This window comes from Dendrobium catenatum, unplaced genomic scaffold, assembly GCF_001605985.2.
Source record: "Dendrobium catenatum unplaced genomic scaffold, ASM160598v2 fragScaff_scaffold_1520, whole genome shotgun sequence".
Lineage (NCBI taxonomy): Eukaryota > Viridiplantae > Streptophyta > Magnoliopsida > Asparagales > Orchidaceae > Dendrobium > Dendrobium catenatum.
The window spans coordinates 1,350,761-1,422,849 of NW_021319982.1; the positions used below are offsets into that span (position 1 = coordinate 1,350,761).

General features: G+C 35.5%; 4 protein-coding genes and 1 long non-coding RNA gene across 9 annotated transcripts; 1 reads left to right on the forward strand and 4 right to left on the reverse strand.

The window, feature by feature from the left end:
• Positions 1 to 10,796: 10,796 nt before the first annotated feature.
• On the reverse strand, positions 10,797 to 11,467 carry LOC110093644. Its single transcript, XM_028700424.1, is given in 3 exon segments — positions 10,797 to 11,126; positions 11,129 to 11,323; positions 11,420 to 11,467. Coding segments are annotated over 3 exon segments (450 nt in total). The 3' UTR covers positions 10,797 to 10,919.
• Positions 11,468 to 11,889: 422 nt separating this feature from the next.
• Positions 11,890 to 13,079, reverse strand: LOC114581102. Of its 2 annotated transcripts, none has more exons than XR_003702917.1 (2): positions 12,909 to 13,079; positions 11,890 to 12,409 (listed from the first exon to the last, which is right to left on the reverse strand). It is a non-coding gene; the product is annotated as an uncharacterized LOC114581102 (long non-coding RNA). The 2 variants fall into 2 exon arrangements; XR_003702916.1 differs by having other exon boundaries at positions 11,890 to 12,446.
• A 6,248-nt stretch (positions 13,080 to 19,327) lies between these two features.
• Positions 19,328 to 31,489, forward strand: LOC110093638 (microtubule-associated protein TORTIFOLIA1). 2 transcript variants are annotated; one of them, XM_020818587.2, is made up of 7 exons: positions 19,328 to 20,312; positions 23,122 to 23,313; positions 23,513 to 23,606; positions 23,707 to 24,302; positions 24,467 to 24,580; positions 25,992 to 26,879; positions 30,924 to 31,489. In XM_020818587.2, the coding sequence occupies exons 1-7, from the start codon at positions 19,536 to 19,538 to the stop codon at positions 31,116 to 31,118; spliced, it is 2,856 nt and encodes a 951-aa protein (XP_020674246.1). In that variant the 5' UTR covers positions 19,328 to 19,535; the 3' UTR covers positions 31,119 to 31,489. The 2 variants fall into 2 exon arrangements, with proteins under 2 accessions (XP_020674246.1, XP_020674245.1); XM_020818586.2 differs by lacking the exon at positions 24,467 to 24,580 and having other exon boundaries at positions 23,707 to 24,416.
• Positions 31,490 to 33,642: 2,153 nt separating this feature from the next.
• Positions 33,643 to 53,051, reverse strand: LOC110093632. Of its 3 annotated transcripts, none has more exons than XM_020818576.2 (7): positions 52,690 to 53,051; positions 48,779 to 48,919; positions 48,348 to 48,713; positions 46,494 to 46,739; positions 45,712 to 45,804; positions 43,657 to 43,857; positions 33,643 to 34,025 (listed from the first exon to the last, which is right to left on the reverse strand). In XM_020818576.2, the coding sequence occupies exons 1-7, from the start codon at positions 53,011 to 53,013 to the stop codon at positions 33,810 to 33,812; spliced, it is 1,587 nt and encodes a 528-aa protein (XP_020674235.1). In that variant the 5' UTR covers positions 53,014 to 53,051; the 3' UTR covers positions 33,643 to 33,809. The 3 variants fall into 3 exon arrangements, with proteins under 3 accessions (XP_020674235.1, XP_020674236.2, XP_028556255.1); XM_020818577.2 differs by lacking the exon at positions 52,690 to 53,051 and adding an exon at positions 49,093 to 49,146; XM_028700422.1 differs by lacking the exon at positions 46,494 to 46,739.
• A 5,233-nt stretch (positions 53,052 to 58,284) lies between these two features.
• Positions 58,285 to 68,552, reverse strand: LOC110093641 (protein FATTY ACID EXPORT 5). Its single transcript, XM_020818590.2, has 3 exons — positions 68,173 to 68,552; positions 61,361 to 61,448; positions 58,285 to 58,549 (listed from the first exon to the last, which is right to left on the reverse strand). Exons 1-3 carry the CDS (start codon positions 68,369 to 68,371, stop codon positions 58,477 to 58,479), a joined length of 360 nt encoding a protein of 119 aa, XP_020674249.1. The 5' UTR covers positions 68,372 to 68,552; the 3' UTR covers positions 58,285 to 58,476.
• Between the last annotated feature and the right edge of the window lie 3,537 nt (positions 68,553 to 72,089).

Genomic DNA, 72,089 nt, shown 5'->3' on the forward strand with positions numbered 1-72,089 from the left:
TTGATCTTTCATCAGGAGTAGGCTTGAAACCCATTTTGGATGGATTCTCTCTTTGTTCAGATGTGAGGTTTGCTTGTTTTATTACTTTTATTAATCTTTTCAATTTTCTCTTATTGTTATCGTCAGTCTTAGCATTTTTCATGCTTTTCTTACATCAAATGTGTTTATTCTAATGGTTTTATAAAATGTTATTTTTATTATTTTTATTGAGTGCTGCGTGAAGTGTGAAACTACATTTTTTTTTTTTCATGTTTTTTTTTTAGGTTTTTGTTATGGTATCTTTGATTTGCTTTTGTTTCCTTTGTTTATCCTTCTATATTAATTCTATCCACTTGCCTCAATAGTTTTATCGCATGCCTACACTATACATGGCCAAACTAGCTGACTTCTTTTTTTTTTACTTTTATCTTCAATTGGTACTACTTTTATCTTTTTTTCAGATAAATCACTTCCTTATAATACCTTTAGAGACATGCTGCACAAATACAAACAAAGGAACATAGACATGTCATGGATATGGAACACGTCAAGTTTTAAGAAAAGATAGTACATGAATATGTATATAGATAATGATTGGATATGATATCATATATATATCTTTAAAATGATTAAAAAAGAAATATTAACTTCACTTGATTTATAATAGATTTTTTTGGCAAGGTATGAAAAATAATATGAATAACATCATATCCTCCTGATGTTCATACTATTAAATAATGAACAATAAATCCTTCATATATATATATAAATATAATTTTAACATTAAAGTCTTATATAGAAAAAACAAAAAAACTTCCAATGAATAGTAGCATTGATGATATGATCCTTTAATGTACATTTAGAAATCTTGGATCTATTCCCCTTCAAAAAATAACTTCCCAAAAAAATGATACTTGTGTCCCAACTTGTTGTCATCTTGCAGTGTAGAATCCACATATTGGAATTTTTTTTATTTCAATACATAAAATATTTTTTGTGTCCAACATGTGTTCGTTTTGTTGTTGTTGATGTGTTCTTTTTGTGTCCCAATTGTGTCCGTTTCTATATTGCAGAACTGAATAGTAAAATCTCAATTCTGCTGAAATTGAAAATTGGGATCTTAAGATAATTATTATTTTTGTAAATATATAATAAGAAATATGAAACAATATGATTTTGACTGTAAACAATATTCCTGAATCAATTATGATAAAATTGAAACAAATTTTCAAGGATTTATAATAAATATATATCTATTGAAATTTAAGCATGAAAATAGTTTGTAAAATGTCTGGCACAAAATTTGATGAAAATGGCACCAAATTTTCTCGCAACTTTCGCCAACAATATTTAATATATTTTAGGATATAAAAATAATTTTGGTTGCATTTTTAGGTTTTTTTTAAATGGATTTGGACAATTGCAAGTAAAAATTGATAATTTGATTTTTGTTCTATGTCTTCTGTGATTTCAAAAACCAAGTCAGTTCTTAGGCTAGTGTTCATCATCCTTAATACTTCATAAATATTCTAACTAAATTGAAAATATTGAAAATCTAGAACATCCTAAACAAAGTTATGCCTTCAGAATTCTCTTGAACTTGACACCGTCTTCTTGGGGTGCCCTCACTGCTACAATAAGCTTGTCCACAAAATCATCCAAACTCCTTCCTGGCCTCACCACTGCTTGCATCAATTTCACCACCAATGATTTCTTCCACATCCTTACCTCTTCCTCATCCTTACCTTCAAGGTTTCTAGTATTTAGAGAGAGAGCTGGATTTATCCTACTCGTTAATACATGTCACACTAAAAAGAACTAAACAAGGCCACATGATGTTGTTATGGTCACCACTTCGAATTCACATGCAGTGGCTTCACAGTTTAATTTTTTTTAATTGTCTTAGTATTATGCTTTATTGCTGTGTAGCTGTGTATTTATTATCTGCTTTGCTATTGGTTGTTCAAGTTATCCATGTGATCGTTATTTTATCATCTTTTTCAACACTTTTCTTGCCACCTTTCTTGTCTTGGTTAAACATTTTGTTCAAATATATTATTCGATGTAAGCCAGTAGAAGATAAGATTAGAGACAGTCGCCTTAGATAGTTTGGTCACAAAAAACGGCGGCCTTCTGACGACCCGGTTAGGAGAGTAGAAGTATTAGATTTGACTTATGTTAAGAAAAGTAGAGGCAGACCTAAAAAGACTTGGTTAGAAAATATTAGGAATGACCTTTCTTTATTAGCTTTAAATGAGAATTTGACTTTTAATAAGACACAATAGAGAAAAATGATTCATGTAGCCAACCCCACGTAGTGGGATAAAGACTTGATGTTGTTGTTGTTGTTGTTGTGAATGCAAAATTTAAACATGGTAAGAATGTGCTGATTTGCTCCTAACTCTCTTTTTTTTTTAAATAAGAAAAGTATCTCTTTGCTAAAGCCCCGTTCTTCTCCGCAATGGGATAATGCCTGCCTAAGGTATTTGTGACAAGACCATTGATGATGATGATATTGATGGCAACGATGCTCTAATGGATCTTTGATTTTTTTTGTACGGTTCTCTGAAGCTTGGGGTAATCTTCTATCAAGCTTCCTGTTCAGTGGAGTTGGATGGCTGTAGGCTCATTTTAATTCAGGTTTTGTATGAATACCTAGTCTTCAATATTATTTATTGTCCTTGCATGCATTTGCTGCAGGTAACTTGCTGTTAGAAATTTTGCTGTGTTAACATTGGATTGATTGGACTTTTTTCCATTAGTAATTCCTATGGTTTCCAGATATTTATCAATCATATATTCCATTTTGGTTGGTTGGGATCTATCATTTGAGCAGATTTTTATTTTCCCCCTGGAAATAACACTAATTTGGTTGACTTGTTCTTATCTAATCATCGTTGAATGCAATAATCTTAGGTTCGTTTGGAAAAGCTTTTGACAACTTTTTTTCTCCTTCCGTTCTTTTTATATTTTTTTTTTCTCCAGTGACCACTAATCATTTGGCCTCCAGATATTATTCGTCATCCACATAGAATAATTAATCCCATATAAGAATAGGCTACATCTCTATCTTTGATGAATGGAATCCTCTATTGGATTGCATGCACTATTATCAATGAACCTAGGAATTCTGGGATTCTAGGATTTGATGTCATTAATGAGGAGTTCAAGTTTATGCCTCTTCCTTTGAAAGATATGATCGAATTTGCAAACAGAAGCTTAATTGATATGAGAAGAAATTTAGGCCTTTCAATTATTGATAGAGAGCTATCTGGGGATTGACGTGTTGGAAGACTATGAGAATGTTTAATGGGAGATATATTCTGTCAAATGCTTTAATGGATTTGATGGTATTAATTGTAAGTTTTGAGTATTGGGTTGATAGTATTGCTCTCTACATCAATAAGAAGGAAATGGTGGTTCTTTTTTATGGTCCTTATTTATATATGGTTCACTTTGATCTATAAGTTAGGAAATACTACACAATGCAAGTCCTATATCCTCATAATCTTATGTCACACATTTGCTTTTTATAGTCACATAACCATTTGTTTCTACACTCAAAGTTATATTCTCTTCTAATGTTTTTTTTTTTTTTTAATTTTATTTTCTAGGTAAATGAACTTAGGAACTCTCTCTCTCTCTCTCTCTCTCTCTCTAAACACTTAGTTTCTTTTGGGATAATTTTATGACTATTTTGCTTCTCAGATAATTGCCATAATTTTTTGTTTGCTCATTATTTTTTTGCTTATTAAAAAAAAGCACTAAAAAAATGTTTTATGCAAAAACTTTACAAAATAGTAAGAAAGTTGTCTCAAATGAAGCCTTAGTAGCCTCTCATACTTCGTTTGGGACGACATTCTAGTTGCTTCTTAAAACAACTTATTAGTAAAAAAAATTAAAATTTTAATATTAGAAAGTTACTTTAAGAAGCAACAAAAAAAGTTATCTCAAACAAAGCCTCTAAACTTTCTTCATTGTTTCATATTATAATCTTGATCTGATTTTTCCCATTGCTTTGAAAAGCATCTCCCAAACTCACACACAGGAAAGGCACATAACTTTTATTTCTTTGTTATTATCATTGATACGCCATCAAAAAATTATCTTGATTGGGCACGAATCTCGAAGCAAAATCAAGTTGGAAACTTCCGAAATTAAAATTGGAACCATCTGAACTCTGATTTCAGCAAACTTACAGTCGAACTGAGCGTCTCGGAAATACAAACCCAACGACACCAAAATCGACTCAATCTAGGTCCAAATGGATCCAAATCTGGGGTCCGAAGCGCTGTTGGAGGGTTCGAACCACAATTTGGATTACCAAATGGTTTGCAAACATGGCATGTTTATAGTCAAATCGAGCGGTTCGACGAGACGAATCAAATGAGCCCAAGATCACTGAATTCCGACATCACTAAGGCATACAAATGTCCATCAAATGGTCCATAATCAAGGGATTCAACATTGGCCGTCCATCCAACCACTCCTCATTTACCCTTGATCTCTCACTTATTTACGGTCCATGCCACTCCATAAATCTATAAATAGACCCCTCCTTTCCCTTGAAAGGGGGATAGAAGCAAGAGAGCAAGTGAGAGATCAGAGATCGTTCTTGCCTCCTCGCTCCTCCTCAACCACCGCCTGAGTTTCACCGGACCACCGCCTGATCTCGTTACTTCGTCGGACCACCACTCAAGGCCCTCACCTTTGCTGGACCACCACTCAAGTCTCTCACCTTCATCCGACCACCACTAGAGGCCCTCACCTCTACCGGACTACCACCTGAGGCCCGGACTTCTACCGAACCACCACATGAGGCCCGAAAATCCGTCGGACCACCACCTAAGGCCCGAACTTCCACCGGACCACCACCTGAGGCCGGGACTTCCACCGGACCACCACCTGAGGCCGGGACTTCTCCCGGCTCACCACCTGAGGCCCGAACATTTGTTGGACCACCACCTAAGGCCCGAACTTCTGCCAGACCACCGCCTAAGGTCCGAACTTCCGCCGGACTACCAACTGAGGCCCGGACTTCCGCTGGACCACAACCTGAGGCATGGACTTCTGTCGGATAACCACATGAGGTCCGGACTTCCGTCGGACCAACACATAAGGCCCAAACTTTTGCCAGACCACCACCTAACGCTCGAAGTTCTTCTGAACTATCACTTGAGTCCCGAACTTCTGCTGGACCACCACCTGAGTCCCGGACTTTCGCCGGACCACCATCTGAGGTCCGAACTTTCGCTGGACTACCACTTGAGGCTCGGACTTCCGTCGGACCACCACATGAGACCCATACTTTCGTCGGACCACCACCTGAGGCCCGGACTTCTGTCGGACAACCACATGACACCCGGACTTCTGTCGAACCACCACCTGAGGCCCGAGCTTCTGTCCGGCCACCACCTGATGCCTATAATTCTACCAGAGTATCGCCCTACTACAACGATCTTTTGGACCCCTGTCTACTGCCGACTACAGACCTTCCGACCTACATCGCTAGACAACAGTCTTTCTGACCTCGGTCTCCTGCATACTACAGTCCTTTCGACCTACATCGTCGGACAATAGTCTTTCTGACCCTAGTTTCCTGCCTACTACGGTCTTTCCAACCTCTATCCTATCAACTATGGTCCTGCCGACCAACAAGCATGTCTATGTTAATTATTGTAACTCCCATCATGTAATGCGCTCTATATGATGTACATTTGTGACATCAAGCCAAGATCTTCTCCTTAAGAAGTGTCTCATTTGTAATCAACTGCAAATACTAGTAGATTCATTCAAACTGGGCCATGCCCCTTGATTTTCCCCCCTTTTCAGGGGTTTCCACGTAAAAACTCTGGTGTCTCTTATGAATACTACACATTCTCTCTTATCTGATTGCATGTTGGATCTTCGTATAACGCTAAGACACTAAACTAAATATTTCTCTACTGCCTCGAATACTCCAGGACACAACAATCATCATTAATTTTATCCTAATTATTAAGAATTATTTTGAGAGTTTTACATACAAACCACAAAATTCTTATATATTAGCAAATCTAGCACCTTAATCATTATATTTATTTTTGCAATATCCTATTATATAAATCACATTAAAATTTATGCATGAAAAAAAAAAAAACTTTAGATGAATTATTGTTACTGACATTATAGATATGATTTAGAGATTAACATGTTATATAAATAAATATAAAATTTTAAATATTATATAGATAAATATAAAAAACTTTAATGGTAGGTAAATCTCCCTTTATTTATTTATTTATTTTTGATAGCGTCGCAAATTCCAAAGATAAATATGTAAAATTGACCTTCAGTTGCAATCATAATTATGTAGGCTGAAAGCTGAGTCTGAACCACTTATGGATAATATTCGAGGTTGAAATATGATGGAGATGTTGACTTATGGCTTAATTTCTTACTTTTTTTAAGGAAATGATGAATGATATTTTGATCAAATTTTTAAGACATTAAATTCTTTGAATATATTTTAATAGCCTATTTGGGATTTTTGCAGTATTTTATAAAGTTGATTATTAAGTTAAAAGAGCACATTAGCTACTATGGTTGCAAAAAACTAATTTTTACTACAAAATTTTTGAAAAGTAGTGAATGAAATTGTGGTTGTTATCTGAAAAAACAAAGCAGTTAGAAAGCTGTTCCAAATAGACTTTAAGATGAGTATAATACATAAATAATTAATATTTCATAAATCTTAAAGCAGATCTAAAGGCCTCAATCGAGCTCCATTGTGACTAATTTATGATCATAATATTTTGACATGTTTTTTTTTTTTTTTTATTTGCGACTTCTACTTCGACTCTCTTGCGCCTTTTAGCTAAGGCCTCACTTGGTTGTTTCAAGAATGAGAACATTTTGAAAATCTATTAAATTATATAAATATATCATTTAGTCCAATGTAATTAAATTAACATATTAAGTTCAAATATCATAAATTTCTCAAAAAAAATAATGATTTTATTCTTCCCATTCAAAATTGATAAAAATTAAATCTTTAATTTTTTAAATCATATTTCATAAATAAATCCATCCAAAAGAACCTTAAAAAAACCTAAATATTTATAACTCAATATTTGAAACCAAAGCCTGCATAGAAGCTAAAAAAAAAAAAGACTGCATAGAAGCTAGAAAAATAAATTAAAAAAAATAACAATAAATTTTTCAGTAGATTTAGATGTTTTCAAAAAGAAAAGCTGTGGAAGCATCTAATGTTGGTATTCCATCATGATCATTATTCTTATTGATTTCATTATAATCATTAAAAATAAGAGTTAGGTCTATGCATGAGCTATCATTTTTCATTCTTTTTCAAGTAAAGCATTAATGCATAAGAAAAAGAAGACTTAAATCCATTTGTTATTAGAACGATCCAATCTTACTCTATGATTAATGTTATGTGATCATCAAAATCACATCTTTAAAATTTGTTTTGATTTCGCTCAAAAATTATATTTTATGTTCAATGATTCCTTATCTCAAGAGAATGGTCAAATGGTTTGTGTCTTTAAAAGTTAAAGATGGAGTAGGGTAGGGGTGTCAAAACAGGTTGACGACCGATCAGATTCGGGTCGAACCCATGATCCGGATCATAAACGGGTCAACTCGAACCGACATGTTTTTGCAAACATGTCAGATTTTTCAACCCGTACTTGGCCTGCGTGGGTTACTAGATTGAGCCGACCCGACCCGCGAGCCCGTTTGATTCAAAAACGGGCTAGGCGACATGAGGCGGTGAGGCGACTGGTCAAATGAAGTCGACGCGATGGAATGCAGTTGACAAGATGGCGGGCAATCGATGCGACGCTAGAGCTCGACTCGACGAGGGCCGTGCGGGCAGTAGGCATGGTCAGCACGAGCAGTTGTCACGGTCTGCATGTTTTTACCGAGTTAAACAGGGTTGAGTTCGGATTTTCAGTTCAACCTGAATCCAACCCGTTTTTCCAAACGGGTCAAATCTGGGAACCTGAACCCGACCCGATTCGAAATCAGGTAACCTGAAATTTTTTAGGTTGGATTTTCGTGTCGTGTCAAATATTGACACTCCCTAGAAATAGGGCAACAAACATCACGCTCCCAACAACCAATATTTGACTCTTTCTTTCAATTGAGCATTCCTTATCCATGCTTCCAATAACAACCAACATTTATCTTTTCTCTTTTGATCGATCAGCTCACTGCAAGCCTTACCCAATTTCAATCGCATGTTCAAGTCCCATAGTAGTGGCCCCAATCTAGCTCCATTCCTATTCATCTTCTACGCTTCAGTCTCCTTAACTCTTTAGCAAAAGTTATCAAAATTATATAGTCTATTTTGGAAGCTTTTTCAATACTTTACTTTTTAGACCGCTCACTGCAAGCCTTACCCAATTTCAATCAAATGTTCAAGTCCCATAGTAGTGGCCCCAATCTAGCTCCATTCCTATTCATCTTCTACGCTTCATTCTCCTAAACTCTTAAGCAAAAGTTATCAAAATTATATAGTCTATTTTGGAAGCTTTTTCAATACTTCACTTTTTAGACAGCTCCTATACTTCTATTTGTCTACTATTTCTTATTATTTTCGGTAAAAAAATTTTATGATGGAAAGCTATTTTCTTACAACCAAATATATTGGTATCTTGAAGCTATAACAAGTTATTGCTAAACTTTTATAAGAAATTATAACATTAAAATAGTTTTAAAAAAATTTATTTTCCCTATAATAACTTTACAATCATATTTATAAAAAATTATAGTCTCAGTAAAGTCATTTACACTCACCTTACCACAGTTAAAATAAAAAATTGTTTTTACCTTATATATATATATATATGTATTTGGTTGCGCTTTAGTTGCGCTTTAGTTGCGCTAATTTTAAAATAATATTTTATTATTATCCGAACCTATCTCTGCGTTCGGTCACCTGACCCAATAATTTGCCCTATTTGACTACTATTTCTTATTATTTTCGGTAAAAAAAATTTATGATGAAAAGCTATTTTGTTACAACCAAATATATTGGTATCTTGAAGCTATAAAAGGTTATTGCTAAACCATTAGTCATATGGATTATAAAATACTCATTAAATATTTGCTTATATATATAATATAAAGCCCAATACTTAGATTAAGTTGGGACACTTCCGGATGGTTCCAGAATCTCAAGGTGTCCCCTACTTCTCTTCCTTTGATTCTATTAATAACTGCTCAACCTCGATCCATTCCCCAAACTTTTAAAATTCATAATTAATTATATAAAATTCCAAATCAATCAAACTCAGTGGCTAATGACTCTAATTAAAATCTAATATTTTTCAAAAATATCAAATCCCCAAAATCTGGTCAAAGTCGAAAAGATTTGTTAATCGACTTTTTAAATATTCGGGACAGAGCAATGTCCCAACCATCTTCGACTGAAAGAGAAGAGTTAGGAATGTTACCTGAGAAAGTTTTGACTGAGGCCTTTTCTGGATCCACCAAATACATACATATATGGAACCCACACAAAAAAAAATGCCCATATTATTCCACAGACAAAAAATGGCTCCCAACTTTTATTTGGTCCGGTCACAGGACATAGCTCTACGTTCGGCCGCCAGTATTTTCAGTACAAAAATAATTCAAAAAAATTTTATATGAAAAAGCAATTTTAAAAATCAATTAAAAAGTTATCTCAAATAAAGCCTAAATATCAAATTCCCTCATAATAAAAGTTATTTTAACAGGTTTCATCAGGCTTTTTGGTAGATCATCCTCATAGAAACAAATATTTCAGTAATAGTTATTTCATAATTTCAGTATTTGGGTTTAAGTTGTAATTCTTTCTTTAAACTTTATTAGATTTTGGCTATCTATTGCTTATGTTTTTCCTTTCATTTTTCTAACATGAGTCAGTCACGAATACTATCAAAAGTTTGGTTTCCTCCTTTGTTAACTAGATTAGGTTCTTTGCTTTAGTAGAGTTGAGTTTCATTTGGAACAGCTTTCTCCCCGCTTTGCTTTGACTTTCAGACGGTAATCATAACTTTTATTTTGCCATTATTTTTTACTTCTTTCAAAAAAAAAAAATGTATAAGAAAGCTACTTTCTACACCAGTTCTAAAATAAGTATTTTTTCTATAGCAACTTTATAAAACAATAAGAAAACTATACAAAATAAAGCCTGAATCTAATTTGGTGGCCGGGTCCTTTCTCTCTTAATCTCAGTTGTAGGCATTCTCAAATTATCTAAATTTTTTCCTCAATTACATGGCTATATATTTAGTATTTTCTATGATTTTTGCTCTTTTTTAAGGTTTTATTTGTAACATATCTCTTCTTTTATGGGTTTAATTACTCATTAATGAATCATCATTCATGCCCATATTATTCCACAAAGAAGAGAAGTCCATGAGACAACTGCACGGATGATATTAAGGGAATAGCCATTAAAACGGTAGAACTTCATCATCTAAAACTCTCACCTTCCTTTTCTTTAAAGAAACATTTATGTGAGAGAAAAGAGTCCAACAACTGCCCATTCAAAGCAATGAAAATCATTCCTCGCCTAACATTCACTCATCACTCAACCCCCAATGCCCAAATTCATCATAAATCACTTTACGAAAAGCACTCTCTCGGCTGCAAGCTACAATGGGTGGCTCAATTTCCCCAATTGAGATTGGAACCCAAGGAACAATTGGATCCCTCTTGTCTCAGGAGATTGAATACTTCAAGAAGATTGATACAAATCATCACAGAAGCGATCAGAAATCGAAGAAAGTGACCTCAAAAAGCTCAGGCCCATTCAATAAGAAGAAACAGTCAATTCCAAGCAACAATGGAGGATTCTTACCATGCATCTGCTCCATTGTTGAGATCAGAAATGGTGGAGGAGCTGGCTACAAAAACTTAAGAACCGACTGTAACAAGTTCATGCAACACTAACCAATGGATTCAGATAGTTTGGAGAAGCCGAGTTTCTTTAATCGGTTACTCATAGGATTATTGCACTTTATATCCACAGCTTCAACTATGTAAGTGTGTATTTTCTTCCAGGGCCTTTTTGTTCTTGTGTTCTTGTCTGTGTTGGCTTCATTGCTTAGAATTGGAGCTAGTTGTCCATTTGCAAGAGATTTTTGCTTGTTATTTGAGCTTTACCGAGGTTTCCATGATCTGTTCTTATAGAGGAATGAACACATGATACTGAAACCTGTTTAGATCTATTTTTCTTCTGAAAGGAAGATGTATGGGCTGAATTCCTCATGGATTCTAGTTCTTGAGACATCAAGGCGCCAATTGTGCCCGTGGTACCTACCTTGATTGAGACTTTATTTGGGACAACTTTCTTATTGCTTCATAAAGCAGCTTTTTAGTACACAAATTTTAATTTTTGTACTAAAAAGCTTCTGTTTTAAGATATAGTAAGAAAGCCACCCCAAACTAAACCTAAATCACCAGTTCCAAAGTGGACTCCAAGAGTCTTAGGCATGATCTTTTATTGTTTATGAGAGAAGGAGAAGCCTTCAATGGAGTTGATTACTCCTTGTAGAATGTGCAAAACATTTAGGATAGATACACAAATAACCTTGAAGTTGCTCTTATACTGTGAAATTTATATGGCATGCATATAAACAGGCTTCAAACTAATAGAAACTTCAGAAAAGAAACATGAAGAATTTCTTTGAAAGTTCATACAATGGCAAAAGGTTCATTATACTGTGGTAAGTCTACTAAAGGTGTGATGAACTTCCAATGAAATAAACTAAAATGCAAAATAGTAACTGAAAACTAAGCATAAATGTATATAACAATCTATTCATTAAATCACATCAAAATATCACTAACATGAACTTATCAAAAATGAATACACCATTTCATACATATATTTTAATATGAATTAGACACTATAATACTCTATAAATAAATATAAAAATTTAAATGTTAAATGTATTAGTACATACAAATTATGTGCTATATATCTAAATCCCCCATATTCTTTTCATTCATGTCATGGGAATCAAACTACCATAAACAAAATTCTCACTTACAACTAACATTAAGCCATATTCTTTCTTACTGCTTATTAATGCAAATTTTTAGTATAAATTTAAAATTTTGTACTAAAAAGCTACTTTAAGAATCAGTAAGAAAGTTACCCCAAACTTTAAGAAAAGTTTTTTTTTTTTTTTGAATAGGGGTATCCACCCGCTGTCACTCCAAAGAGAGAGCTTGGCGTCATAACTAATCATTTGGCGGAACCTAGTGAGGCCACCCACCGGTATCGGGCCCACACTTTCTTTGTCCCACTGAAGAGGCGAGGCCTTAGTAGAGGGGATTCGAACCCGAGATGGGGATTCCCAATTGTACTCGCCCACCAACCATCCTAATGCCACGGTGGGATCTCCATCAGTATTTATCACTGTCAATCTTGCTAAGGATGGGTCAGCCACGAAAGCAAAATAACCCAGCTTCATTAAAAAATCAATCAGAATAATATAGCCAACATGAATAAACATTTGTGAATTTGTACCAAATCTCAACTATCAACCCACATGAATGGTGGATAGAAAAACTAACTTAACAAACCTTCAGATCCAAAAAAAAAAACCTGCATATAAGCCAAAGGGAATCAAATGCAGAACACTTACTAGACATAGTTCAAAACGCTATGCAAAACCAAAACTCAGAGTACAAAAGAAGATAAATTTTGCCTGCGCTAGGGTTTTTTCCTCAAGGTCTCAGAAGATATCGCAAAGTTCTCAACTTTTTACCAAGGGAATAAAATCAAAGTAATCAAATGTGTTAACCGCAATGAATTTATCATGATAGCTAAACATCCATGGCAAGCAAAAGGAAAGCACAATCACAGATTAAGGATAGATAAAAACGCGAAACCTGAACAAATAAAATCGCCACTGAACTCAACCGACCTTCTGAATCTCTCCCGAATCTGGAAGGAAGCCCAACTAATCAAATTGAATTTTTTTTCCTCTTTGCATTTTGGTAGAAACAAGATGACAACGGCTCAGCATCCATGAAATAAATAAATAAATTTCTGGATACATAGATTTTTTTTTTTTTTTGACATATTGGTAATTAAGACAAATTCTCACACATGATATAAGTAAGACTTTGAATTTAAAGATCTCTTAGGTTTTATTTGGGATGGCTTTAGCTGTTTCTTAAAATAAATTTTTAATAAAAAAATAAAATTTTTCTACTAAAAAATTATTTTAAGAAGTAAAAAAATCATTCCAAACAAAACTTTAGTATACTGTGAAAGTTCTCAATCAGCCAATCAACAAGAGTTGCCTGGATATATAGTGAAAATTCTCAATCAACGGATCAACAAGAGTTGTCTAGATACATAGAATGTGAGTGTCACGCTTAGTTTGAGATTATTTTTTTATTGTTTCTTAAGATGGGATTTGTACTAAAATTTTATGTTAAGAATCAATAAAAAAGTAGTCCCAACGTAAGCATGAGTTTCCTTCTCTTACTACAGTTTTGAGCATTTTTTCAGGAACAATTATTATGTCCTCCGACCGGATGCAGAGGAACATCCGGTCGTAGGCAAAATCCAAAAGAATATTTCTTTAAAATTCTAAAATTCAATCACATATTTTATAATATATATAATTTATTATTTTAAAATTTTAAATTTAGATAAGATTATCTAATTTTATTCTTATATAGGATTTATTATAAAATCTAAGACTTCATAAGCATTGTATTATAGTAAATATCTTTATAAATTCTAATAACTATCGATTATTCAATAAGAAAAAATCTTATTGATGGACCTTTTTTCATTCGGTTTTTTGCATTGCGTGTATTGTAACCGACTAATCGTATGATGGTTAAGCTATGGTATATGAGAGAATGTGAAGACTACGAGGAAGAGCAGAGTGAAAAATCTTTACAATTTCTTCACATTTTTTATTATAAATTTTTTGATGTGGCGCGGCTCTGTGATTTTTCGTTCTTTTGGTTTTCCACATAAATTCTAATGTTCATACTCCGTAGCTTTTACCTTGTTTATTTCGATTTGCTTATTCCCAACGGTTATAAGAATTCAATAATATATAAACTTCTATCAATTTGACACAAATACGATAGGATTTAGCTCAAATACAAAAATGCAACAACACAACAAGTTAAATCATTTTCCATGGTCACAACATTGCTATCAACAAAAAAACATAATATACCTATTTGTTACATTTAATATGTCTGCATTAATATTTATATTGAATGGATAAATCCCTAGATATCTATTGCATAAATATTGACAGTATAATGTAGATCCTTGGATTAAAATTTAGAAAGAAAATAAAATAAAGATGGTGCATGTAAGTGTAAAGATTAGGTATATGCGCACAATAGCCAAACTTCAAAGATGTTGCCTTTGCAGTCTTCCTAATCCATATGAATATCATCTAACTTTGTATAATTAGGAAGACTAAGTGACAAGAATTCAAGTCACTTGTCTTGAGATTAATTCTGAGAAAATATAATGAGATTATAATAGAAAATGTCATCAAATTTTGTTAGTCAGTGTGGAATCTGATTGTGTCAATCAATTGAATTGTATAGTTATTTCGGACCTCAGTTTAATTTGTTGTGCACGCTGAGTGAGGGGGGCCTTCCCTTGCTTGGGTTTGGGTGCTTTACACACGATAAGTTTTTTTTTTCGTACAATGCCCATTGTTGTGAACCAGAGCGCCTGACGTTGTGTAGTCGAGAGCCTCGATGCTATGTACCTGAGCCCCCCGCACTGTAGACTTTGCTGGGAGAAATGACATAGAGCATAGCATCACATCATTATAGCTTTTGGCAAGAGATTGGAGAGGGATCTAAGGCTTCAAGAGCTCCAGCACCACCGTCGATGAACCTCTGTCGATCATCGTAGGATCAAATTAACCACCGTTTGGTTGCCGACCACCGCAAAACTTTCACCTGGCCGATGACCGTCGCAAGACTTCCGCCCGACAATTGTCGTCAGACCACCGCTCGGGCGCTGACTGTTGCCGGACTTCTACCCAGTTGTCGGTCGCCGCCGGACTTCTACCCAGTTGCCGACTGCCGCCGGACTTACGTTGATCCATTATCGGACCACTGCCTGGCCGTCGACTGCCACCAGACTTCCGCCCGACCATCACTGGATCTTTGTCCAACTCTCCAAGCTATTGCAAGTCAAGACACAAATCAACCTTTAGAATTCACTCAAATTTAGAGAAATCTTTTCTCTTGGGCGCGCAAGGCCCATAGTCTTTCCCTATTCGGGTTTTCTATGTAAAAAAGACTTGATATTTTACTGCTCTCTCTCTCTCATAAATCACTTGTTTGTGTGTTGTATATCTGTGCATAGCTAGAACGAAAAATTTACTCATTCTACCGCCACGAATGTTCTATCCCCCCAACAATAGTAATATCCTTATTTAGGGCTCTAAATAATATTATGTTTCAAAGGTACAAGCCTAGCCGCTTAGAATTCATATTTGATTTGGCTGACTTAATGATGATCGGTTTTTGTTCTACTTCACTAACGCCCCCTACATGACCTTTATTGTATTCCGCCCCTTCTTTGCTGGGCAAATTATTGCGTCCGTGTCCGGATTCGTCCGGACACCAATCTGGTGTCTCCACGTCACCAAAATACAATGGGACCTAATGTGTTTGAGTGATGTGACGTCACCAGATTGGATGTCCGAACATCCGGTGACCGGACGCAATAATTCGCCTCTTTGCTGCCATCCAAATCTAGTTTTCTTAGTAGATTTTGTCTCTATTTCTCTTCTGTTATAAATTCTTCTTTACTTGCTCTCAAGCCTCTGTTCTGAGCATTGTTGACTGGTCATGTTTGGGTTTATTTTTTTCTATCTTTTGAGCATTCTCTACAGTTATGTTCCCATCCTAAAGAGTTGTAAATGGGCTAAGGCCACTGTGTTTCTTAAAAGAGACAAAGCATAATTGCTTCAATGGATGACTTGAAAGCTCTATTGAAGAAAAAGATAGCTTCATTTTTGGCAGAAATAAATGCTTGGTTTGAACTTTGAAGCTGAGAGAGGAAAGAGGAAAACATAAATTAATCTATATCCCTCATAATTTAAAACCAAAGAACTTTAAGAAAAATTTCAGAGTTGTTGGTGATATAATTAGTCTATATAAAAAAAATTGTTGCTAGTTCTAAATATAATGACGATCATATTAGTAAATTAAACATTTGTTAATCTTATTGCGCATACTTATAATTTTTTGAAATATTATTGAAAAAAAAATATAATCCTAACTAATTTACTATTTTCAATAAATTTTTGTGTTGGAAACTTGATTTCTACAACAACTTTTAATAAAGCTGTTTTTCTACTGATACTTTACAACTAGCTTTATAAAAAACTGATGTCGTCCTAAACGAACCCTAAATTATTCAATTTTTTTAATTTTATAATAGGCGCCTCAAAAAATAATATTTATTAACATTTGTTATGAGTTTTTCAAATTAAAAAAAAAAAAATCAAATCAAATTCTAGCACTATATAATGGTTTAATTTATTTATAGAGATAATTTGTTTATAATTAACATAATTTGCATAATAAAATATTTCAAATAGTTACCCTTCATTTATATGTTATTTTATATATTTTACAATAAAGGATCAAAACCTAAAAATATAAAGCAATACAAACATAAAATATAGACTAACAAATCAGAGAATTAATAGAAAAGAATATACAGAGTGAGGTAGATGGAAATGAAGGCTTGCTTAATTAGGTGGTGGGACTAATAAAATAATGGTGCAGAATTCTTTCACATGATTGAGTTTATTGATATCTCTCATGTGAGAGTCTTTTGATCTTTTAATTATTTGAAAAAAAATATTTTTTGCAAATAAGCAAATGTCCTGAGTGAGATTTGCAAAGCTTCTTTTTATCTTGATAATGTGATTATTTACTTGTAAAGAGTGATTCTTTAGGGTCTCTTTTGAATAAACTTTCATTTATATGTTTTTTTTTTCAAATATGTTTTAAGTGTCTTTTAAGTGCTTTTATTTAAAATTTTAAAACAAATTAAATGTATTTTTTTTAGATATTTTTCAAATATTTTCATTTTTTAAAATAGAAATCACTTTTGACTGTTCTCTCTACAATCATGACTGTCATACAGATATACAATATAAAGTAAAATAAAAATAATTTATTAAAATATCAAATATATTTTTTATTTATATCATAATAAAAAAATGATCCCAAATAGCATTTTACTGCTTAATTTAATTCAAATTAGTTAAATTTTATAAAATTATCAAGATAATGAAAATGTATACAAATTGTTGTTAAACCTTTTGTTAGCAAAAAAATTCTAAAATCAGCTCATTGATAAAACTATGAGCCCCTTAGATACTTTGGTTTCTGCTGATCCAGTTGGATGTCAAGTTTTTTGTTAATGTTTTGGATGATCCGATTCCTAACATGAATGTTGAACCTCTTTTAAATGATTCATCTGTTTCTAATGCAATCATGAGTGGTATTACTTCAGATTTGTTGGAACATGTGGCTTGTAAAACTGTTAGTCCTATTGATGCTTTGGTTGTGATTATTTCTGCAGTAAGTGATGATGTTGATGTTGATTATGATGATTTGCCATGTAACATGATGGAGAATGGGAATGAGCTGTTTGTGGATGTGTCGATCGGTATTATGTCTTATAATGAATTGAAAGCTAAGTTGTATTCCAATGTGGTTGAAAATCCTGTGAATCAAACTAATTGGCTGGATGGGTATGTTTCTTCACTTTGCGAGGATGATTTGAATGAGCTGGTGGATGAGTTTGAAGATGTTTTATAGTTTGAATGTGAGTTGTATTGTCCAAAAATCCATTTCTCACGATGGAAACAAACATTGTAAGCATAAATCTCAGAATAAACAATTTGGCATTTGGGTGTCTCTCTTTTGTTTTTGGGCCTCTTTTGGGTTTGTGTGGCTGATTGTTTGTTGGTTGGCTTCGTTGTTGGTTTTGCTGCTAGGTTGGGGGGTTTTTGGGCTTCTATTAGGTTTTGATTATTCTGGTTGGCACTCACTTGGGTGTGTTGGATTTGTCATATCCTCTATGGGCTCCTTTGTTGATGCTTTTTACAGGGCCGAGACTTATTGGCTGTTGTCGCTCTTATGGGTTCTCTGCTGGTTGCTGCTTCTTTGGCTGGTCTTTTTTTGGGCTTTTTTGTTTCTTATTTAGTTATTGTAATTAGTTTGAATCTAAGGCTCGTAGGTTTTATTTCAAATGTTGTATTTTAGAGGGCTTTGGATTTATTAAAAACTTGTACCTTTGGTTAATATTAACATGTAGGCATGTGGGTTTTATAAAAAAAAAAGTCATTAGAGTATTCATACATGATCAATTTAGTCTCAGAATTTCTCGTTGCTTCAATTTAGTCTCTCTACTATACCAAATAGGTCGAAAATAGTTCCTTATGTTATGAATGAAATATACTATCGATCCCATTTTAGTCCTAAAAAGTTCATTTTGGATCAATTTTGTATAGTTGATTGACTAAATTGGTACAACTTTGTACTCTATGATTAAAATTGTCATATACTAATAGTTAAGGGATTGTCTTAAAATTTAACCCATTTTGTTAATTATCAAACTTAAGTAGAGTCAATCGAGTATATTTGTCTAAATTAAAATATACTAAATATATTAATTTGAATATGTGCATTGTGAGACATTAAAAAAAAAAAAGGACTGCTACCGTTATTTGGAAATTCTATTTGTTGATCAAAATAGTAATGATAGACGTACATATGTGAAGTGTGTGAGTTTGCTTTAATGCCTCAAATATCTAAAAAAAATAACAATTAAAATCTGATATGTAGCTTATGTTGTGCATATTTAGCGTATAAATTGAGACTTCAAATATTTAGGGATTATTTGAGATTAATTTTTATTTTTATTTATTTAAATATTTATATGAAATAAAAATCTATTTAATATTTTTAATAGATTTTTTTATTGAATATTTTTATATGAAATTACATCTTCTTTTGATTTCTCAGCTCAGTTAATTCCGTTTGCTGCAATTTTTATTAGTTTAATTTTTAAAATTATTCTGGATTTATTCAAAAGCACATTATTTTTATATTTTTACATGTATTTATTATATAATTTCAAAGCATATAAGACCTCATTCGATTGTAAATAAATAAAAATATTTTAAAAAAATAATGAAATTTTTTTTACCTTTGAAAAATATGAGCTGATTTCCCAAAAATTAAAATTAATTCGACCATTAATAAAAAAAAATGAAAATAAACCGATAAATCAGATCTCGCTGATGTACCCCTTCGGACTAAAAAAGGTTTCCGCCTTAGAGATCACTCCATTTCTGCTGCACTCCTCTCTTCTTCTTCTCCAAAAATCTCGCTTCTCACCCACATTGGTAGATCTCTTCTACCTCCATTCCTTCCTCATGCCATTCGTCCCAAATCTCGCCTTCTCCGCCTTTGTTGCTCTCTCCATCTCCTTCTGAGCACAACCACTTCGAGAAGTAGTTGCGATGTCCTCTTCTTCCTCAAAACCCTCTTCTAAGCCCTCAAAGCCCGTTGCCCAATCCCAATCTTCACCGCAACCCAAGCCCTCGTCACTCTCCTCCCACATCGCCTTGGTTGAGCTCAAATCCCGTATCCTCGCCTCAGTCTTGAAGCTCTCCGACCGCGATACTTACCAGATCGCCATCGACGACCTCGAGAAAGTAATCGGTTCGTTGCCATCTGATGGCTTCTCCGTGCTCTTATCCTGCCTCCTAATCGACCCTGCTTCCCCGGCCGGCGACTCCGCTGCGGCTGTCAGCGGACGCAATGTTGCCCGCCGCGAGTCCGTCCGCCTCCTCGCCCTTCTCTGCTCCGCCCAACCAGACGCTGGTGCCAGTCATCTCTCCAAGATAATTGCTCACATCATCCGCCGCCTCAAGGACCCTTTGTCGGACTCCTCCGTACGCGACGCTTGTCGCGACGCTTTCGGCTCGCTCGCAACGCTTTATCTTCGCTCCCATGCGAATGAAGCGTATAATGGCGGAGGAGGGGGAGGTGGGTCCTCAACTGCGGCTTCGTTGGCTGGGTTGTTCGTGAAGCCACTGTTGGAAGTGTTGGGGGAGCAAAATAAGACGGTGCAAATTGGGGCAGCGGCGTCACTCGCAAAGGTGGTGGAATGCGGGGGAGTCGGCGGCGGAGCGGTGGCGTTTCAGAAGCTTTGTCCAAGGATCTGCAAGATGCTTGCAGGGCAGAGCTTCCTTGCAAAAGGGGCTTTACTCTCGGTTATTTCGAGCTTAGCTCAGGTTCGTATGATTGACTTGTTCATACGCTGGTGATATGCTTTTAAAGTGGTTGAGATTATCGGTGTAGGGAAGCTCCGCAATTTTAGATCCTAGGAGAAGAGATCATCTAATTATTTATTTTTTCTTGTTGTTTGCTATCCTGATATTAGTAGAAACAAATTGGAAAAACTATACAATATTCCTTTACTTGTCATGGGATTGTCTGAATAGAGACGATCTAATTAGGCATATAGTTTTGTCAAGCGCTTATACATAAACTAGAAGCATCGCAGGAAAAACGAATTGTGGGGAGCAGGAGGGAATGTATTGAAGGGATGAAAATATAGTGTCGGAAGGCTTGAGGTGCTTGTTGAAATGCCGCGCTTAACTTCATCAAATACCGTGGTTTCAAATGATGGTTTTAAATGAAGACAAGGGAGTATGTCTCTTAGATAGGGCGAATTATTATGTCCGGTCAGCTGACGTCCGGACATCCAATCCAGACACACCACGTCACCCAAATACACTAGGGCCCGGTGTATTTTGGTGACGTGGCGCGTCTGGATTGGTGTCCGGACGAACCCGGACACCGGACGAACCCGGACACCGGACGTAATAATTCGCCCTTAGATAGAGCTAGCAGAGTGAAAAGAGTGTTTGCGAGATGAATGGTTGACTAATTGGGGAAAACTCACCTTAAATGTTGAATTGGTCATTAGCTTTTATTTGTCTTCAACATTTAATTTAAATATGAAGACAATAATAATTCTAAAATATATAGGAAGTATTGGAGATTTTGATGAGTAAATATGAATGTTTAGGGTTTTTAAAGCAAACTCACACACACATGCATACACAAGACTCTAACCCAAGATCTCTTGATTGTTAGCCAAAGCTCCCAAGATCTCTTCTTTGGTAGTCAGAGCTCCCAACCAACAGATCAAAGAGAGCTGCATCCTGCTTTGGTCTTCTATGTAGTTTTCCTCGATTCTTTTTCCGGTAATTGTGGAGTACTAAGATTTGGTCTTCATTTTTTTTTTCTGTAATTTAAAGCGTATGTGGTAGTTTTCTTACTTTGGTTTTGTGATTCCCATCCTTTATTTTTCAGAATTTACATTCAGACTGTTGTTTAGGTGAAATGTAGGAGGTTTTTTATTTGTTTATTAAAATATGTTGTCTTCAGTTATCCTCTGTGCTCTTTTTATCACTCCTTTCGTTCTATTCTATGAAATCTATGGACTCTTATATGTTTTGATGAAATGAAATTTTTAGCTCGCTATTTGGCTGTTCGATCATGGTGTAGCTGGTGAAATGACTACTGTTGATCCCAATTTTGTGCCTGATTTTGTTTTGGATATCTTCTGAATTGTAACGCTGCTTGCTTGATGTTGTTCCAGTGGTTTGTATATGTTTTTGCTTGCATTCTGCTTGAGTGCTGTCTTTGTTGCAGTTGTATATACTGGATTTCTTATCTTTGTTTGATATGCTATGATTTACCATTTTTCTTAGCCTTCCCTGAAAATTTTCTTCCATGAGGTTGTTGTACTTGCTATAATTTCTGAGTTGTTTATTTAGATGTGTCCTTAAAAAGTTTGTGTTGTTTCTCTATTGCAGTGCGTTGTTTCTATCATTTATTTTTTGCCTATGCCATCTATTTTTTGTTTTTTCACAATGGATTCCTAGCACAATTAAGAGGTTTCTATGCAAATAAAAAAAAACTTCACGAGCTCCTTTTAGCTGTTGATGTTTTTTTAGGTATTGGTTCGTTTCCTTTGCGCTGGTTGGTTGCTGAACTTGGTAAGTTATTGGCTGCTAACTGTGTTAATTTATTCCACTATCCCCTGTGTGGGTGTGGTTTTGTTTCATTGAAAAACACTGTTTGCACTGTCAAATAAGATATATTAATCATGATGCCAATGCCAAAGCCTTAGCTCAATTTGGATTCCCCATCTTTTTGTACTTGGTGTGGCACAAGCAACTATATAGCGAGAAATTTTGGAATAGGAAGATAAATTTGGTTTATTCTTACATTTGAGCCTTCCATTTCTCTTACTCTTTATTTACTTCCAGGGTTGTTGTTGGCATTGTTTTTTAATTGCTTTAGTCTTGAGCCCTAATTTTTGTTGTAGTTGATGAAATATTCATTTTTATAATTAATGCTCTGCTATTTTATCCAAATTGGGGTTTATTTTGTTGTTGAACTTGCGGAAATCACTCTCCTGATTCTGCTTCTAGGCCTGTTTAGTGATTTTAATTGTCGATTGGGATATCAGAATGTACAAGAAGAAAAGAAACTCCCTAGGAGAATTCATTGTTTGTCGTCCCTGATATGACTTGACATAACAATTTTCCAAAAGATATGTTTTATAACTTGTTAAGCAGGCTGGGTTTCACGTTTGCATCCACTATTTGGTATTGCTCTTTGATGTCTTTATTTGATTTTGGTATGCTATAAATTTGTTCATAAATTTTTCGGGCTATGTAAGTGGTTGAATAATTTACTTCCTCGTAATATTTTATAAATATTAAAATGCATGGAGCCTATTAAGTTTAGTTGCATGTTTTATTGAACTGAAAGTGTCACTTCACGCTTTAAAGCAGAAACTCTTTTGCCTGTTGTCATCTATTGAAATGTTACATTGTGATGTGAAAATTTCTAATTTTAGGCAACTTCATACTGTGGGAGTTGTACAAGTCTTCTTTTTTCTTGTATGTATTTGTCCCAATTAATTGATTTGGCAGAGGTTAATCAATTTCTAAAGTAAATATCAAGAAATGACCTGTGTTTGAGACGTCAAATTGTTTGCATTAATCTCCAATTTTTTTACAGATAGGTGCAATTGGTACCCAGGGTATGCCAACTGTGCTTCAAAGCATTCGTGAATGTCTTGATAATAGTGATTGGGCCACTCGTAAGTCTGCTGCAGATGCTTTGGTTGTGCTTGCCTCTTATTCAGGTCATTTGATTACCGATGGGACTTCTCAAATAATTGATTCTCTTGAGGCTTGCCGTTTTGATAAGGTAACATCTGTCCGAGAATTCTTTCCAGGATTTAACAAGGAAACATTCATAGTTTTGCCTGATCGTTCATAAAATTATATGGTCACACTCTTAGCTTTCCAGCTGGATGAATCTACTAACGTATCCTCTTGTGATTCTGGTATCTGAAATCCCTCTGATCTTAGAATTTTATTGATGTCTTTAATGGGTTTTTAATCAGGTGAAACCCGTGAGAGATAGCATGATGGACGCATTGCAAGTTTGGAAAAAAGTTTCAAGCAAGAGTGATACTACTGCACCAGAGGATTCAATGGGTATAAAATGATATTCATAATTTGTTCATGTGCTTTGAATTTTCCGGTCGTCTCTTTTCATTTCCCTCACATGTATTTGTACTGGTGTTATATCTTATAGAGAGAAAAGTTGCCAAATCCTGGAATGATGAGAAGTTGGACGATAAACAATCAAATCTCAACAGTAAAAGCTCAGGATCTGTTAAAGATTTATCTCTTGATTCTTCACCTACTGGCGACAAATTTTTGTCGAAAGGAAAGGACAGCAATATTCCAGAGAATGCTGCAGTTATACTAAAAAAAAAGGTACCCTCCTTGAAAGACAAAGAGTTGAATCCAGAGTTCTTCCAAAAACTTGAAACAAGAAGTTCAAATGACGTTTCTGTTGAAGTTATGCTACCCCGTAGATGCCTTGAATCATCCCACACGCTAGGTGAAGATGAGCAAGGCTCGCCTGAAGGTGGTTCTAGGGCTAATCTTGATGGAGTTCCTGGCTTCGAATTGAATGAAAATCATGGACGTGTTGGCCTTAGCTATCATAACACTGAGAAAAGGCTAGGCACTAATAACAATCAACAAGACTTGGATTACATTATTAGAGATAAGTGGACTGAAAGAGGATCCAGGTCAAGGGACTCGAAGATGAGGTCTTTTGATGCTCATGAGAGGGTTGAACTCAATCAGGACTCTCTTGCACACCGGGCAAACATATTTCAGGCTGAAAGTCTAGTCGAAAGCTCTGGCATGAACAACAAAGGAAATTGGTTAGCCATTCAGAGGCAGTTATCACAGTTGGAGAGGCAACAAGCTCATCTTATGGACATGTTGCAGGTATTGACATGTTGCAGGTTTGCCTTGCACACCGGGCAAACATATTTCAGGCTGAAAGTCTAGTCGAAAGCTCTGGCATGAACAACAAAGGAAATTGGTTAGCCATTCAGAGGCAGTTATCACAGTTGGAGAGGCAACAAGCTCATCTTATGGACATGTTGCAGGTACTGACATGTTTCAGGTTTGCTTTTAACTAAATTGTATATGCTTGGTTGGTTTCTCGGAGAAATATGTGCTTTTTTATTTGGGGTATGGCTTCACTCAGTTCAAGGAGAATGCTCATCTTAAATTGTTACTTATTGATGATATGTCATATCTTTCTATTGCTTCTACTTTTTGCTAAGTATTATTTCTTGGAATTTAATGCATCTAGATGTTGTACATAGTAAAGGCAAAAATTATGGGCTTTGTTACATGCGCGGTTGTAGAGTTTGTCTGTTATTATCAATCAAGCTGGTGAGGAATATTTAGAAAGGTCCTGGCAATCTGTCTGGTGTACTAGTTTATTCTAATTTCTTAACCTCTTACTGTATCCTTAGTTAATATAACCCTAGAAGACTTGTTATGAAAGTTGAAATGTCATTATCATTAACCCTAATTGTTTGTCAATCGTAGTCTCACTGATTCAGTGTAATGGTTTGCTTATCAATTTAAGCTATCAGCAAAGGAGAATTTATCATATGTTTGTTGTGTTTCCCTTTCATCAATGATATTCTTAAAAAATTGTCTAAGAATCATAATTCTATTTGCATTACAATATGATATGGATAAGAGGTGAATATGTCTCTGTGCTTTTCTAGCCAGCTTAATGTTTTATTGATCGATAATGCATGAGGAACATTAAGCAAGCCTGCTGAAATTAATAATTAGCTGAGTGTTAAATTCTACACCTTGTTTTTTTTTTCTTCCATTTTTGTAAACATATTACTAATGGAATGGGTTTCATTCTATGTAATTTATCAGTTACTTTATGCCGATTAACCAAAACGATTAATTCTAAAGTACATCCAGTTTATTTGGAAACTACTTGAATGGAATTCCTTAGTTAAGCAACTATAATCTTGAGATTAACATTTCATACTTTGTTAAATTACTAAATTACTTGCAAGCAAATCTTCTGTTTGGAATTGTGTTTATACTGACCTTCCTTATCACATACGAAATAGATTGAAGGAAATTAGTTTTCACTCTCATTTAGAAAAATAGAAATATAAAAGCCGTTCTCATGACATTTAAAAGGTACAGGAATACATTTGTAAAATTGTGTTTGGATTAAAACGAAAAAATGCAATGAAATTTGGCAATATTTTACTTGGTTATATATATGAAGCATTTGATTTGTGATTTCATGTCCTTTTTTCTTTTTTTCTTTCTCTCTATTTAGATTCTTATGTGACAAACCGGGCCTAGATTAAAACAAAATCGTCAAATATCCGAGAGGAATGTCTTAGATTTATTATATTTGTGATAGCCATTGCTTATGATCATTCTACAAAATCACACCAGTATCATCGTTGGCTAGCCTGATTTAGTTCACTATTGCTGCCTCATTAATTTCTATGCTACAATTTTTAGGACTTCATGGGGGGCTCTCATGATAGCTTAGTAACTTTGGAGAACAGAGTGCGTGGACTTGAGAGAGTTGTTGAAGAAATGGCACAGGATTTATCAATATCATCTGGGAGGAGGGGGGGCAATGTAATGATGGGGTTTGAGGGATCTCCTGGACGGTCCTCAAACAAGTACAATAGTCTTCAAGATTATGGTGGTTCAAAGTTTGTCAGGGGAAATGAAAGTAGAATTCCATTTTCTGAAAGATATCTCTCATCAGATGGCATGGTTCCAGGATCAAGGGGAAGAGATGCTCCATGGAGACCAGATTCCGAAGGACGGGATCCTTATGTATATACTGGTCAAAGAAATGGGGTCTCAAGTGGAAGGAGAGGATTTACTTCCTCATTGGTTGATGGCAAATTTCCAAAACATGAGCCTGATGTTGAGCAAGTTGGCAGCAGAAGAGCTTGGAGCAAGAGTCAAGGACCATTTAGGCTTGGTGAAGGTCCTTCCGCAAGAAGTGTCTGGCAAGCCTCCAAGGATGAGGCCACCTTGGAAGCTATCCGAGTGGCCGGAGATGATAATGGAACCTCCCGGATTGGGGCACGTGGGCCAATCGCCGAACTGGATGCAGAAATTACAACATTTGATAACTCTAGGCAAGAAAGGGGCCAGCTTTGGATCTCATGGAACCGTGCTATGGATTCACTTCATGTTGGTGATTTGGACTCAGCATATGCAGAAGTGTTGTCTACAGGTGATGACGTTTTGCTTGTGAAGCTGATGGAAAGGTCTGGGCCTGCCTTTAATGAGCTCTCAGGTGAAGTAGCAAGCGAGTTGTTGCATGCAGTTGGGCAATTTGTGCTTGAACAAAGCTTGTATGACTTAGCTCTTGCTTGGATTCAGCAGGTATGCTTATCACAACCATGCTATTCAATCAAATCTTGATCAGACATATATATTCTTTCAGTTGTCTACTCATATGATTCATTTACATCATCATGTCTCTTACATACCATTATCCAGATTGATTGACCGCACATTTCATGGGATTGTTTGATTTGCTGTTATTTTGTCTTTGAACGTTCCAATGTTGGATTAATGCAAACAGGCATGATTAGGGTTTGAAGGACAGAATAGGGATAAGAATGGGTGAAAGCAAATTGGAGAGCGAATTAGGAGGGTGATGGGGATGATTTAGGGTTTAGGAATGATTTTGCTGAAGTTGTTCCTTGTTTTCATGAAATCTTTCATTGATGTCACCAGTTAATAAAGGAGAATTATTACACTGCAGGAGTAAGGAAGTAAGGATTAAAAAAAAGGGGAATTATTGTCGTTTTAATTTAGCGTTTTATTGCACGGTTCTGCTAGCTCCTTAAAACCATACTAAGAATTGAACTCAATTGTTGGATCCAAATTGAACTTGAGCTAAACTGACTAAGAAATCAGGCCACTCTGACTGAAGGTTTTTTAGTTTGGGAGACTAATTAAATTATAAGTATATCTTTCACATAACCTTATTGACAACTATGCCTTTCCGTATTTTGAAAGCGTCAAATGAATGATAATTTTTCACTTTCTGCTTTACAAAAATCTGAAATTGTTGCAAAATCAGATAATAAGCTATTCATTCTCCAGTTATTGTCTTGCATCTATGGTACTTGCAATTGTCTGTTTATACTTTTTTCGTATTTGGATATGATTTATAATAGACCATCATTATTTTAACATACTTAAGCCAAATTTATCAGATTCAGGAATAATATTAAACATAAGCTTGAAATTAGCTAGCTTAAATGCTAACGAAGAAATGTGGTGTAGAGAACTAAATGAATACCCAACAAACTATTTTTTACTTCTAATGGGGGCTGCAAACGAATTTGGCTGAGCTGAGCATGTGTTTTTTCATATTTGAGCTCATGTATGATCAGCTTGTTCGAGCTATTTTATATGTGTTCATATTTGGTTCATAAAAATGATAAATGTTCAAGTTTGCCTCATCTTCAGCTCATGTATTAAACATAAACATTCAAAACAAACAATCTAGTAGACATGAACAAGGACCTATAATTAATAAATGCTATAATGTTTAATTAGTTTTAAAATTTATTTATTAATAATTATTATGTTATTAAATTATAACAAATATGAAACATTCATATTTGGTTGTTCATCATTTTTATGACAAATTTTAATTTAGCTCCATATCGAATATTAATTAAGTTTCTTAACGAGCTTGCTTATGAGCTTTCAACTATATTGTTCATGAATCTAAATAATTCGAACAATTGTTTATTTAATCATTGAATATTAAAAAAAAAATCAAGCTTGTTTGATTACAACTTGAACATTATCTGAAACTTTCTTATTTTTGTCTAAGACTATGTTTCATTACTCTTTCCGATAGCTTTGTTTTGTCTCATAACTTATATCCCTCTATAGTTTGCACAATCTTAAATAACGCCTTTGTTCTTAAATATTGGTATTGAATTGCTTCTTTATCATTTACCTTCATTTTAAGTCTTCAACATTTCATTGAAAGGATTTATTAACCTGATTTTTGCAATATTCCCAATAGTTCTTCAAATATTAATATATTTCTTATCTAGATTGAAAGCTTTACGTTTTTGCCAATGCTAACTCAACTTTATCTTTTTTTGAATCAGTTTGTAATATAAATCATTATCTTGTTCATTAAACTCTTACAAAATAACTTCTTTCTTAAAGTTTTCATTTAATAATTTCTCAAAATACTATTTTCATATTTTTTTATGCCTTCGAATGCTGCTAAGATCTTATTATTTTTACTTTTAATACATCTAATTTGATCAGAATATTTGGATCTCGTATCTCTTATTTCACCTACTCTATATATCTTCTTTTGTCGTTCCTTATTATCAAGCATATTATATTAATCATAAAAAATATAATTTTTCTTTTGCTCACTATATGATTTGAAAGATTTTTAGTTTTTTTTTTATTATTATCATTATGAGCCTGTATATTTTATTATGTTTTGTCACTCTTCAAAAACATTTTTTCATTAAAAACTTTATTTTTACCTCCACCACTAAAGCTCCTTATCATCTTATGATCTATTCTTAGATTTACTTGAAAATTTATGACAACCTTTTTAAATGAAATAATTCATCTTACCCCACATTAGGTTTAATCAAGTAAAGAATTTTACTTTTCCTCTCTTGACAATCTATTTTGGAAGCTTACTAATTTTCTTACTTTTAAACTTTATCACTTTGTCTCAAGGAAGTTATTTCTTTGCTTGTTTGATTTATACTCTTAAGATATGCATACTTAATTTCATGTTGTATTATCAAGTTCTTTGTTAGAATCATCGTACGATCTTTGCAAAAGGATTTTTCATCTCTTCAAAGTAAAATGATGTCTATTGTGATCTAGTGGCTCCACTTTTATATGTAATTTATCCTTCTTCTCATTTCTTAAATAAATGTTCTCTATTTCTATATTAGAGTTTACTACAAAGGCTTCATTTGGAACGGTTTTCTTATTGCTTCTTAAAGCAGCAGCTTTCCAGCTGCTTTAAGAAGCAGTAAGAAAGTCATCCAAAACAAAGCCTAAATCAATTTTAGTTTCTTCTATTGCTTTTATCTGTCATTTTTCCCATTCCCTGTGAATCCTCTCATAACCTATCCTACTAATACCATATGTCTATTTATGTGACCTCTAATAATTATCATTTTTTCTCTAGTATGTGTTACAGTAGTCTATCCATCTCTTTTTAAAATTGATTTTTAAACTATCTTCTAATCTAACTTGATGAGTCTAAGCACCCATTACATTTATAATGTCCTCACTAATAATTATCTTAATATCAACCACACTTTCACTATTAATATCCTCAGAATTTTATCTATTAAAAATAATTAAAATCGAACTATGACAACTCACCTAACAAAGTCATAACATGTTAACTAATAAAATAAATAACTTTATGAACATAATCACTTTCACCAGATTCTTGAAGCTTGACTTCAGAAACTTCTATATCAATGATGTAGAACTAATAACCTAAAAATATTGTAAAAATCATTTGGTGGGAGTTTGCAAGAAATAAACTTCATTGTGCAACTCATCAGTTAAGGCATAAATGATAAAAAAATCTGGCATATAATATGACCATTAAAATGACATGATTAACATGTGACATTAGTTCATAATTGCATCAAATTAGATGGGCTTGATATGAAAAATACTATTAGAAATGATGATCTATTCAACCATAATTATCTTGCTGTAGAGTTTCACTGTCAATCATATGAGGATTGGCTTACCAATTTTTTATACTTTACACTTCATAGTAAGTTTTTCATAATACCCCGACACTATTCGGGTTCAGGTCGACCCGACCCATTTTTGCAAACGGGTCGATTTTCTGGACCCAAACCCAACCCGCTTCGGGTTCAGGTCAACCCGACCCAACCCACGAACACGGAAATGGGCCGACGGCTGGCGGCGACGCTGGCCTCAAAACGCGGCACGGAACTGCCCAGCAAGGCGGCGACGTGACCTGGTAGTCGGGGCAGGGTCATTTCGGGCAGACGAGTTTGTGTGCATTCCGGGTCATTCCCGGGTCAACCGGAACCCGACCCGGTTTTTCAAACTGGTCGGTTTTCAGGACCCGAAGACGACCCGCTTCGGGTTCGGGTCAATCCAAACCCGAAATTTTCGGGCCGGATTCAGGTCAAGTTTTCAGGTCAGGTCTAATATTAACACCCCTAGAGAGGTAAGGCTAAACGCTGTAAACTTCTGATACTTCCTGCTTGCAAAGCATGACTTGACGGTTTGATTGGATCCGGATTAAATTTAAATATGTTTCTCTATTCTGCAACTTAAAAGATTAGTTTACAAATGTAATTGGATAAACATGTTTCTTACAAACATATTAACGCATTTGTGACTCTTGCCGTTTTACAGTTGCTGGATCTGATCGTGGAAAATGGAGAGGATTTCCTTGGAATACCTGTGGAAGTTAAGAGAGAGATGCTATTCAATCTTTATGAAGCATCTGCTATGGAGCTGCCTGAAGATTGGGAAGGGGCTTCTGCAGAGCAGATAATGCTACAACTTGCTACAGCTTGGGGAATCAACATTCAGCAACTTATGAAGTAAGTTCTACACCTTTTGTTACATTATTTGCTACCGGCCCTTCTAGAAAGATTTCTTTGGTAAATAATGAACCTTCATGAAGCTTCTAGAACAACGGAGCAGCTTCCTTAGAACAGAATTACACAGCTTCGTCATCTTGGTTGGATCTATATTCAGCAATTATATAGTAAGGCTCTCTTGAATTTTTTTTTTTTTCTTTATATTTGTAATGAATCTATACAGTAGGAAATTTTATTTTTGGTCTACAAGCATTCATGTAGGATACTTTACTATTGTTATATTCAAGAGCTCATTAGTAGCCGTAGAAACAAGGCTTACAATTTGCAAACTGTAATCAAGGAGAATCTAATCCAACTGGCTTTTAATAGGCTCAATTAGCTTTTAACTTGAATAGTTCATTGAACAAAAAAATATTAAATATCTAAATCCCATGAAAAAACTGGTCCAACCATTCTATTTGATAATGTAAACACATTTATGGTGTAAATTTTAGCTATGATGGGCTTAAAGTCCTTTGATATGTTTAAGATAACTATAGCATAGAGGTAATTAGTCAGTATAGTATGATTATGATTCTCTAATCACGACCGTCCGATCACTATCGTCAACCTATGATAGTTATGATTAAAAAAAAACCGTCTGATCACTATCGTCAACCTATGATAGTACAACAACATCAAGCCTTTATCCCACTATGTGGGGTCGGCTACATGAATCATTTTTCTCCATAATTTCTTAAAGGATTCATGTCATTATTGTTCGACAAGTTTTACGCGGGCTGTTGACTACCTAACGCAACCCTATATTTTTCTCATCCAGAATTTGGGACCTGACAACGGCAGTGTTTATCATCAACCTATGATAGTGATGATTTAAAAAAAAAAAAAAATCTATGATAGTTATAATCTCAAACAATCATTGCTCAATCACTCTCCTCCAACTCCAACCACTAACTACCTCATGACTAAAATCTCTTAGCTAGGATGACTCAAATTTTATTTGCCTTGTTAAGAAACTAGCAAATATATTTTATTTGTATTCAGCTCATTAACTTATTAAACCAAACACAAGCTCTTCACAAACATAAAATATATTTGAAATTTATATATAACTTGTGAAATCTAAATATAACCATTTTTTTTTATATCCACAAAAAAAAAAAAACTATGATTTTGCTGAACATAATTGAGCAATACTGTATTTGTGTTTGGTTCATTAATTATAAGAGTTCATAAAAATTTGTTGGATTGGAATTAATTATTAAGTTGAACACAATCTAAAAAGCAAATATATTTTTTAACAGCTCTATAAGTTCTTAATGATACCTTCAAATGAAATGATAGATTTTGCTGAATATGTGCGTACATAAAATATTTCTCCTATTTATTTAAGGTTTTATTTGAAACAATTTTTTTTCTTCATTAAAAAATTGAATTTATCCCAAACAAAGACTAAGGTTTTGGCTTTATTTAAAATAAATTTTTTAGTACAAATTTTTTTTGAATTAAAATATTTTCTATGAAAAAATTGTTTTAGAGAAAAACAAAACACAAGCTCTTCACAAGCATAAAATATATTTGAAATTTATATATAACTTGTGAAATCTAAATATCACCATATTTTTTTTATATCCACACAAAACTATGATTTTGCTGAACATAATTGAGCAATACTTTATGTGTTTGGTTCATAAAAATTTGTTGGATTGGAATTAATTATTAAGTTGAACACAATCTAAAAAGCAAATATATTTTTTAACAGCTCTATAAGTTCTTAATGATACCTTCAAATGAAATGATAGATTTTGCTGAATATGTGCGTTCATAAAATATTTATCCTATTTATTTAAGGTTTTATTTTAAACAATTTTTTTCTTCATTAAAAATTTGAATTTATCCCAAACAAAGACTAAGGTTTTGGCTTTATTTAAAACAACTTTTTTAGTACAAAATTTTTTTGAATTAAAATATTTTCAATGAAAAAATTGTTTTAGAAAACAATAAAGAGATTATCCCAAATAAAATCATTGTCTAGGTTTGGAAAAATTATTGCGTCCTCCCACCTGACGTAGAGATACGTCCTCCCATCACCAAAAAATTCGATTTTTGCTCGGTATTGCTAGGTATTATTTGGCAATAACAAGGAATATCATCATGTGAAGACCAATACCGAATTATACCGAGCTATACCGAGCAATACAAAAAAATACATAATTTTTCTAGGAAGAACTAGGTATTTTTTTGTATTGCTCGATATAACTCGGTATTGATCTTCACATGATGATATTCCTCGTTATTGTTTGGTATTGCTCGGCATTTCTCGTTTTTTAGCGCGATTTTAGCTCTGGGAGGACGTATTTCTACGTCAGGTGGGAGGACGCAATAATTTTTCCTAGGTTTGGGATGACTTTCTTACCGCTTCTTAGAGCAGCTTTCTAGTATAAAATTTTTATTTTTATACTAGAAAGTTACTCTAATAAGTAATAAGAAAGTCATTCCAAACGAAACTTAAATTAAGCAAAATCATCTAGGAACAAGTTCATATGCTTATAGAGAGATCCTATACACCAACTAATTTCACTAATTTTACAACCCAACCATTTCCCCCACATAATTTCATATTCATAGAGAGGGGAAGGAGCAGAAGAAAGTATTCATGATATTCCCTAAACCCTAAATATTAACGGCATTAGCATCAGCAATAGCTTGGCCGATCATAATTTGGAGGCAGGGATGGGCACTTCTCATTCATGCGTGGGTAAGGCTGAATCGTGTTGTAATCTGGCAATTCCATCCTATATTTTCCCTTTATCTGACAGAAGGGAAGCTTCACAGAGTCTTCTTTATTGCACCACTCTGGCAGCCGGCTTGAATTGCTTTCAAAGAAATTTAGGGTATACGCATCTTTTATCTGTGGTATAATGAGATATATATTTATCAGTAAGAAGCTTTCATTTGATTATGCAAAAATAACTGTAGAAGTGGACTCTTACACAAAGAGATGATTTTTATGTGTGATGATTGGAGTTTAGTTATAAATTCTAAAATTAAGCAATAAGAGCGCATTTGAGAAAGGTGATCTATTAACAAATTGCACTAAATAATAAAAATAACAACATCAAGCATTTATCCTATTACGAGAGATCTGATTACATAAATCATTTTTCTCCATTGTCTTATTAAGAGTCAAATTCGTAGAGCTATAACAGATAATATCCCGATGGTTAAAAATTTGAGCTATTGTCAAATTTTATGAGGTTTTACATGCATGCCAATAAACAATATCACAGATGTCTCTAAAATTCAATTTTTTTTTGTTGAGAAATTATTGTGCGGTCACTAGATGTTAGCACACCTTAACGTGTGCCAGCGACACAACTAACCGAAGGAAATCATTCCTCACGATCGTCTACCATCAGTGCAGAGAGTCGCCGTCCACCGCTGCTATGGCAGCCTTCTCTCTGCAGCATAACAAACTGTCTCCAACCAAGCTTATATATGCATTGTTTCCTGTACAAACAAAATGATATGAAAATACTCTACTGAGCTTTGGTCACCTCCTATGTTCTTCCTTTCTATCTGTTTATCTCTTCTTTGAAGATCTTTCTTCATGGTATCAGAGCAGTGATACTGGGTCTCTCTGCTCAATCTGCTGGCAATGGCGGAAACAGAGCAAAATTCGTCCTCTCAGTCGAGGACGACATCTACCCTGATCTCTTCCATCACAAACACCGTCATTCCTCCATCCTTAAAGTTTCTGATGTCCAATCTCAAAAACATCGTTCACACTCACCTTACTATAGACAACTACCCTATATGGAGGCTCCAGATTTATCAAGCCTTCGCCGCAAATGGTTTTGAAGGCTACATCACAGGCTCGCTGCCCTGTCCTCCAGCTTCCTGCAATGAAGCAGATCTCAAGCTCTGGACTCTAGTGGATCAGAACTTAATATCCGATCTCTTCTCCACTATCTCAGCCTCTGTACTCCCATATATTCTACACCTGCGATCATCCCATGAGATTTGGAATGCTCTTGAACTACGCCTGCAGCCGACGAACAGGTCCCGAGTTCTGCAGCTCAAAAACGAACTGCACACAGTACAGATGAAAGATCAAACCATCTCTCAATATCTAGCAAAAATCAAATCCATAGTGGACAGCATTGCCGCAGCTGGAAGCCACATCGAAACAGAAGATATAATCCTCTACACGCTCAAGGGTCTACCAGCATCCTACAATCCGTTCAAGGCAGCCATACGAATCTCCCCGCAGCCCATCACTCTAGAATCACTCTACTCACTGTTAAGTAGTGAAGAGATCAATCTCCAGACCGAGCTGCATCAAGAAATCAACACAACTTCGAACCATCAGGCACTCTACTCATCCGCCGCGGAAGAGGCAGATCAAACAATTCCAGAGGAAACAGAGGAAGAGGAGCTCCATTCAATCCCAACAATGCAGCTTCCCGAACAACTCCCTCCGCTGCCAAATCTACAGATTGCCCTCTGTGTCAAATCTGCGGTAAAACTGGACACACTGCAGCTGTCTGTTGGCACCGATTCAACTCTTCTTACAATCCATCGTCAGCGCCCAACCGTGCTCTACTCACTCAAATGCCAACACAGACATCAACCACTACCTCCGACTGGGTATTAGACTCCGGAGCGTCTACGCATTTAACTCCGGACATCGCCAATCTGCAATATCCTACGCCTTACAATGGTCAGGACACAATCTCTACAACAAGTGGAACATCCCTTCCTATTCATCACTATGGCGCCGGCATCCTCCCACTCCCAGACTCTACCCGTAAGCTTAAACTTCAAAATTTGCTTCACGTACCCTCCTTAGCTCACAATCTTCTCTCTATTTCAAAACTGACTAAAGACAATAACTGTTCTATTTCATTTGACTATTCCGGTTTCATTCTCAAGGATCTCCAGGATCACAAAATCCTTCTCCATGGGCGTAATCAAGATGGCATCTACACAATCCATCTTCCTGCATCCAACCAAAGTCACGCACTCTCCACCAAGCGCAACTCCACAGCCCTCTGGCATGCTCGTCTTGGACATCCTCATCTCCAATCGATGGCCAAATTATCTAGTTTTTTAAATTCCAGCTTTAAGGTAGCAGATTTTCATTGCACTTCTTGTAAAGTGGCTAAAAGCCACAAGTTATCTTTTCCCAAATCAGCAAACTATGTAACTGCACCATTTAGTTTAATACACATAGATGTTTGGGGTCCCTCACCGACTCCCTCTCTCTCGGGTTTTCGTTACTACGTTGTTTTCATTGACGCCTATGCACACTTATGCTGGCTTTACCTCATGACCACCAAAAATGAAACTAACATCAAATTCCAGCAATTCTACCATTTAATTAACACACAATTCAATGAAAAATAAAATGTTTAAGATCAGATGCCGGAGGCGAGTACACCAGCCTTGACTTCAAAAACTTTCTCCTTAATCATGGGATTCGCCATGAGTTTAGCTGCCCCTACACACCGGAGCAAAACGGTGTGTCGGAGAGAAAACACCGTCACCTCCTCGAAACAACTCGCACACTGCTCCACGACTATTCTCTTTCGGGCTGCCTACTGGGCTGAAGCTGTCCAAACAGCCAATTATCTTATCAATAGACATCCAACCTCCTCACTTAACTACTCTATACCCTATCAGCTCTTACACAACAAGCCTCCAACGTTCGATCATCTCAGAGTATTTGGTTGCTTATGTTTTCCCTGGTTAAAACCTCAAACCTCCAACAAACTTGAACCGAGGTCTCAACCGTGCATATTCCTCGGTTATTCCAGCTCTCATAAAGGCTATAGATGTTACAACCCCTCAAATCAAAAACTTCACATCTCCCGACATGTTACCTTTGATGAGCATCAATTTCCATTCACCAAAACCATATCAGCCCCTATACCCTCCACCCCTACAGCCACACCTCCCCTCTTACTAATTCCTACATATGTACCTCCTCAACTAACTACATCAAAGACCATCACACCTCATACCACCCATTCTATTCCCACACCCAACGAACCAATTTCTATCCAACCTCCTTCCACTTCACCTCATCCCATTCCTTCCACCACTTCAAATCCAACAATTCCCGCACCCACTCATCCAATGCTCACTCGACGTCAAACAGGCCATCTCAAACCCAAGAAGGTATTTGATTTACTTGCTGTACAGGATTCTCAGTCCTCTCCTACCAGCTACAAGGCAGCATTGCAACTTCCTCAGTGGCGCAAGGCCATGTCTGAAGAATTCATGGCGCTTCAGCGACAAGGCACCTGGCAGCTCACTCCGCTACCTCCCAATACTCCAGTTCTCGGGTCCAAATGGACCTACCGAACCAAACTCAACCCGGATGGCAGCATTGCTCGCTACAAAGCAAGACTTGTAGCTCAAGGGTTCAAACAACAACACGGTGTAAACTATGAGCAGACCTTCAGTCCAGTGGCTAAAATGCCAACTATTCGTGTCTTACTCACTATCTCCACTCAGCGGGGTTGGCCGATTCATCAACTAGACATCAATAATGCCTTTCTTCACGGTGAGCTTCATGAGGATGTCTACATACTGCAACCACAAGGATTCATAGATCCTAAACTACCTAACCATGTTTGCAAGCTTGTCAAAGCAATCTATGGGCTGAAACAAGCCCCAAGACAATGGTTTCACAAACTAACATCCTTCCTCATTTCCTTCGGCTTTCACTTCAGCAAAGCCGATCCGTCCTTGCTGCTTTACAACAAAAATGGAATCAGCATCTATTTCCTCGCATACGTAAACGACATCCTTCTCACTGGTAATCATCCTCCAACAATGCAGCAACTTCTCAATCAGCTTCAACAAACTTTCAGCCTGAAAAAGATGCAGAACGTCGATCTCTTTCTCGGTATTCAGATTCAGCAAACTGCTCATGGCCTGTTCCTTCATCAGTCGCACTATGCTCGCGAACTCATCCATTCAGCAGGCCTGGACAATTCCAAACCAGTCAGCACCCCAATTTCGGCAAAGTGCCCCAAAATTTCATCCGACACAGCCCCATATGACAACATCACTCAATACCGACAATTAGCTGGATCACTACAATACCTCACGGTAACGAGGCCAGACATTGCCTTCGCTACAAATCTAATCTGCCAGCAGATGCACTGTCCCACTGTGTCGGACTTCAAACGACTAAAACGCCTCCTGCGTTATATCAAGGGGACTCAAACTCACGGCCTGCCGATCACACCCAGTCCATTAATTCTCACAACATTCGCTGATGCTGACTGGGCCTCGAATACCGAAGATCGAAAATCCATCACAGGGTTCTGCTCATATCTTGGATCAACTCTCATATCTTGGAGTGTTAAGAAACAATCAACGGTAGCCAAATCCTCAACGGAGGCGAAATACCGTGCACTTGCAGCAGCTACATCTGATGTAATCTGGCTCAAACGCTTGCTAAATGACTTCTCAGCACCACAGTCAAAACCGACACCAATCTTCTGTGATAACGTCTCGGCGATTGCTCTATCCAATAATCCGATCTTTCACGCCCGGACCAAGCACATCGAAATTGATCATCACTTCATCAGTGATCACATCCAGCGTCAAGCCATTGCAATCACTCACATAAACTCCTTTGATCAACCGGCTGATATCCTCACCAAACCTCTCACCGGCAATCGCTTCGCAAACTTACGCTCCAAATTGACCATCACCAGCTCGGATGATCAATTCGAGGGGGGATGTTAGCATACCTTAACGTGTGCCAGCGACACAACTAACCGGAGGAAATCATTCCTCACGATCGTCTGCCATCAGAGCAGAGAGTCGTCGTCCACCGCTGCTATGGCAGCCTTCTCTCTGCAGCATAACAAACTGTCTCCAACCAAGCTTATATATGCAATGTTTCCTGTACAAATGAAATCAATGGAAATATACTACTGAGCTTTGGTCACCTCTTATGTTCTTCTTCTCTATCTGTTTTCTTCCTCTTTGCAGGTCTTCCTTCAGTATTTACTCTTCGTAGGTTATATCCGCATCACTCGCCTCTCTCCGGCTCACTCCCTTGCCTTCATTCTCATCCTCATAATCTCTAGCTCGCAAAGCATCAGAATAGCAAATGGGGACTACGCAAGTGGTGATATGTTTATCAATTGTTATACTTAGATAGCTGCCTATAATTCTCAACTTCAAAAGGATAAGCTTAAAGGAGTTCCCGCATGGGATAAGATAAGCTACCTTCTACTGCCAAATTATAGCAAAGTTCTCTTCTTAATAGCATTTCAGTTGTAGTCATCTCACTCTTGAGAGATTGGCTTGTGGGCTCCAAAAATTCGCGTCCCAGCCTCTCCGCGGGCCCCTTTCTTTATTTTCGTATCGTCGAGGAGAGTTTTAACGTTTAGGTTCCGAGGAAATTTTCATAAGGCAGATTGGGTTTTGAATAAGACATTACCTAGAGATTTCGCCCTCATTTTGTGAGGACTTTATGATCTGAGTTCAGATTTTCTATAGGCGCAAGCCCCTAGAGTTAATTACCCCTCCCTATTGCGAGAGACAACTTTCGATTAAGGCTAGTCATCAAACAAATACAATATCTAGCATATAGTAGCAACATGTTTAGGTATTTGAAAATTTAATGTTTAAAATTGGAAATTCATCACATTGCACTTAAAATGTATGGTGTGGGGAATGATGATAAACCTGATCAAGATCCCATGATTCTGTCATCCCGGGTCATCATGGTCCTTAATCTACTTAGTTAGAGGACGTAGTCGAGCCAACCTGACAGAATGATCTTTGTCAGTAGTCATGGGTTGCTTTGTCCAAGGATATTTTGTAGACCTGAGGTGCATATTTGCCAAAGGGGATAGATCTTAATCCACCATAGCTAACATAGGGCATTGTGCCCTATCGATCATATCCTACAGGGATTTAGCGTCGTTGGGGAACATACGGGCTCTGACCATAATCATAATTTAATGGTACCATTTGGTGGCAATACAGCCCGGTCAGAGAGTCTCGATTATAATCGTTTACCTGTAATGTCAATTGGCGGCAAAACTACCAGTTAAATGACATGTGTCACGTCCTTACTGGCAAGAGATGATTTGAAAATGAATCCTAGTGATATTCTCAACCAGACATTTGTTCTTTATGAGATGAAGTAATTTTCATATTTGTCCACCTCGGTAAACTATTACGAATAATGGATGAATTTTTATTTTAAGTATTTTAGGTTTTTTATTTTAATTTTAAATATTGGCGTCGTTTGTGAATACATTAAAGTCAATTGAATGTATTTTATGAGAATTTGGATGCATTTAGAATGTTTGGGGCCCTCTCCGGTTAAGATTTTCTGTCAACATGGTCATTATTGGAGTTTTTAGGTAATCTCATTTTATTGGTCAAACCTTGTCAACTATGCCTACTTCTCAACAATTTATTAAGTTCTTCATTAGCATTAGGAATTTATTTGGTAAATCTTTCTTGTAATAGATCTTGAAGGCCTAATATGAACGTATAAAACAAATGTCTTGGTCAGCGCCACGACCGTACATTTGTTTGATTGTTCGAGCTATTTCGACTCCTGTCTATTCACATAAAAGGATCGGACTCGAATTTAAATTCATTTATTGATCTATGTAGCATCCTCAGACATCACGTATGTGCATATATCACGCTTATCCGAGCTCATACGGTTATATAATTTTGAATGCATTTGCAAAATGTGTTTATGTAGTAGTTATATGTATGCAGTGCAACAGATGTACATGACATATTTGCCTGTTAACATACTCGTGTATATAATTGTGTATTTACATATATGCATGTTTGTTGGTATTTTGCATTTGCATGTTGCTTAATCATGTTTGCATGATATGTTGGTATGTAGTGCAGTGGCTTAATGCATAATTATAGTGCATTATATATTTGCATGATATTTTGTATGTTGCAATATGTGTATACTTTACATGCATTCCAAAATATTTATGAAATGTGTATGTTCCTAATGCATTAATGCATGTTTCAATGAATAAGGGAGGGTGGGTTTTGCAATATTCAAACATGATAAATTATGCAAATGATGATCATTTGAAAGATGCATGATGTTCTATTTAGGAGCTTGTGGACGTCTTCTGTCGGCTTGTACAAATGTTGTGGATCCGACGGCGTAATGCGGCACTATGAATTGTTTGCTACTTTTTGCAAACGAGCTATTTTGCGTTGATGGGTCTCATACAGTGATTTGTATATGACATTTAGTGTGACGGGTCTTCTACAGCAGTTTATAGGTGCTTGTGTTTGTCGCAAATCAATCATTTTTTCTTACAGGGGATTAGTGTTTGTTAGATATTCGATTGACGTTGATTGTGAGGACATCTTTGCAATCATTGCATGTTGATCACCATGGCTTGCAGAGGTTTGATATGTTTGCTTGCAAATTGGTGTTGATTGTAAGGAACTTGTTATAGTCATTGTATATCTTCCATGTTTTATTCATGAGCATGTCATTGCTTTTGTTGCAGACTCCTTTAATATGTTTGTAGGGTAGCAGCCATACCCTCAACGTATCTAGCATTATCCTTTCCATATAAGCTAGTGCGTTCATTTGCTTATTATTGTTGACTATCAATGACCTACATCCATCACTAACCTCTTCAGGCATATTGGCTAGTGAGTCGCTGCATTCATTCTATATTAATTTTCAATGTTCACATGGGATGATTCACTTATTTACAAGTCAATATTGTAGGGAGATTGATTTGTCTGTTGCATCCTTTTCATACTTTGCTCATGAAAGTGCTATTGTATTCATCGTAAGTTGCTTGTATATGCTGGTAGATATATTATCACATTCCTTGCATATCAACTATTATTGTGCTTGCTTTCATTGTGGCTCTTCCTGTACTTACTTGCAGATAACGTATCATATAGATGACGGATTTCCTGCAATGGCATCGTAGGCGTTTGTATGCATTGCAGATATGTTTTCTCTACATGTAGATGATACATTGTGTGTATATCTACATTCATAAAGGACATGTCATCCTTGCAAAACATCTATTGTTATCGCTTGCAGGGATTAGAGTAATTATTTTTGTGACTGATGTGAGCATTACACCTCAACTATCATCATTTGTATGTAATTACAATATTATTTAGAGATGTTGTACATCTGTTTGCAAGCAAATTATGCATCCCCCTTAATTTCATTGCTTGGAGTTCTATTGAAAATTACAAATCATTTGTTTGCTTATTCTTGCTTGATTTTTGCTCTTTTGCAAGTTATATTTTTATTTTAGGTGTTCATTAAAGTCTAATTCCTAGTTCAATTTAAGCTATCTTCCTTATGGATTTTGCTGAAATCAAGTTCCTACATTTTGTTTAAATCCAGGTCCCCTGTTATTTGTTTAAGTACTATGTGTTTCAGTCTGAATTTTGGCAACCTCCCGACGTATACCCCGTTTAGGGGAAATTTCGGGAGTTAAGCATTCTCACCACGCAAGAGAAAAACTTATATGGTAGTTGTCAGGCTACACCACGGCCATGATCTTCAATCCCACCACGTTAGAGAAAGACGTATTTGAGTCCTCGGGGAGTACCTATTTTACATGCACAGTTTTTTCCCCACATGCATGACGGCATATATACGAGTACTTAAAGTTGTTGTTTCACTTTTTTTTTTTTTTGACAATAATGACAATAATAAAGCTAACTAATGAAATTAGTTAATAATACTAATAATAAAAATGGTTAATAGTAAATAAAGGAAAGCAAAAAAGAAAACGTTGTCGTTGTGATGGAGTGATGCTTAGTTGTTGGGGAAGAGGAAAGTAAAGCAGGTGATGGGAGAGGATGTCAGCTTTAGTAGAGGGAATAGAGGGCTTTTGAGGTGGCTTGAGAGGAGTTGTAGGTGGACCAGAGGTAGTTTATTGAATGGGTATTTAGTTTGCTGGTAGGTAGGAGAAAGGGGAGATCGGGTGCTTTGATTCAGCTATGGTAGAGAATAGTTTTGTTTGTGGTGCAGTTCGGCAGAAACAAGAGAAGAGATTGACAGCAACATGCGAGTGCAGGAGTCAGGTGAGAATAGAACAATTGGATCGAACCTAGAGATCGGAAAGGGGCATTCGATCGAAGTAGAGAAGTGGCCGATTGGAATTGACGGACAGTCGGCAGGTTGGAGATTGGTCGTGGGAGACGCCGGCTGGTTCGGCTTGGGTGGAGAGGGTGAGGTCGCTTGAAGGTCAGAAGAGTGAGGGACACATTGGGGTCAGAGGCAGTGGTTTGTGCGCCTGGTTTGAGAGTTGATTGTGGTTGTGATCGTCAATTTGGAGGAAGCTACCTTGAGGGAGTTCAACGCAAGTGCAGGATTGACTTCGTGTATTTGGTAAGGATTGTGAAGAGGGTTGGAAGGCTTGACGAGTATGGATTTGAGTCGATCGGATCTTCCTATAACTGCAAGAAAGAAGGAATCATATATATATATATATATTCTATTTTATGCAGTAAGCTTAAGCACTCACCGTAAACTCTGTGACTTGGATTGATCTGGAAATTGGATCAAAAAGGCCAGCATGCTTGTACATCTGAAGTATAAAAGCCACGCAAGAGGTTGAACTGCCATCAGAATAAATCCAATCATCTTGCTCGGGAATTGCGAGCAGCTTGGCGAAAGAAGAACCCCTCTCCTCCGTCTCTACTATAATATCAGGTAGATCAAGATCCTATTACAAGAAAGAAACTAAACATGATTAATCTCTCTCTAACACATACATAATTAGTAGAAGTAAAACCAAGAACAGGAAAGAAAGCAAAAAATGGCCATAATCATTAAGCAAGGGCGTTGAAGCAAACATCTTAAGGACCTTCTAAAACAATTTACAATACTGAGAAGCTCCATAGAAACTTCAGAATCAGCCAAGATAAAAAGCATAAATGCTAGGAGAGCATGCCCCTCTAAGCGAGCTATTATCCTGTGTGGACACCGGACAGTTCTCCCGTCCGGTTACGCGCTCGGTACCAAATGCGGTACATTTTTTAGATGATGTGACGTATTTTTATTGGTCTCCGGATGCTCCGGACTCCGCACCGAATAAAAATTCCCTCACTAAAAGGTTAGCCTGCCACAGGGATATTGTCTCTGGTAAGAAACCTCTAACAATCGAGTCAACTGCACTGATCTCTACAAAATTCTAAGTGATTAGTGTACAATGAATGAAAAGTACTTAGATACAACTGAGAGTAAAGTAGCTGGAGTTGCTCGATTGCACCTGTGATGCATATATACTATATAAAAGCGAAATGACATTTTTTGTTTGGCAGAACCTATTTTAGAGCTCCTTTATCAACCCAAAAGGAAAGAATGGCCTCATTCATTATTTCTTCTTTAAGATTTTAATGGATGAAAATTTACTAAAAGAGAAATATAATTATTGTAAATTTGGTTAAAAAAGATTTACAAATATTGAGATTTGTCATTGAGCATAAAAAAGTTGATATAAGAACATGTGATGAGAAATATTTTTAAATACATAATATATTAATTTCAATTTTATGTATATAAAATTTCAAATTTTGATAATAAATAAATATTTTTTATTAAAATATTTTTCTTACAAAATTTCAAGTACTATAATGAATGATTGTCTCTGCATGGAAGAATAGCGGCTTAATGCTTTAATAGAGCTCCAGGGTGGTGTAGTTAGTGCAAAATAGACTTTAACCTTATTTCACATTTTCTAGAATATGTTTCAAGCCAGAAAACATGTTGTGTATGATTTTCAATCCAAGTTCTTAAGCCTATGTATGTGATAAAGAACTTAATATTTCTACACCAAAATCTTTTTTAGCTATCTAATATAGGGCTAAACCCAATACTCTATTAACAAATTTGTATCTAATACACTAATGGTCAAACTCATTTTCATTCTAAAAACTTAAATGAAAAAACTTAAGCCTCTCTGTGGAGGTCAATCACTTGAAATTTCTATGTTAACACATTTTTCTAATATCTGATGTGGAGCTTAAACCCAATACTCTCACATGCCATAATTAATAGGTTCTCCGTTCTCACCATAATTTTGGGTTTGTTTATTTCCATAAAGTGTGGGTAGAAAGTTTTCATTCAAGCACCATCCGACTGTTGGAAAGAAGCTTTGCATAAAGAAAAAGAGGGGAAAGCCGAATCAACCAAGTCCTTAGTTTCTACAACTCTATATTATGATCTCCAGTTTGTGGATTAACTTCTATTCTACTGACTTTGTAAGATATCTAACAACAATTCATGCCAACTTCAATTAATTTAATTTTCCATTATTCTTATCAACGGAAGGTAACTGTTTGTCTTTAATGAATATTCATTTTTTACATCCACAATGCATTTATTAACTTTGTATGAGAAAACCCTAGAGCTTGATTTTTCATGCATCCATCTAGAGCTTGCAGGAAAAAGGTAGAGCATTTGTAATGATAGAGGCAAAAGAATTTCATTATAAAAACACATGCATATCATTATGAAAATGTCAAACAGCCACGTATTCTATGGAACACGATAACAACAAATAAACAGAGAATCAAACCTCAGTGCCAAGTCTTTTGTTCAGGGCTTCATTCCACAAATTAGCAGCATAGTCTGGCATAACTTTGCTCCACAAAATCATACCAGAAGCAACCTACAATAAATAATAACTTAAAATCAACTTTGACCTTTGCTCAGTTTTCTTCACCAAATAAAGTCAAGAAAACTGCACTATTACTGCTTAAGAGTAGCACATAAGCTTCTAGCACTTCATACCGGGTAACCAAATGGCAGACCAAAATATCTTGGTTAACAGATGACTCTCAGCATGTTAACAATGCAAGTTTATATCAATCTTCAACTTGGACATCCCAATCTTAACAATTCTTTAAGCCCAATATTTTATAAAGAAATACACGGAACTCCATGAAAAAAAAAGAAATCAAGATAACGTAAAGGCAACTGTCAGTGCATGCTATAGATACCCACAAGGGTTGTCCCCACAATGCACATGCATCAAAAATCTAATTCTGTTATGAGATTTGATAATTCTTCCTTCACCATTCATTTAAAATTATGAAACTATCAACGTGATAAGAGGATACCAACATCAAGTTGCGCAAACATGGCAGAAAATAGTAGTATATAATAAAATAAGTTTGACAGAATAGAATAGTTAAAGCAGTATCAAAATGCAGTGATGTCTAAGAGCAGCAATATACTCTAGTCACATTTTTTCTGCCAACTTATAAATCTCTCAGCGACCATCTTCATCCTTATGTATGTACGAAATTGGTCGAAAAGCCAAAAACAGAGACTAAGATGCACAAGTAATTACTATACCAACTGTGCATCCAATGGTGGTGGGTAGTTCCCACTTGTAGTATCTATCCAGCTAAAGATCATATTATGGTACCCATATGGCTTTCCATCCAGGCTTCTAGCATACTCCCAAGCTGCACTATTGTTGAATTTGGCTCGAAGATTTGGATGCAAAGGAAGCAATGCAATGTGAGGATCTGAGTCATCTTTGTTCAATTCGAAGCTCCACCACTCCTCCCATGGCAATATAGCAATGATATCTTCTCCCTTTAAACAAATTGTAAACGTCAGTTCATAATAATAAATTGCATCAGGTGAAAAGTTCTGAAAAAATCAATCAAGTGCCACTTCGTCAAACCCCTAACAGAAAAGTAAAGGCAAAGATACGTTCAAGATAAAAACTAATATCAAATTATGGTGGCTATACATAATCACTTTTTTGAAAAGACTTGTTAACTTTCTTTAGATTTAACTTCAGATAGTCAGTCCAATAGCTTCTTATCTTATATTGCTACCAGACCACACAAGATTTGCTCCCTTTCGTTTAACCCTTGCACTATATCCAAATTCACAAAATAAATTAGCCATAACCTATCTTCAATATAACAAACTCATGTTATTTTCTTGATTCTCTTCTTTGGTTTAATTTTTCATTTTATCCTAAGGAAATTCTTTCTTACATTAAATACATTAGACAGCGTATCTTCGATGCATCTACCTAAAGTATTTTTTGGCAAATTGTATATTATGATCTAAGCAATTTTCAAGCACTAAAAAAAAAGAGTTGACTAAGATTTTTTGGATGTTTGTTTATGCTTGTTACAAAAAGGATTATGACATTGTAAACAAGAAGAAATGGCCATTGCATATTAAAGTTTTCTTCTTTGTTGTAAATTCTACTTGTTTCCAAGTGTGGTGCTTGAGGAAGAATAAATAGAATTATGCTGGCCTAGCCATTTGATTCTAAACTCTTTTCCTATCTTTAACCTCTTCTCTATTATTACTTCTCGGTTGTGCTTTGTAGTTGAAATTATTCATATCTTCTACATATTTGAATGTCAATGTAGCATGGATTCTTAAACATTATAGGGAATTATGATATCATATCTTGTGACTTGAAAATATATCGTGAGAAATTTAATACTTATTTTACATCAAACTATATTTCTTTTTCTCATCAATAGCAGTGGATTATTGATTGTGACAAATAACAGTTTTTCTTGCAAATATTTGAATATTTTATTTAGCATAATATTGCGTGCTGCATCAGCATTATAATGGTTGCATTGTTTTTTTTTTTTTTTAATAATTTTCTTCTCATTGCATTAGTTTATATTTCAGAAATCGTAGACCTTGGTATATCCTACATACCGTAAAGAAACAAAACAATAAGAAATAAATAATTGGATGCATATTGCAGGTAATATAATAATTAGAATAAAACTATATTTTTCAATAAAATTAAAAAAGGAGCAATGATGATGCAAGCCAAGGACCTTTCCTTCAAAGTTAACTAGAACAAGATGAAACCTCAATTTGTGGACAAATAGAAGTTTAACTTTTAGGTCTCTTCATAAAGATTATGCTGCTTTTCCATTGAGCTTAGACTAACACGGCAGACATGAACACTTGAGTAACTCTTTCCAGAATTTGACAGTTGCATTTTTCCAAGTTCCAACTAAAGTAAACAAATGGGTTATTCAGTCCTGTCCTATTAGAATACATTATAATGGGTGAATAACTGATCAAGATTATGATGATATTGAAAGAAGAACATTATTAGAAGAGTTAGAAGCAAAATCGGGCTCGGAAAATTCTTTGCAAGCTGAAACATAAGAAATACAAAGTTGGCGGCCAGCATTGGTTATGTCTAACCTTGTCATTTGCATGCCCAGACTCTGCAACCCATAACTTTCCTTCAGAATCCTTTAGGCAAACAGCAGAATGACCACCGTATGCACCAGTTACCCACTTTTCCAGGGTCTCAAAACCACCCCATCTTCCACGAATTTTAGATAAAACTAAGAAATCTCCTGAATGGATGTCATCAACATTGATGCTAGAAAACCATGGTTCTGGGCGTTCCTCAAACTTTGCTCCCATGTGTTTCTTCAAAAAATTAACATTTGAGTTCTCACCCCATCCAGTATTTGTAAACAAGGGAAAAACATCCCACAGAGCGCGGAGAGTTCCTAGCATCCCTGATTTCATGAGGAAGATTGATACTCCATGATGCTTCACCTGATTTCATATAACATTAGCAATACACCATACAATAATAAAGGAATAGTTGTTTGGAAACTTACATATTCATATTCAGCTTCTCCTTCCCATTCATGAAATTCAATTGTATGCTCTCGAGACAAGAAATAGTAATCCCATGTAAGGTGGAATGGAGTTGCAAAGGCATAAAGATCCAAACAAGTCCAACTGTGGGCATTACTAACCTGGACAGAGCCAAAAAAAGTGGAAAAGAGTAGGTTACAACTAGATACAATTAGAGTATATCAAATGCATATACATAAATGTGTGCGCAGACAATTTTTTCTACTTGCGAACATAATCATTTGTATAAACAAGATATTAATAATAAATAATTTGTTCTTGGCGAAGAGGCTACCACATTGGCGTCTTCATTGAATGCGAGGATAGCATCTAGGGCAAATTTAAAAAAAATAAATAAATAAATAAAATCTATCTCTGCCGATGCAACGCCACTCATACACGCGCCATACGCGCCGTATCCCCGCCATCCCGCACCACTCCCTTCCCTCCATCTTCCGCCACACCGGAAGACTCTCGATTATCCCCTCACTCACACACTTTCCTCCCTACCCAAGTTTCGAAACCCTCGATGATACAGAAACGAGGAAGTCAGGGAGTGAGCTAGTACAGAAGGCCTCTACGAGGCCAGCGGAGATGACGGAAGAGGATTTTGTGAGCGCACTTGACACCCTCAACGGCATCGTAGCGAACAGGTTTTGATGGTCGCTTGCTGAAGTAGGCGTCGACGAATCCATTGGCGTGTGAAGAAGAAGCAAGTTGCACAGTAACTCGCTTGGAAGAAGGCATCGGCGGGTACAACGCATGCCCTGCGAATTTAGGTTCAATCCTCTTAAGGGGGTTGCTTGGTTTCAAAGAAGAAATGGTATAAATGTTTAATTTATGTTTGAAATAAATTAAACATAGTGTAAATTTTTAATGAATTTGAAATTATATATATATTTGGAATTCTTTTAATTTAGGGGGTTTCCAAATACAACATAATTTTATTACCCCTACCGCCAGCGTCAACCATCACCGTTGTTGATCACCACCAATCATATTTTATATTTGTTGCGTGCGAGAATATACGCGTCGGTAGAGTTTGTAAATTCGCGTCCTAGCGTTGTACGAGTATTACGCACACAAACAGAAAAGAAAATGTTAACACCAGGAGTTTTTACGTGGAAAATCCAAAAAGGGAAAAAACCACAGGGCCTCGCCCAGTTGCAAAATTCCACTAGTGTTTTCGTAAATTACAAATGGCGGATTTCGTCCCACAAGTTGGGATAATCCAAGTACAATTCGTTCCTTCCACAAAATTTACAAAATTCTGTGAATTCCTGGCATTTCCTGAAAATCCGACAGAGTTCCGGCGTCTTCAGGCTGCAGGAAAAATTCCGGCAGTGGTCGAGGAGGTGAGGAATCTCCTTTTCCCCTTTCTCCTCTTCTTCTTCTCTCTCTTCCCTTCTCTCTCTTCACTTGAGTCCCCTTGGTGTAGAGTGTGAATTTGAAATTATTTATATATATATGGAATTCTTTTAATTTAGGTGATTTTCAAATACAATAGAATTTTATTATCACTACCGCCAGCGTCAACCATCACCGTTGTTGATCACCACCAATCATATTTTATATTGTATTTATTTTATTTCAAGTAAAAATAAAAATATGTGTTTATTTTACACTCATGCAAACAATTTTAAAACATTTCAAATACATTGCATTATTTTTACATCATATTTCTTTTACACTGCATTACTGTTTCAATCAACTAAATAGCTCGTAAAATCCTCATTTACTAAATCCAAGATTAAGTAAAATAATGGAGAAAAGACATTTTAATCATATCCAGAATTTAAGGTTATCATTTTGATTGTTTTACAGTATTTAAGTTAAAATTGTCATTAAGTTAAATATAGGTGTAAGTGAGTCAAGTCGGCTCCTGAATTAGCTTGAACTTGATTTGCTAATGAGCTTGTGAGTCGAGCTTTTCAAGCCAAACATTCGAGTACTTGCTTAAATTTGAGCTCGAGTTTGAGCTTGCCCTGACTCATTTAACATTAACGCATCGGTATTCATATTAGCCTAATTAATTATTTTTTATCTAGATTTAAAATAAGCTTAAGTATGAATTAATCTCGAGCTTGCTTATGAAGCTCTAGCAGTCAAGACAATCATTTTAATTTAAAATTTTTTATTTTTGTTATTTGATTTAATTTAATTTAAAGTTAGATCATGGAGTTGTAGCCCTCCATCATGAGTAATTATTGTGTCGGGACACCGAACGCGTTTAGAGACCAATAACAAAGCGTCACGTCACTTGGGTGCTCGGTACCGAGTACTCTGTATTTGTCCGAATTTCCAATTTTTTGTCCGGACGTAATAACTTTTCCTCCATCACATGGCAATTTTACCATGCCCCACACCCCCTATGGAAGCCCCAAAAACTTGTTTTAAAACATTGCAATTTACTTATATGGCATTTGATGACAATGGTGAGACTAACCAATTGAATCATTACTATCCAAATAGATCAATTTAATATGCATAACTACTCTAAGGTAGACAACTCAATAGGATAAGTTTGTATATAAAGTTGAAAATCATTAACTTATGTTTAAGCATGAATTTAACAATAACTTAGGCTTTGTTTGAGACGACTTTCTTACTGCTTCTTAAAGCAGCTTCTTAGTACAAAATTTTTTATTTTTTTACTAAAAAATTATTTTAAGAAGCGGTAAAAAAGTTGTCTCAAACGAAACCTTAGACTTCTTTTGAAACAACTTTTGATGATAAATTTTTTGTTGATTATAAAAAATTTTGTACTAAAGAAATAAATTACTGTAGAAAATAAAAAAAAAGCAGACCCAAAAAAAGTCGGATCCATTATTAACAAAGGCTCAATAAAATGATCAGTTATGATTCAACTCTTTTGATTTAAAAAAAAAAAGAAAAAAAGTTAACTTTCCTAATAGTGAAACAAATTGCACGTTTAAAATAAATCTTCCTGTGATGATCACTGACTTGGCCAATTGATTTTATTTTTAAATCGCCCCCAAAAAGTAGGCGACATCTAAATCACCCGCTATGCAAGATTTCATAAAATGAGAAATTATTTCATGTGGAATCTAGAGAAAGAACCCTCCTGATTGTGTATATGATATGTACACTCACAGTTCGAACGGTTCTTCCTGTTCGAACTTCACACGGAATAATTTCTCTAGAAATATTCTCGAGAAATATCCACCCATGGAGGCAACATGAACCTTGTAAATTGTTCCCGATAGGATCTCCCCGGCTCCCCCGCCTACTTAATACTGTTTTTTAGAAAGCAGAAGCTGTTTCAAACCAGAGAAATTATTATGTGCAGATATCAGACGATCCGGAGATCAAGCAAAATGTGTCACGTCACACGATACATAGCGGTACAAAGCACCAATATATAGCAAAAAATTATGTGGCATGCTCTGTTTGGTCTCCGAATGCTGCATGGACTCCACACATAATGATTTTTCCCCAAACGAAGCAAAAACTAGGAAGGATGCTGCTTTCTAAACCTGGCCTAAGGAAGATCATTCTAACGACTAGATACAAGGAAAATTAATAGGACAGTAACCTAACATAAAAGTTAATCTAAATAATGACAAAGCTACTCCCCATCATCACCTAAGAAGACAATTACATTAAAAGTTGAAACCAAACACGTAATTTATATTCATCAAACTACTCACGGGCAACATCCACAAGCTTCTCACAGTCGGCACTCACAAGAATCAAACGAAATTTCAGGAAAACCAAAATTTCAAGAAAATTTCGCGAAAAAAAGTTGAAACCGTTGCGGCGATGCAAATTTCCTGCAACGCGTACTGAAATCATTTCTATCACAAAGAAATATCCACAAAAATCAAGTCCTGATTCAACCAATTCATACAAAACCTAATCAGGAACTAACCTTTAGATGGAGGGTACCTCCCCCGTAGGGCGACTTGCTCTTATTGTGAAACTCCATCCACGCGCTATTGTTATAGAAACAGGCGCCCTTCCATTGGAGGCTGTTTTCCGGAGATGATACAGTGCCGACGAAGGTCGGCAGGAGATCGACAGCGCTGTAGACTGAGCTGAGGATGGGTCTTAAGGCCGAGAAAGGGAGCAGCGGGAGGATATCCAAGGTTCGAAATGGGAGTTTCCATGGTCCGTCCCAATCGTTGGAATAGAGGTGGAAGAAGAGGAGAGAGAGTAGGAGGAAGAGGAGGAGGAGAAGAAAGCGAGTAGCCATGGGAGAAGTGGGAGACGGAGGAAAAGTGGACAGAAGCAGTAAAGCTGTGACTGTGAGCATCTTTTTTTTAGTTGATCTAGTTTAATTATAATTTTTTAGATATTATTAATTAACGTGTTTGAATTTCTGCCCTCGATTTGTGAATCAACGGTCCTCAAATCATCAATTTTTTTAGAGTGACAACGTATAATTTTATTAAGGAATATATAGGATGTTAGATATGTAAATAACATGATATAAAATGATATGCATACAAATCCTCATTTATTAATTATTATTTTTTAATGTGATTAAATTAGAGTTCATGATAAAGAGACCAATCCTTTAAGCCTCTCATTCACACAAATTATATTTTTATTTATTCAATTTGATATTTTTCTAAATTGTATCATGAAAAAAAATTATATAAATTAATTTTTAAATTAAAAATTATTATGCTAGCAATTTATAACCTATAAAAATTATTATGATATCATTACGGGAATATAGAAATAAAGGTAGAGATAAATCTTTTTGAAATATAATCATATAAATTTATATGGTACTTCTTATAAATACATCAATAATTTTTAAGTTATAAAGTGAATACTATAGCAATGATGTGTCATCTAACATCGTACTGATCAGGTTGAATTGAAAACTCTTACAAAATTGAATTTATGATATATAAATTTTGATTTTTACAAACTTGCAGACGAATAGAATGTCTCAATAAGATGAACTCGCTGACAACAAAAGTGATATACATGAAATCCAAATGAGCTCAAATCAAACTGTTGAAGCATAATTAGAAACTTTGAAACTTTGATTGGAAGACAACGATCTTAAAATCTCAAATATTTATAGTCAAATCAAACATCTCGATCAAATAAAACCAATTAGTTTAAGATTGTTTAATTCTCACATCATTAAGACAGCTAAATATTGAATGGACAATATATAATCAAGGGAATCAATACGAGCCATCTGATAGAGTATTTTAAATTTTGGCTATATTTATGGGCATATTAATCTCAAAAATTTATAAATAGATTCTCACTTCCTAGGTGAGAGATGAGTTGGAGATTGGATTTTGACTCGATATTTAAAGGATCCTAGAGGCTTTAAGAGTATCGGATCTTCACTCGAGCACCGCTGCCAAACCACTGAATGACCGTCGTCATGGGCGGATCCCCATTGACTTGAGGGGGGGCAAATGTCCCCCCTCGAAAATTTTTTAAAATTTTTTAAAGGAAATGGTTTGGAATATTTTGGATATTTTAGGTATTTTTCCCCCTCTCAAAAAAATTTTTTGCCCTTATTTTATCAATCCTAAGCATCTTTGCCCATCCCCCACCCAAAAAATTTTTTTTGCTCACCCTAAAAAAAAAGCTGGATCCGCCCCTGACCGTCGTCGTTAAGAACTACCCGATTGCCAACATTAGAACATCGACCAACTGCGGCTGTTGGAACATAGCTCTAATGTCTCTTACAATTCTTGCAAGTCGCTCTTATCTATGAGTATATTTAATATTTGTACAAAACTAAGACATTAAACTATTTATCTCTCTATCTCACGGATATTTTAGCACCCAATTATATAGAATATTTCTAAATTGCTTGCATTATATATATATTAACTTTGGAAATTGTTTACACCAGAAATATATGAATTTTATGAGTATAAATGTATTGCCCTTTTTTTATTTCATGAGCATAAAATATTTCCCTTTTTATTTTTGAACATATTTTGTAGCCCATTTTTACATCCTATAAAGCGATAACATACAAATTAAGAGTTAATCAAACATAATTCTGCTGATAATATTTAGCTACCTTTCTGATAATACTTTATTAGGCATATAATTAGTACTTAATTATTTGCTTTTTTGTTAACTAATTTTTTATTATCTAATTTTAATATTATTTCATGATTAATTAATAATTAATTAGAGCAATAAGAGGCAGGATCAAATTTCCAGTGTTATTAAAAACATTAACAATATTATAATGAAAAGAATTTGAGTTTTACTTGCCACCCTTAAGCTTTTATCAAATTAAATGTCTTTGAGTACTTTTCTTGAACTACTAAACATATTGTAGGGCAAATTATTAGGTCCGGTTACCGGACGTGTTTGGAGCCCAATGAAAATGTGTCGCATCACCTCCTACTCGATGTTGAGTTCGGTACCGAGCAGTATCAAGCTCATTACTGCTCAGTACTGTGAATACCAAACGTAAGCTGCGTTAGGTATCCGAACTCAATAATCTCTTCAGATGTAGGGCCCTTGGATATTTAAGCAGTTTTACTTGCCAGCTGCCACAATTGGGTATACATTAATGTTTTGTCCGCCACAATTTTTTTACTGCTTTTAAAGTAATTTTTTATTACAATAATTCTGACTAAAAAAATTTTATACTAAAAACTGTTTTAAAAAGCAGTAAGAAATATATTCCAAACAAAGCCTAAATTAAATATTTTTTAACAATGTTCTTAAACTACAAAACAATAGAGATTATTACGTGCAGATTACGGACGTAAATTTCATCCAAAGTCTAATGAGGAGAATATATGTGGATTTTCTGTCTCTTATACACATACCATGTATAAGAAAGAGGAAAAAATACACGTGATTGGAGTCCGGAGCGTCTGGATTCTGCGTGTAATAATTTCTCACAAATGTGGGCCCTTGGATATTTAAAGTTATTAATTAGGCCAATTTGTCTCAATTAGGCAGTTGAACTGTATTGAATGAAATATGAGGACTTTTAAGTTTGACCAACTGATCAGAGTAGTTGGGATTTAGTGGTTGTAATCTCTATGGTTCAATTTGGTTTTTAAGTAGCTTAGTAGAGGTTTGGTTAGTCAATTTAGGTTGAGTCCTATGATCCAAATAAGGGCTAGTGATCTTATTATCCTAATGAGCGATTAGATTAAGCTATTCAGATTTAATGCCAATTAGTATAGGTTCAGCTAACTCATTAATTGATATTGTTGCAAGTAAATGGATATTGTTTGTAGGGGGGTTAGGGTTTTTTTTTTTTATGGGCCAAGTGATCATATTTCATGAATCTAGGGAAGAGATGGAGATGGCCTTCAAGCTATCCCTCCAATGAATGGGGCCTTAATGGTTAGGAACCTCACCATCCCATAGAATAGTGAAAGTTTCCCCCTTCAACCTTCGAGCTAAAGGAGTTGTTTACATGTAGCTCCAACGCCTCCATAGGCGACTACGCTTGAGGATGATCGCCCGACTTTAAGTCTATGTTGATTGTGGATCTCCGTCAATGGAACCCAGGTCAAGGATTGTGTGAAGCTCTATTGAAATATCGATAAGCACTAGAAGTTGTCATGATATTTAAGTAAGATAGAATGCTAGAACATCTGATTGTTAACTTGTCCTTTTTTTTTGGACATTTAGGCCAATTAAAGCAAACTCACACACACCACGCATACACAAAGACTCGAACCCAAGACCTCTTAGTTGAAGCATAAGCTCTCAACCAACAGGCCAAGGTGAGCTGTGTAACTTGTCCTTCACCATCAAGGCTTTCTTATGATCGTAAGGGTTCTTTATAGATGACCAAGACTCCATTGGGTTTATTGATTTTCTTGCATAAATCCATCATCATCGAAGAATCTTTCATAATTGAGAGCTACAATAATGCCAACGCTCTTAAACAAACGATATGTAAAGGATGAGACACAATAGTCATAGGATATTAGATTTATCAACTCGTACACAAAAGACGCCCTCTACAAGTAAATTAGAACCCTTAATTATAAACTAAGATAATAAAAACTAAGTTCAATACATTGAAGCATTCGTTAAATAAGAGCATAAACCCTTACTATTAAGGTATCTTTACCACATTAAGACTTCATTTGGTACAGCTATCTTACTGCTTTTTAAAGCATTTTTTTAGTACAAAATTTATAGTTTTTATACTAGAAAGCTACTTTAAGAAGCAATAACAAAGCCATCCCAAAGAAAGCCCAAGTGATAAGAAGCCTCAATTTTGGTTTTTGCTACACCGACATCTCATAAATAGGCCTTTTTCATCGAAATGTAAGATCAGTGCCCCGAATCCAATAATATCAATTTACGAGTCTTTCTCTAACCTTTCATTGGAGATTTGAAGTCCAATTAGTAGCCATCATTATATTAAGGGTGTAAGTTTTGCCATTGGATATTCTCAACATGCAAGTCCTAAATCATAAAACTCACTTAAACATTTCTTTTATACATAAATTAATACAACTAAGTTCTTGGGTTACCTTATTATATATAAAGAACTAAATCCCTTTCTTGAAATAAGCTTAATGCTCTATTTAGGCTTGCAACAAAGAGCATAACACATAAATTTATGCAACTACTTTGCAAATGTATAAAGTAATTAAAAATTTCGTACTAAAAAGTGCTTTACGAAGTAGTAAGAAAATTGTTCCAAATAAAACCTCCCGAGCTTTCTCTATAAAATACAAATATGCATGTCTAGATGGCATAGTTATCAAATTTTAATTGAGTTGATTACTCATCCTTGTCATACCCTCCATTATAAACTAAATTTCAATCACCAATCTAGAGCAAAATCAACGTTCCTAATTGAAGCTTCATTTGGGTTGACTTTTTAGCTGCTTTTTAAAGTAAATTTTTATTACAAAAAACTTTTAGAATTAATTTTTTTTACTAGAAAGCAACTTTTAAAAGCAGCAAAAAAAATAGTTCCAAACACACCACATCACTTTTTTGTTGTGTGTCGGGTGATGCGACGCGTTCTGATTCGCCTCCAGATGATTCGGTGTCCGCACATGATAATTTCTCCCGCATTATCTAAGGATCTGTTTTGGACAACTTTCAAGCAGCTTTATTTTCACATAGCAATCACAATTTTATTTGGCTGCAATTTTTTTTTAAATTTCTATTATGAAAAGCTGTTTTCTACAATCATAATAGCGAAATTAATTCCTACATAGCAATTTCATAACCAACTTCATAAAACATTACAACCGTCCCAAACAGACCCTAAATGCCAATTCATATAGTGAAAAAAATTTATAAATGATCAAATTTTGGTAAGATGAATCTCAAATTTGTTAAATTTAAATGCAAATATAAAAGTTATCATACTTTCTATATTATAAATCACATAACTCAATGGAAAATAATAATTTAAAATTTCTGTAATAATTCAGATAAAAAAAAAAAAATATATCTCTAACTCTTTTTTTTTTTTTTTTTTTTTTTTTTTTTTTTGAGATATAGAATAAATTAATAAAAGAAGAACCAGTAGACAAAAAGGCTGGCATTGACATCTTATTTCCCTATTATATGTTCAGTTATCAAGCATATCATCCCTGGAGCTAAGGGTGACTCTCGTAAGTTCATCATCAGTGGAAAACATATATTAATCTCTTGAAGGAAAAAAAAAATATTTAAAAATAATAATGCAGGACTGGAACATGTTACAGCTTGCTAGGTCTTACTCAGTCTTGGTTGGGATATGATTACCACCGGTGGAAATTTTGTAGATGTAGAACACAGACATAAGAGCACTGCAGGTACCAACAAGTTACAGCACCAAAGGAAGATAGTTAGGGAAACAACTGATTTAAAAAGATATGTATAATATTATTTTGTTAATGCTTCATATATAAGCTTCGTTTGGGACGGTTTTCTTACTGCTTCTTAAAGCAGCTTTTTAGTATATAAAAAAAAAACTGCTTCAAGCAGCAGTACGAAAGCCGTCCCAAACGAAGCCATAAATATATTAAAAATCCATGAAAACTCTTTTAAGTTCTACATCTAACCCAGGTTTAGTGAAACGTTAACAGTATGCAGTTTTGAAGAGCATTGAATGCATCTTTTTATCATTTATAAACAAAATGATGGATTACTAAAACAAATCAAATTAGTGTGTTAATAAAGATGGCTTCCATATACAGTGATCATGAGTCAGTTCACTGAATTCAAAGCTTAAGGAGTAATTCTGATTAAGGCTTCAATTGGAACAATTTTTTTAATGATTTTCAAAACAGCTTTTTGGTTAAAATTTTTCTTGAATTAAAAATTTTTATACTAAAAATTTATTTTAAAAAAGCAATGAAAAAGCTGTCCCAAACAAAGTCTAAATCTGATACAAATAAGCACAAATTCTAAATATTAATTGAGTAATTAACAATAAAGAAGAATTCTGCCACATCCAATAGGTTAAAAAACCTCTAACCATTCTAGTATAGGCCCTCTTGGCACTGTTTTCTTGTGTTGTTATGAATTTTTTTCTGTCATGTTGTGCTATCGAGTAAAACAGAAAATTGTTTCACAAAATCATATTATGTCTGAAGAGTTATACGAGGAATTTGCTTAAAATCATCGTGACAGTGACACGAATTAACAGATATAGTAATATACACATATAACATGTTTCTTAATGTATTGTGATGACATACTTTCCTGATATAGTAATTGATGCGGGCTAGAATATACGTGGCGATACAGTTAAAATCCTACGTCTTAGCGTTTGCACGGATATCCAGCTCACACACAGAGAACACAAGATTGAAAAACCACGGGGACTCGCCCAATCTAAAAGGAATACTATAGTTAGAAGGAAGGTGTGGACTAGTGTTCTCACCTATTGTTAAGAATAGTGTGATTCATACTTTATTAGCAGTGGCTGAATTACATGACCTCCAGTTAAAATGGTTGGATTTGAAGAAAATTTTACACCAGGGTGATTTGGATGAGACAATTCATATGCAAAAACCATCATGATTGGAAGTTGTAGGAAAAGAATACTATGGGTGTCATCAAAAAGTCTCTATATGGCCAAAAGAAGTCTCCATGGAGATCGCACAAAACAGGATCAGCTAGGGGTTTAAGAGAAGCATGTTTGACAGTTGTATGTACCACAAGCTTATAGATATATCTTTTGTGTACCTGCTATTGTATGTTGATAATACATTTACTTAACAAGAAGCATGACACAAGTATATAAATTGAAAAATGATTTGAGAACAACATTTGAGATGAAAGATCATAGTAATACAAAGTACATTTGAGGGATGGAGATACTTAGAAATAAAAATACAATCAATTTAATTCTAAAACAATAAAGGTTGATTGAGAAGGTTTTTAAAAGATTTAGTTTTTAACACTGTAAAGCTTATTTCTTCTTCATTAGCAAGTAATTTCTATTTATTAGTAGTTTTTTATCCTTAGTCGTCAGAGGATGAGAAGCATATGATTAGGGTATCTTATGCTAGTGCAGTTGACAGTAATATGCATGTTATGATTTTGAGGAGTCTCAGAGACATTACAGGTTATTGTTTGATGTATAGTAGGGGCAAAGATGATTGAAGTTTGTGGGACTTTCTAATTCTATCTGTAATCTCTTTATGTATCATCAATTGGAAGGCTTATTTTCAGCCTTGATCCACTATAGTGGTAAAGTATATGCGCTTCTTACTGTTATTAAAGAGACTATTTGACCGAGAGTATTGGCTGGAGATTTGGTCTTGTACCCGACCAATCTAGAGGTTTTTTAGTAATTGGAGTGTTATTTACTGCAACAAAAGAACATATGTACAATGAGGGAAACAAGCATATTGATATTCGACGCCATTTCATCAGGTAAAAGGGTGAAGATAATGATGTTTTAGTTCAGAAGGATTGCAAAGAGCATGATTTTCTTGACATGCTTACCCAAGTGATCATAGTTCTCGAGTTCTGCCAATGCACGTACTTGAATTTTTTGTGTAGTTGTTTATGCTCTTCAAGGCTTTAGGAGAGGAGCAGGTTTTGGAATTTGAGCATTGACTTGGTTATCCACTTTGCCCTTTTAATGATATGGAGGATTAGGTGTGATGAAGAGGAATTGTAGAAGCAGAGTAAAGCTATAAATTTTGTTAATTTATAGAAAAGTTTCAGCCCTAATGAAAGAGAAAATAAGATAAATAGAACAGATAATACAATAGATAACAGATCTAGACGCTTTGATTGAATGCCTAGAAATGAAAATAGTTAAATATAGATTGAAGATGAAGACATCAAAGAAAAATTTTACATCGATATATTATTAAATAAGAGTTTAACAAAGAAATTATTTTAAAATAGCATAATGAACAAAATAATGAGGTATATTATATATTCATCCAAAAAAATTAAATAGGGTTAACTCTAAAGAAGAAAAAAAATATACAATATTTTTTCAATTGAGATTTGAAAAGTGGTAGGGTGTAATACAATTGTTTGGTTAATAAATCTTTTCAATGGAATATTGAAAATTAAAAGGATGTCAAATGATTGGAGAATAAACATTTGCATACCAATATTTAAGAACAAAAGATATATTAACAGGAACTAACCTGAGGGCAGCAACTAAGCCAGCCGGCATTATCTTGGAGGTCTGAACGTATCGTTGTCCCATAGCATATGTAAGAATAAGTGCACAAACTGCACCACATAAATAACTTTTGAGAAGTAGTTACAAATGGAAATAATTGAAAGGAGACCACAGTGGAAAAAAATCAACTGAAATAATTTCCAAAAATAGATTAGAAATAAATTTAAGATTAAATTCCAAATATAAATGTTGTCTTTTTTAAGAGAAGTTGAGCACAGGACGAATTTAATTTATGTGAAGAAGGATAAAAGAAGAAGGCTTAATACATAAGTGCTGCTAGCATCACCAGGACTAAGGGGTATTTTTCAATCGCCTTAGAAAGGTTACCAATGTTTAAGTCACAGTAAACCCTTTCTGAATTAAAATAAGAGTATATTACTAACTTCTTCATTGGTCTTGCTTAAGATTGGCATATCTACTAAGGGCATTTCAGTTGACTCATAGAAGATAAAAAATATTCAAGAATGGCCTAAAGGATCGAACCAAAACTAGGTAGAATAGGGTGATGTTTGCAAGAGTCTGTAATTTTTATTTATTTTATTTTTTTATTTGTTGAGTCAAATGTTTTGTAAAGGTATATGCTATCTTAAAGACCGTGCAAACATACACATAGTAGTGAAAATATGAATTTCAGATTTTTTTAGTTCGTACTCGTATCGTACGATCCAAATCATACTATATGATTAGTTGTTCAAAAAATCAATTTAAATGGCTAATTGATTGATTAATCAAAGTGAACAAATCGTACTGTACGATCTCAGTCGTACAGGAAGATCAGTTGAAATCAAAGCCCTCGCCACCAATCAAATTTAGACAAGTATTTGAATTTTAAACTAATCGTACTGTACGATATATGAAATCTTGCCTAAACTAATCCCTATGATTAGGAAATAATATCAAGGTTAATTAATGAATAGCAATCGTATTGTACGATCGTGATTATATTGTACAATCGATAAGACTATTTTTAATCATCCCAAGGATCATCATGGAGAAACCTTGATTTATTGAAATAGTCGTACAGTACGATACGAATCGTACGGGACAATCGGCAAAGACGATTTTTTATCGTCCCAGAGATCATCCTAGACAAACTAAGTAATATATAATAATCATACTATACAATCAATTTTGGTTCACTTGAACTGATTGTACCTGAGTTTGTTCTTTGAACAGAACAAACAGGGACTTTTGATCTAATCGTGTTGTACGAACAATTTTGACTAACTTGAATTTTAGAGTTATTTTGAGCCTTTGTTTAAATATCATCCCTGTCTTAGGAAATCTTTTGCCACTTTTTCTGAGGGAGAGCTTCTGTGAGAAGGATTTGAAGAGGGATCATTGCCTTGGGAAAGAGAGAGAGGTGAGGTATTAAGGGAGAAAATTCTTGTGGGAACAAGATAGTGTGTGAGAGAGGTTCCTACACGGTTGCTCGGTGATCGTGCACCTTCTTCCTCCAGGGTCAGTGTTTTTGCTTGAGGAAAACTTTGGGAAGAGTCACTTCGTGGGAAGGATTCGACTACTCCGCTGTACTGAGGAGGTGAAAGGGATTCGGCTACTTGGCCGCACAGAGGTGAAAGAAATTCGACTTCTCCGCCGCACCGAGGAAATGGAAGAGATTTATAAGAGATTCTACCTTGTTGTGGGGGGGAAAGGAGAGTCACTAAGTTTTTAGTGCAATTCTCAGAGTGGAGCAATCCGGTGAGTGGATGTAGGTTAAGATTGACCGAGCCATTATAAATCTCTGGTGTGTTTGTTCTTGGTTTTAGCTTTTACGTCTACTCAATTTATTCCTTGCATTTTAGTATTTTACTTATTACAAAATTTGTGATATGCGAGCTTCGCTTTGCATGAAACATATACCTTGATTTTGCTCAAGAAGAAAAAAAATCAAAAATAAAAAATGACAAAAATATTTTTTCTTTGCAATTTTTTCATATATAAAAATCAAAACAAAGTGTTTTATGTGTTCTGTATATTCATATTATTTTTCCACTAAATCATAATCTTTCAAAAATAGATAAATTTTAAGGGGATTTTTAAAAACACAAATTCACCACCCCCCGCCCCGTCGTGTGCACTTGTAGTTCACATAGTTCTAACAACCTACATTTGAACTTCTAGTAGGGTCCAACACAAGGTATGTTTAGTCCAATGTAAGGTGGCTTGGGTACAACATTATATCTAATACCAGAAGTGTTTAAAATTGATGCTCCTATGATCAAAAGTAACCATTAACTTATCATGTTAATAAATATTTCCTACCACTGGATATTTCCCAATCCTTTAAATTCTACTGTGTTGAATGACCTTTAAATTCTATTGTGTTGAGTGATAGATGCTCGTACCAATAAAATTTTGATAAGAAAAAAAGTTAATAAACAAAATTGTCATAAAGACTCTGGACCGTGATAAACGTATAGCATTATAAGACACAAGCATGTGGTACATTACATTGGACTGTATATGGTTGGTTCAAGATCTGCGTCTTAATATTTTATGAGACTTCTACCTAGACTTTGAGATATCTACAATATCATCAGGAAGTCTTAGTGAACAATATAGAATCCTCTTTTTTCCTCCAAATTATTTTGATGCAAACGAATTACTTATATAACATAAAATTCTCCTTTGCCGCTAGAATCACAACTTGCTAATTTGGTTCTTCATTTCTCCATTTACACATATCCATCTTCTCATATTTTTCACCTTATTCGTGTTCTTCTTTCGTTTGTCTTAGGTTGGATGCATTGGGTGATCATCAGCTCAACCAGAACTAGAAATTTAGATCAAGCATTACAAGACACATAGCGAATGGATGGCCTCATTTCAAGATGCTTTTAGGGTTATCTCGCTTTTCAATCTCCTAATTATTTGATCATTTTAGTTTCAAAATCTAGTATATTTATATTTTGATTGAACTTTATTTTATTATGCATTTCTTTAAATAATTTTTCTAGTTTTTTCTCATGTATCATATTGAAAGGCCCTAGGAATTACCTCAATTTTTAATTATTTGACCACTGTTTTGCATCTAATTGAGTTCTTAACGTTTCGTTTTTGCATAAAGCATCAGTTCTCGATTCATAGCATCACTCTCCAACCAATTCATCATCACCATCGAGGGTGGTAAATATGCATACAAACACCAACCCATTCTTAACACGAGAGCAAAGAAAGAAAAGATCAATGATTGATCGCCATCATTTCACAAAGCCTCCTAATCAAAGAAAAAGAGAAAAAGGAGCCTCAAGGAACCTTGAGATCTGCATCACAATAGTAAATAATCCTTCATTATAATCCACACCTTCTTGTAAGAAACCCTTTACGACTTATCTTGCTTTGAACCTAACTCCCTCACATTCAGTACAACATTCCTTTTTAAACAACCAATCACAACTAATTACATTTAGGTTGATTTCACCTCTATCATAGAAAAAATTATTTTATCAAGTAGCATAGCATCTACAATATGTTTATGCCTTTTGGACAAAGAACAAAAGAGTATTATGGCAATATTATCATCCTATCATCATCCTTGATTTCAACTTAAAAGCTTTTACGATCCAACATGACTTTGAACTTAAGTGGTTTGGAATGATCCATTTGTAAGTTGTATAACCTCTTCTTGAGGTATAACCAATTTGCAAGGGACCTACTCAACTACACAAATTCAAGTTTTCTGCAAACATAAATAATCGACTCCTCAACAAGCTCCGCTCCCTTAAAACTTTATCTTCGAGACTCAAGATGATATGAATCTTTTTAGCAAGATCTACTCAATTCATTGCATCTGCCTTTTGCAAAGTTTCTTCTGACAATGTCGCATCCAAACATCAATGCAAGAGAAATTTCATCTTTAATCTCCAAAGCTTGAAGTTAGTGGTGTCAATTTGGGTGGGTTGGCAAGTTAGGTTTGGATCAAACCCAAAGTTGGCTTGACCCAAATGTACTTACCCTAAACCTGACTTGTTTATCATACAGATCAAAAATGTATGACCCGAAATCGAATCGACCTAAACATGCCTAACTAGAACCAAACTCATTTGACTCATTTATTATGGATCTTGATTTTTTTTTATAAACACAGCCCATTCAACCTAAATATGACTCATTTAACATAAAATTAACTATTTAACCTAAACCCAATTCGTTTAACTGAACCCAAATGATAATCGTTTTAATTACGAATCAATTTCAGCTTTTGGGTCAACTAAGACCCAAAAATTAATTGGATTAAGATTTCAGAAAAAAATCGACTTGAATAGCAATCAAGTCAACCAAAACCTGTTTTTTAGAGTAAAATTGGGTCAGGTTGTTCAGTTAGATTATTTTTTTACACCCCTAATTGAAGTTATTTCGCCCAGTGAACTTATCAATCTCCAATCTTGACAAAGCAATCTTCAAATTTTTTATTCATGGTGCTTTGAAACCAATTGTAACAACAAAAATAATAGGAGGAAAATACGGATCAACAGTTTTTTATTGAAATTCTTGTGGAAATCAAGGTTTCTCTAATCCAATTAACTTTACTCTTTTCCATGACTTAGGTTCTTGAATAGCACTTTAGATTCAATCTTTCCAACACAACGTACTTTATTTGGAGCAATCTTCTATAGTTTCAAGACAATAGCAAGGGAATGAAAAACTGCGATAGATTTGGATCAACATCATAAGGTTTTAAGGTTAGTACGGGATCTGGGAAAACTGTAGCATATCTACTTTAGGCAAACATAAAATAGAATCAAGGGAGAGGAAAAGAAAGAGAGAGGAATACTCTTTAGAATTGATTTAAAAATTGTGTTTATAATATTGCATCCTTGGATACCTAATCCATAATACAAGAACACACAAGATTATAAAATGTGAAAAGAAGAATTGAAGTAACTAACCTACAATTGTCCACCAACCAATATTTGTTGGGTTCGTTACACAGGCAAATAATAAGCAAACGTTAATAACTAGCGATATAAAACCATACTATCAAAAGGGAATGAGGAAGAGTGGGAGAATGAGAATGAAATAGAAATAGGCATATGATGCTTGCCTCATATGCAACCAAGGAATGAACAATACAAATAGTTATGTTTAATGAATTTTTTTAGTTGAATAGGTACTATATAACCCAAAGGGTAGAACTATGAACCAAGTAAAATTTTGGCATTCGATGTTCTAGGAATCAAATTTGAACTTTGGCAAGTTACAAACTTGCCTTAATTAGCTGCATCCTCAATTTCTAGAGAACTTCTATACACCCCTACTAAGGATGCACTTTGACTAAGTTTATTCTCAAATCTCACAGGCTATTTTTTAGGATTCACATGAAATTTGGTTGAACGTTAGTTTCTCAAGCTTTAGGTATTATTTGGTTGCAAGATTTAGGGGTTATTTGGTTTGAAGTAAAATCGGTGTAAAATATTTAAAATGTAGGGGTTGTAAGAATATTGGTATTTGATTTTAAGTAAAATATATGTATTAAAAAATTTGGTGCATTTACAATGTAGTTCAATTTTGGTTTATTTAGAATTCCTCATATTTGGGTGATTTCCAAATACATCATAAATTCATCGTCATTGTTGTCTCCTTCTGCTAGCTGCTACCACCGCTGACCGTTGCCACCTATCGCTAGCCACCTCCCACCTTGAGCCGCCATTGACCACCACTCTTTGCAGCCAACCATGCTCACCATCAACAGCCACCACCAACCTTCAATCGATGATGCCACTACCAACCATGGCCACCACCCATCATCAGTCGTCGCCCGCCTTTGGCCTCCATCGCCACCCACCACCACCACCCACTACCACCGGCCACCACCCACCTCCAGTCGCTGCCTACCACCGACCACCAGTCGTTGCTGGCCACTGCCTCCAACCACCTGCCACCGTTGGCAACCCACCGTCGGCCACCCACCGCAACAGTCGACCACCATCGCCTCGCCATTGACCATCACCATCTTTGGAGTTTGCATTCGTTTTACTTTAAGATAAAAGAAAAGTAATCACCTGCATTTATTTTACACTCATCTAAACAACTCCAAAGCATTCTAAATGCACTGGATTTCTTTTCCACTGCATTCCCTTTGCACAGCATTCCTTTTTCAGCCAACCAAACAACCCTTTGGTAAATTTTGGCTAAGTCTTGAACTCTTGATGAACCCACATAAATCTGACAAGCTTCTTAAATCTCATTTTTCTCTCATTTTAGGCTAAATCTCATATTTCATAAATCTTAAGATAAGTAAAATATTTATATCATTTATATTCATTGTGCATATTCTTCTCCATCATTTAATTCCTAAATCTTAAAAATATATGTCAAACAGTTCACTAGAATTTAACCAAATTTTATCATATAACATGCCAAACAATTTTAATTATTTAAAGCCTGCATGATTGACTAATTTTAGATTTCCATGATTTAATCTTACTTGAATTAAATTCGACTTTTAAACAGCAGCCCCTTGTCCTTTTTGTCCATGCTCCCTAACCCAATCAATGATATATGCAAGCGAAAGTAGTAAAACACCAAGCCTAGCTAGCAAGCTCCAAAATTTTCAAGGAAATAAACAACCTAACAAAATTCATCATAAAATTAAAAAAACTAAAGATCCCATTGCTTCCATTAGATCTTCAAAAAAACTGAGGACCTACGCTGGTAGATGCAGGGGAAGATGAAAAATCATTCTTCAACAACCAGATAGAAAAAGAGACTAGATCGAGCCATTAACCGAAGAAAACCAAAATTTGGGGCAGATGCGCTGCAAGATCATACCAGTCTCCAGTATCATCGCTACATAAGAGTTGCGTCGCTTCTCGAAGGCCTTGAGGCTGAAAAATCCGGCCAAGAGGAGAAGGATGCCGGCGCCCCCGCCTCCTGCAAGTGATGCAGTACTACCGCGCCGGAAGTAGCCCACCAATCCGCCGGACAGCAACAGCAGGCCGTAGGGGATCGTGAAGCAAAAATCGTGCATCTCTACTCTTCCCCTCTCTAGATCTCTCGATTCCCTTGATGGAGAGAACAGATACTAAATTGACAAACTGGCAAAGAACCTATTTGCGGCTTTGTGCTCGAACAGGTCAGCCGCGTTGCTTTCAACCTTTGTTGATGATGTCAGAGGAAAGTGTGGCCGGCACACACGACTATAGCGTTTTTCTCTTATTGGGAGAACTCTACACAACTTTATCTCATTGTAGTAATTTGTAGATTTGTAAGTTTGGACACCAAATTAGATAAATGTTTATTATATATAATTTAAATAGTTATATTCTATATTTTAAATTTTATCTTTAATTTTACAATATAAATTTTCTCACATGAACATCCAATTATCCAAAAAAATTAATTCAAGATAAATTAAGTTAGTTGATGTCAAATTAACTCAATCTATTCCGTTTCAAACTCATTGGCCTGTAAGAGAATCCTTCTGAAGCAGATAATCATGTCCTAAGAACTCATCTCAATCGACAAGAATGGCAATATGGCATATTAGTTAGTTCTAATGACTATAAATGCTGGGGTTTCACAAAACAAACGAGAGAAAAAAATGCAGCGGAAATGAATGAACCAATATTTAATATGAAAAAATTCAAAATCAAGAAAAAAACACTGAGACACTACACCAAGAGATTCACTATGAAATTTCGGAGAAATAGTACATATCTTTTTTTCTTTCTCACTCTCTCATTGATTCTTTTCTTTCTTGTAATGTTTTTACACTACTAGAATATACAAATAGATACAATAAAAACTACCAAGGGACACAAGCTTTAATGAAAAATAAGAGAAAAAACTGCCTAGTTGGCCCCGCAGTGCTACGGCGCCAAGTTGGATCATTATGGGCCATGGCGCTCCCATTCTTTGATTTCTACCTGCATAACCGCGCCACATCGATGGGTTTGGACGTTTGCATCGCTAAGGTTTAAAACGCCGCAACACCCTGCTTTTCTGTCTTTTCCCGCCATACTATGTAGCACCAGAGTGTTATACAAAATAAAAATAAAAATTTCCTTGTGTAGAACACTCAAGCCCAACTAAGGGGAGGAACCCCTGCAACCCCAGCAAGTTTAACAAGTTGAATTGAGATCCAAGACAATATATAACCCAATTAATCAACATTCAACACAATCAAATTCCACACGTCTAACAATTATTTGTGAAACTGAATATATCACATATTTAATGAGAGACTACTGCTTGATGCAAAATATTAATCAGCAACTAAGCCAAACTAATGACTTCTTAAGAGTTCGGCATACAACTATATTAAGCAGGACCATTTGATTATGTTCACTTAATGTTTATATTGAGACAAAAGGAAAATTTATTAGGCTAGCGAAGGTGGACAAGGAAGGATAAGAGTACACATATTGGAATTATTTGAGAACTATTATGTGGGCCACTGCCTCTTAGTTATCGCAATTGGGACATGACTAATTGACTATCGACTCAGATGTACATAATTACATATCATAAACACATACAAATGATCTTTCATTTGCTTTATGAATATTTTTTTTAAGAAAAAACAATAATATTATTACACCATTAACTCATCTCTTAAGAGCATCTTCAACCGAACGTCAAACATGCATTGATGTCGTTTGGTCGCTCCAGCGGAACTCCAAATCTTCCGCTATTTGATTGCAACTGAACAGTACGACACCAATATGACGTTGCACTGTTCAACAATGTGATTTTTTTGTCTCAATCGAATTTGTCGAAGAAACACGCCAAAGAGGAGAAAAATGGTTACATTCACAGAAGCCCGCAAAATAGAGATCGATTGGAGATGAATCACGACATTTTTTAGTTTCACTGCATTTTGGAGTGAAAAATATCAAATGACCTGCACGACATTGCTAGAAGAACAGAGAAGGAAAACAGAGAGATGTAGGGAAATTTGATTTTCGTATTTCATACATTCTTTGTTGCTACAGTGATTGTTATATAGAGAAGATAAAGTGCAGGAGATCAATTCCGTTAGGATTTTATCCATGGAGCGCATCATCTGAGGCGTCAGGGAATGTGGCGCTGCGTCGCCTGCTGCGGTCAGATGCCGGCGATGGTGGTCACGTGCTGGGCGTGCTGACAGCCCCCCGCAAACTGACTGTCGTTGGAGACGATGGTGAGTTTGGAGCGAAGTTGTTGGAAGCGAGTGACCGGAAGAGGTTTGGTGAGGATGCCTGCGGGTTGATCAGAAGAGTGAATGTGTTCAACGCTGATCTCCTGGTTCTTAATGTGATCACTTATGAAGTGATAATCAATCTCGATGTGTTTGGTTCTCGCGTGAAACACTGGGTTGTTCGCGAGAGCCAAAGCGAAGATGTTGTCGTAGAATAGTTTAGTTGGGGAAGACTGTGTGGCGTCGAAGTCGGCTAGGAGACGTTGTAACCATAAGACGTCGGATGTGGCGGCGGCAAGGCACAATATTCTGCCTCCGAGGATGATTTTGCGACGGTAACTTGCTTTTTGACTGACCAGGAAATGAGATTGTCGCCGGGGAAGGTGCAGAAGCCGGAGACGGATTTGCGATCCGTTTGGTCAGCGGCCCAGTCGGCGTCGACATAGGAATGAAGCGTAAGGCTTCCTCGTCGGAGAGGAAGGCCGAAGTTAATTGTTCCCTGAATGTATCGGAGCAGGCGTTTGAGGATTTGAACGTGGTTTGGCTTGGGATCGTGCATATGCTGGCAGACCTGATTGGTTGCAAATGCGATATTTGGGCGGGTAATGGTTAAGTATTGCAGCGATCCGGCCAGATGTCGGTAGTGGGTGGGATCGAGAGGTTGAGCTCTGGCGTTGGTGGTGCTGGAAGATTTTAACCCAATGGGGGTGAGCAGAGGTTTGCAATTGAGGAAGCCGCTGGAGTTGAGAATGTCCTCAGCGTATTGTTGTTGATCGAGGAAGAGACCGTCTGGTGTGGTGGAAATACGGATGCCGAGAAATAGAGACAGAGGCTGAGGATCTTTGAGGGAGAAAGCTTTCTAAAGCGTGGTTAGGAGATCCTGAATGAGATTCTGATCGTTCCCCGTGATGAGCTTATCATCTACATAAATGAGGACGTAGATCTGAGCTGATGGCGTTTTGAGGAGTAGTAGTGCGGGATCTGATTTGCTGAATTGGAAACCAGTGGCTTGTAGTTGTGAGGTGAGTTTTGTATACCATTGCCGAGGAGATTGCTTAAGGCCGTAGATGGCCTTATGCAATTTGCAGATATAAGTGGGTTGTTGGGCGTCGACGAACCCTTGGGGTTGAGCCATGTAGATATCCTTGTGCAGATCTCCTTGAAGAAAGGCGTTTGTGACATCTAGTTGTGTGATGGGCCAGGATCGCTGAAGAGCCAGTGTGAGCAAAATGCGGATGGTGGGAAGCTTAGCAACGGGGCTGAATGTTTCATGATAGTGAAGGCCGGGCTGTTTCTCATAGCCTTTGGGAATGAGCCGGGCTTTGTACCTGGCTATGTGATCGGCAGAGTCTCGCTTCAACTTGTACGTCCATTTGAAGCCGAGGACTGGATGATGAGACGGAGGTGCGACTAGCAACCAGGTGCCCTGTCGGTGGAGAGCTCGAAATTCATCGGACATGGTTGCACGCCAGTGTGGAGAGGTGGAGGCCTGGGTGAATGTGGAAGGGACGGGGTGTTCGAATGTGGTAGCCAGGAGATCGAGGATGGGTTTAGGCTTAGTGATACC

What these genes read in the sequence shown, in the direction of transcription:
- LOC110093641 (XM_020818590.2), bottom strand. Translation starts at nt 68,371, where the DNA reads ATGCACGATTTTTGCTTCACGATCCCCTACGGCCTGCTGTTGCTGTCC. An exon ending in AGCGATGATACTGGAGACTG is followed by an intron (nt 61,449 to 68,172) that starts GTATGATCTTGC and finishes TATGTGGTGCAG; the next exon opens with TTTGTGCACTTATTCTTACA. An exon ending in GGCTTAGTTGCTGCCCTCAG is followed by an intron (nt 58,550 to 61,360) that starts GTTAGTTCCTGT and finishes TGGTACCTGCAG; the next exon opens with TGCTCTTATGTCTGTGTTCT.
- LOC110093638 (XM_020818586.2), top strand. Translation starts at nt 19,536, where the DNA reads ATGTCCTCTTCTTCCTCAAAACCCTCTTCTAAGCCCTCAAAGCCCGTT. An exon ending in TGCACCAGAGGATTCAATGG is followed by an intron (nt 23,607 to 23,706) that starts GTATAAAATGAT and finishes TATATCTTATAG; the next exon opens with AGAGAAAAGTTGCCAAATCC. An exon ending in CTCTTGCTTGGATTCAGCAG is followed by an intron (nt 26,880 to 30,923) that starts GTATGCTTATCA and finishes GCCGTTTTACAG; the next exon opens with TTGCTGGATCTGATCGTGGA.
- LOC110093632 (XM_020818576.2), bottom strand. Translation starts at nt 53,013, where the DNA reads ATGGCTACTCGCTTTCTTCTCCTCCTCCTCTTCCTCCTACTCTCTCTC. An exon ending in CTGGGCATGCAAATGACAAG is followed by an intron (nt 46,740 to 48,347) that starts GTTAGACATAAC and finishes ATTTGTTTAAAG; the next exon opens with GGAGAAGATATCATTGCTAT. An exon ending in TCCAAGTCACAGAGTTTACG is followed by an intron (nt 34,026 to 43,656) that starts GTGAGTGCTTAA and finishes ATTATACCACAG; the next exon opens with ATAAAAGATGCGTATACCCT.